The sequence below is a fragment of the Aotus nancymaae genome, unplaced genomic scaffold, assembly GCF_030222135.1.
Source record: "Aotus nancymaae isolate 86718 unplaced genomic scaffold, 86718_ANA_hifiasm-v0.15.2.pri h1tg000049l, whole genome shotgun sequence".
Classification (NCBI taxonomy): domain Eukaryota; kingdom Metazoa; phylum Chordata; class Mammalia; order Primates; family Aotidae; genus Aotus; species Aotus nancymaae.
Window position 1 is genome coordinate 22,468,033 of NW_026988463.1, and position 56,838 is coordinate 22,524,870.

Below are 56,838 nucleotides of genomic sequence, written 5' to 3' on the forward strand. Positions count from 1 at the left end.
TGGGAACAAATGACCCTCCAAAATAAGTAGCTGGAAACACAGGCGACCAGGTGTGGTGGCTCATGCCTGTAATCCCAGCACTTTGGGAGGCCCAGGTGGGTGGATCACGTGAGGTCGGGAGTTCAAGACCAGCCTGGTCAGCATGGCAAAACCCCATCTCTACTAAAAATAAAAAAATTAGATGAACCAGGTGGCACGTGCCTGTAATCCCAGCAACTTGGGAGGCTGAGACAGGAGAATTGCTTGAACCCCGGAGGCAGAGTTTGCAGTGAGCTGAGATCACACCCCTGCACTCCAGCCTGGGGGACAGAGCGAGACTCCAACTCAAAAGAAAAAAAAGAGAGAGAGAGAGAGAGAAACACATGCTATGTATCCAATGTGGTCAGCTGGGCTTCTGCACATGTTGCCCACTCCAGGAGACAAAAGCTGAGAAGAGACTCTATTATCTGAACATTGCCGGTCATTTGAAAAGAAGAAAAGAAAAATAAACTAGCTCTTAAATGTTTCTACCTGTAAGTGATATACATCACTCCTCCTCATAATTCATTGATCAAAACAAGTCACATGACTATACCAAATGTGAAGAATACTGCAAAGTGAAAACCTACCACATGCCTGCAATAAGAGAGAAGAGGAAATATTGATTGATAAACAGTACTAATTATTACTAGCAGAGGTAATAATACTTGCTTCATATATCTGTTGGGAAGGGCAAACTAATTAATATACACAAAGTTCTTAGAACAGTGTGTGGCATATATTAACTACTGAATAAACATTAGCAGGGCCAGGCGCTGTAGCTCACACCTACAATCCCAGCACTTTAGGAGGCTGAGGTGGGCAGATAACTTGAGGCTGGGAGTTTAAGTCCAGCCTGGGCAAAATGGTGAAATCCTGTTTCCACTAAAAATACAAAAATTAGCTGGATGTGGTGGCACATGCCTGTAATCCCAGCTACTCTGGAGGCTGAGGCAGGAGAATCGCTTGAACCTGTAAGGCGGAAGTTGCAGTGAGTTAAGAACGTACCACTGCACTCTAGCCTGGGCAACAGAGTGAGTGTGACTCTGTCTCAAAACAAAACACATTAGCTTGTTATTGTCATTATTATTATTATTGAGACAGGGTTTCACTCTGTCTCCCAGGCTGGAGTGTAACGGTGTATTCACAGCTCACTGCAATCTCAACTTCCTGGACTCAAGCAATCCTTGCTTGAGCCTCCTGAGTAGCTGGGACTATAGGCATGCACCATCATACATGAGTATTTATTTTTATTTTTATTTTTTTGTAGAGATGGAATCTCACTATGTTGCCCATGCTGGTCTTAAACTCCTGGGCTGAAGCAATCCTCCTGCCTTTGTCTCCCAAAGTACTGGGGTTACAAGCATAAGCCACCATGCCTGGCTTAGTTTATTAATTATTAATTCAGCAACTGTTTATTGGGCACTGTGATGATCACTTTCAAGTGCCAACTTGGCTAGCCTATAGTATGCAATTATTCAATCAAATCTAATTCTAATACAGAGGTTGCTATGAAGAAACTTTTTAGACATGATTGACATGTACAATCACTTAACTTTAAGTAAAGGGGATTACTCTCAATAATCTGGGTGAGCTTGATGCAGTCGTTTAAAAGGGCCTTAAGAGTAGGACTAAGGCTTCCATACAGAAGAAGAGATCCCACCTGTGGACAGCAGCACCAGCTCCTGCCCAAGAGTTTACAGCCTGCCCTTCCTAATGGCCTGCCCTGTGGATTCTGGATTTACCCAGCTAGCCTCCACAATCACATAAACTCATTCCTTGCAATAAATCCCTTCACAGCCTTAACTCTCAATATCTTCCTCCTTCCCTGCCTTGTTCCCTCTCCCCACCACAATTTTTTTTTTTTTTTTTTTAGAGACGGGGTTTCACCAAGTTGGTCAGGCTGGTCTTGAACTCCCGACCTCAGGTGATCTGCCCACCTTGGCCTCCAAAGTGCTTGGATTACAGGCGTGAGCCACCACGCCCGGCCTTGTGTTTTTCTTTTTTTTTAATTTAGATGGAGTCTCACTCTTTCACCCAAGCTTGAGTGCAATGGCACTATCTGAGCTCACTGCAACCTCTGCCTCCTGGGTTCAAGCTGTTCTCCTGCCTCAAACTCCTGAGTAGCTGAGATTACAGGCATGCACCACCATGCCCAGCTAATTTTTTTTTTTTTTTTTTTTGAGACAGATTCTTGCTCCATTGCCCAGGCTGGAGTGCAGTGGCATGATCTTGGCTTACTGCAACCTCTGCCTCCTGGGTTCCAGTGATTCTCCTGCCTCAGCCTCCTGAGTAGCTGGGATTACAGGCATGCCACCATGCCTGGCTAATTTATATATATATATATATATATGTATATATATATATATATATATATATATATATGGGGTTTTTTTTTGTTTTTTTTTGTTTTTTTTTTTTTGGAGAGAGAGGGTTTCACCATATTGGCCAGACTGGTCTGGAACTCCTGACCTCATGATCCACCCACCTCAACCTCCCACAGTGTTAGGATTACAGGCATGAGCCACCATGCTTGGCCATATTTTTAGTAGAGGTGGGGTTTCACCATATTTGCCAGGCTGATCTTGAACTCCTGACCTCAAGTAATCCCTCCATCTTGGCCTTCCAAAGTGCTGGGATTATAGGTGTGAGCCACTGTGTCTAGCCTCTACTACCATTTTAAAAGGCATGAAACCTCAATCTTATTCCACACTTCTAGTCTTGACTCCTCTCTAACCTCTGAGCCTCTGGTCCTGACTCCCATAAGGGAAGTCTAGAACGCTGACTCCATCTTGCTTCTAGCTTCACAGGCTATCTGTCCTTGCTCATTCTTGGGCATGGGCCAAGCTAACCATAGGAGAAATTTCATTTATGTTCTAACTTTGAAGCAAGGTTAATAATAGCCACTCCCTAAAACTGATCCCTTCCTTGTTTGGAGACTGAAACCACTTTTGTAAGATTAATGAAAGGTCATAAGGTTAGGATTATGGGAGGGGCCTAAATTCTGCTAAGATGTAGGCATAGATAAAGGGTAGTTAGCCATTGTCCCCTAGCTTGCTTTTCTATAATCTGTTTGCTTGGGAGTCAGGTGTCCAGAGGTCACAAGATTTGTGACTTCTCCAATTGCTCCTGTTGATAAAATCACTATTGTAGAACCCAAAATTGGTCTTTTGAGATGTTTTTCAGATTTTCGCATTCTGACAACCACCTGACTCCACCTAGACCCATGACTCATGACTCAGCCCCCCACCCAGAGGCTGACTGCGCATACAAGAACTGTTTCCCACACCCCTATGATTTCATCCCCAACCAATTGGTAGCACCCATTCCTTAGCCTCCTGCCCACCAAATTATTTATAAAAATCCTAGCCTCAGCTGGGCATGGTGGTTCACACCTATAATCCCAGCACTTTGGGAGGTTGAGGCAGGTGGATCACCTGAGGTCAGGAGTTCAAGACCAGCCTGGTCAACATGGTGAAACCCTGTCTCTACTAAAAATACAAAAATTAGCCAGGTGCGGTGGCAGGCACCTGTAATCCCAGCTACTTGGGAGGCTGAGGAAGGAGAATTACTTGAACCCAAGAGGTGGAGGTTGCAGTGAGCAAAGATCGCACCATTGCACTCCAGCCTGGGCAACAAGAGTGAAACTCCATCTCAAAACAAAAACAAAAACACCCTAGCTTCTGAGTTCTTGAGGAGGCTGATTTGAGTAATTACTCCCATCCTTCCACTCAGCCAGCCCTGTGATTATTAAACTCTTTCTCTACAGTAATATGGTTGTCTCTGTGACTTGGTTTTATCTGTACAGCAGGCAAGATGAACTTGTTACACTCACTCCTGCTAGTGCTCACCTCCTTAGAGATCAAGCAATTTCTTTTCCTGTGCCAGGTGTCCCAAGGGCTAAAGGACCTGGGAGAGCAGAAACTTTGAGCTACGTGATCATGACTGCCTTGCCACAAAAAGCTCCCCTGCTATCCCATGCCTACCCTCCCTGTCTTTAAAATAGGCCCAGTTCCAGTCCGTGCTCTGTGGCTTTAGGCGAGGTGCTTTCTGTGCTTCAGTTTACTCAGCTGCTGAAGGGCATCAGAGCATACCACCCCAAAGTATGACACTTTGGCATAAGAATTATTTTGAGCTGAAGGCAATTGAGAAAAAAACAGCAGATGCAGGAAAAGTTCTCTACCCTCTACTTTCTATATAAAAGTAGAGCATAAATTTCCCTTTATAAAGGTGTCCTGGCTCCCCTCTGTCATACTAGGAAAATGAGATGACTCTTATCACTCGAGATTGCACAAGTTTGAATCTGCATAAATAAACCTTACTGAAATAACCATTATTTTCCCTTTTTCCCCCCTTCCCAGGTATTTATCTTCCCACAATTTACCACCCCAGAAGCACAAACCCTCTTCCTTTGTCTTGTCACTTATCCAGACATTTATTGTTCTTTGTTAAAATTGTATAAAAACTCTCAGGTCTAACCACTTCTTTGAGTTTTCATTTTCTTTTTCTGTGAGATCCATGTGTACATGTACAAAATTAAAATATTAGCAACAAATACAACATGTATGCCTTTATCCTTTTGTCAGTTCAATTTATAGGGTCCTAGTTATTAAATCTGAGGGTAGAGGGAAAAAAATTTTCCCTTTATACTGCAAAATGGAGATAACAATAGAATCCTACTCACTGGGTGCACTGAAAATTTAACAAGATGACTCCTGCATGGCACTTAACACATGACTGGCTTATAGTCAATGCTTAATAAATGATAACTTGTTCAATAGTTATAAATACAAGCTCTATCCACCCTCAGCCCCAGTATTTTTGTCCTTTAAGTTTCCAGGACAATTTAGAGAAGGCAGAACAATTCAGTCACAGAAACTTACCTGGTTGTACTAAGCTCAAAGAAGCAGGCAATCCCCACTCCAAGCCTATCTTAGGAAGGGGAACTTCCAATTTTAAGAACCCAACTCCTACAATGTTTCCTCCAAACCCAGCCCCTCTCATTCCATAATGAAACACTTTGATTAAGAAGGAAGACAAGGGGAGCTGGCTTCTCTCTCCTCTGCCCTGATCCACTCTCCAGCACCCAGGATCAATATTGCCATTCTGGATGTGGGAGAGTTACACAAAGTCTTGTGCCTTTGAAGTGTCTGAATTTTCATTTCACATTTTACATATCAAGAGGGAAGAGAACCATAAATCATTATTGGCAAGAAAGATAGGAAAAACAGCAGAGGTCAGTATTCTAAAGCAATTAGTTGGGACAACAGAAGGAACAAAAGGAAAGACATTATGCAAATGGAAGGCCATTCCACCTTGAGAAGATAATGTCTGCTTTGAACATAGAGGAAGCAGTTTAAAGCAGCCCAGTTCATTCCAACTCTGTTTAAATATTAAGCTTCCTCATGAGTAATATTAGGCCTGGGTAGCTTCAGACCTCTGAAACATTAACACTTTCCTATTCCTCCATAATTATGTTGGTAAAATTCACTGTATTAGATTTTAAATAATTCACAACATGGAAAAGGAGTGAGTACAGCAATAAATCTTATGTTTCTCCAAAATAACTTAAACCTGATTGGAGCCTATACCTTTATCTTTTTTTTTTTTTTTTTTTTTTTGCAGGTTTCTCCAGTATAGCTTTTTAAATGTCCCCTTAAGGAGGTGATGGTCTTTGATAAGAAGTTAATCTCAGGGAAGTGAGTAGAGTTTGACTTCAGTTATGCTAGGAGACAGTAAGCCATAATTGAATGGGAAAGAGCCCCCTGAAACCATTCCTGCAGTGTTGACAAGAATTGCATTCCGGGTTCTGGACAGAAATATAGTTGTAATGAAGCACCAATCAGGTTGCAATCTGCCCCAATTCCTTGTTGCTAAAGTCACTTAGTGCCAGACACTGACCATTGCATCCTCATGATTCCCGTAGATAAGCTTTTGGACAGTAAGGTCCTAAGACAGTTTAAGAATTGACTTTCATCCCCATTGTTTCTGACATTAGAATCATAAAGCTTTTGTTTAAGAATTACTTAAGATGTTTTTCCGATCCTGAATTCCAGTGAAACAGCTGATGCCAACTAGTTTGAAGACCCTTAGAGGAAAAGGATCAGCATGAAAACACAGCTTCTTCATTTCCCTGTCCCATGACTTTACCCTACAGTCTTCAACCAATCAACAATTTCCAAGCTCCAGCTGACTCTGAAACCCTTAAAACCCCTAACCCCAAATTCCTCAAGAAGATGGACTTGAGGTTCCCTCGCATCTCCTCATTTGGTGGCCCTCTGCTGCAACCTAATGTCTTGGCATATTGACTTGCTATTTGCATCAGGCAACAAATCTATTATAGTTGCATTCTCTTTCCTTGTATCCCTCATCCATGGGACCAGGACTCTTTCTTCCCTCCACCTCCTTCTTCTCCACCAGGAGAAACAGAGCATATCCCTCTCCACCAGCAGAAGACAGCAGAGGACAGTAGACACCTAAGATGGTAAATTTTTGGCAATGGACTGGGCGTGGTGGTTCATGCCTGTAATCCTAGCACTTTGGGAAGCCAAAGCAGGTGGATCACTTGAGGTCAGTGTTAAAACGCACACTCTGAATGAAGAGACCACCCAAACAGCCTTTGAGTGAGCAACATGGCTGTTTATTCCCCTGAGTGCAGGTGGGCTGAGTCCAAAAAGGGAGTCCATGAAGGGTGGCGGGATAGGAGTTGGTTTTATAGGTTTGGGGTGGGCAGCGGAAAGTTACAGAAGTTACAGTTCAGGGCGGTTTTTTGCAAGTTGGGAGGGGGTCATAGGGTGTGGAGTCACGAGGTTGACCAAGGTCGGTTACAAAGTCCAATGGCCTTATCAATTGGGGCAGGAAGAAGGAACAACAGAGAATGTCTTAAAGTTAAGTAGGCACGGACTGGGCGCGGTGACTCACGCCTGTAATCCCAGCACTTTGGGAGGCCGAGGTGAGTGGATCACGAGGTCAAGAGATCGAGACCATCCTGGTCAACATGGTGAAACCCCGTCTCTACTAAAAATACAAAAAATTAGCTGGGCATGGTGGCACGTGCCTGTAATCCCAGCTACTCAGGAGGCTGAGGCAGGAGAATTGCCTGAACCCAGGAGGCAGAGGTTGCGGTGAGCCGAGATCGCGCCATTGCACTCCAGCCTGGGTAACAAGAGCGAAACTCCATCTCAAAAATAAAAATAAAATAAAAAAAAATGTTAAGTAGGCACTGCAGGGATTGATCATTTCTTCCTCTTTTCATGGTCATCCAGTTACTTCATATTTTCCAAGAACTCATCTGGAGGTCACAGAGGTTAACATGGAGTTCATGGCACCGTCAGTCAGCCTAAAAGACCTTATAGTCAGGAGTTCAAGACCAGCCTGGCCAACATGGTAAAACCCTGTCTCTACTGAAAATACAAAAATTAGTCAGTGTGGTAATGAGCACCTGCAGTCCCAGCTACTTGGGAGGCTGAGGCAAGAGAATCACGTGGACCCAGGAGGTGGAGGCTGCAGTGAGCCGAGATAATGCCACTGCACTCCAACCTGGGTGACAGAGCAAGACTCCATCTCAAAAAAATTAAAAAATGGCAGCTTGGACAGCTGGAGCTTTATTGTCTGTTGGAGAGCAAAAGCAGATTTTGAGGAAGGGACATCTGGGGACATTTTCAGGCTTCAGAGTGGGGAGAAAAATAAGGAAAATATCATAGGCCAGCTTCCATGCCTTGATGGTCCACTCACCCATTGTCAGCACCCTCCTTGATGTCACACATGGCTTCTGTTTCACGTACCAGTGCTCACACTATCCTTCAACTGACCACAGCTGTTGCAATGCATGGCAGTTCCAAGGGAGAATCTCACTCCACAGAGTTGAGCATTTGCTTAGCGTTTTCACTTGGAGCCGTCACCATTACCCCCAAGGTATTAGCCGCCCAGGAAGTTCTGCCTTTTTATCCTTCCCAGGGATACATGCAAGAGCTATTCATCTCCTTTAAGCTCTTAAAAAGCTCTATTTCATTCTCCCAAGACAATGGGGCTACTCACCCTTTAAAGGTAGTTCCTGGATTGTTCCCAGGAGGCCCCACAGGTACACAAGAGCTTCTCTTATTTGTTCCTTAAAGACTATTATTACTTTCACTTTCCCAGAGAATAGAGCGTGATTTCCTCCAGAGGGGCCCAGAGCATCACAATACAAAGGCCTTTTGTGGCTCTGGGGAAATTCATCTTCCCAAGAATGATAACATGACCTTCCATTACCTCTCCCGCTAGGACAGAGGAAATAACTCTAATTCTGACATGGCATCTGCTACATAAACCAAAGCTAGGTTATCTTCAGCGACAGCCTTCGGTGTGTTAGGATTTCAGCTGCCTGGCGGGGACTTTGCTCTACAGATTCCACCTCTCCTGTTCCCTAATCATGGGATAGAAACTAAATCTTTCACTAGCCAATGGGAAATAAACAGCTAGTGTTTAAAGTGGACTGGGGCAGAGAAACAGATGTATGTTTCCTTCAGTCCAAGAACAAATACTTAAGTCTTTTTATTTTTTTAGAGACAGGGTCTTGCTGGAGTGCAGTGGTGCAATCATAGCTCACTGCAGCCTCGAACTCCTAGGTTCAAGTGATCCTCTCACCTCTAAGCTTCCCAAGTTACTGGAACTATGGGCACATACCACCATGCCCTGCTAATTTCTAAAACTTTTTTGTAGAGATGGAGGTCTCACTGTGTTGCCCAGATTGATCTCAAACTCCTGGCCTCAAGCGATTCTCCTGTCTCTGCCTCCAAAAGTGCTGGGATTACAGAACACTTAACTCTTAAGAAAATGTTTCTTTCCTTACTCCACTTATTTTATTATGTATTATTATATGTTAATCACATTTATATTCATTATATAGTTATATTATTTTTAATTACGATATTGTATATTATTATTTTTCTCTCCCTCTAAAGTCTGTTCAGTACTCCACACATCCTGTCCTCAAGCTGAGCTCCACCTGCCACCCCCATAAAAATAAGGCCCCAGTTCCCCCGGCTGGTCTTCTGTGTTGCAAAATCTGCCATCTCAGGTGTCTCCTGAATATGAAGACTTCTCCTCTGCTCTTTCTGCTGGTGGGGAGGGTAAGCTTTGATACGTTCTTCTGGTTTCTTCAGATGGTGAGAAGGAATCCTTGACCCATGAATGAGGGTGCAGGGTAAGATAGGGCAGTAGATATATCCACTCTAGGCTATGGCTTGTTTTCTCCTAAGGTAATCGAAATCAAACACGATGCTAGCGTCCCTTTGAAAATCACCACCAATAAATGTTTTTGTCTCTCATGACTTGACCTTGACCTATTCATTAAGAAGTAATAAATCTGACTTTATTATTTTAGAAACACAGCTACCTCCTTTTTTTTGACTTGGGTTTTGTTTGTTAGTTTGCTTTGGGGACAAGTTCTCACTCTGTTGCCCAGGCTAGAGTGCGGTGGTACAGTCTTGGTTTACTGCAACCTCTGTCTCCCAGGTTCAAGCAATTCTCCTGCCTCAGCTTCCAGGGTAGCTGGGACTACAGGCGCATGCCACTATGTTCAGCTAATTTTTGCATTTTTAGTAGAGACAGGGTTTTGCCATGTTGGCCAGGCTGGTCTCGAACTCCTGGCCTCAAGTGATCTGCACGCCTTGATCTCGCAAAGTGCTGGGATTACGGGTGTGAGTGACCACACCTAGCCTAGCCTTGACTTGGGTTTAGTTACAATGCAGCCCCACATTACTGCCTCTTACCTTCCAGGTCAGATTTTTTTTTTTTTTTTTTTTTTTTTTTGAGATAGAGTCTCCCTCTGTTGCTCAGGCTGGAATGCAGTGGCGCTATCTTGGCTTACTGCAACCTCTACCTCCCGGGTTCAAGCAATTCTCCCACTTCAGCCTCCTGAGTAGCTGAGATAACATGCATGCACCATCATATCTGGCTAATTTTTTGTATTTTTAGTAGAGACAAGGTTTCACCAGGTTGGCCAGATCTTGAACTCTTGACCTCAGGTGATCTGCTGCCTCAGCCTCCCAAAGTGATGGGACTGCAGACGTGAGCCACGGTGCCCTGTCAGGTCAAATATTTTCTACTATGGCTAAACATTAGAACCACCCACGGAGGCCGGGTACAGTGACTCAGGCCTGTAATCCCAGCACTTTGAGAGGCCAAAGTGGGCAGATCACAAGGTCAGGAGTTCGAGACCTGAAACCCTGTCTCTCCTAAAATACAAATTAGCCAGGGGTGGTGGTGAGTGCCTGTAGTCCTAGCTACTCAGGAGACTGAGGCAGGAGAATTGCTTGAATCTGGGAGGTGGAGGTTGCAGTGAACCAAGATCGCCCCGCTGCACTCCAGCCTGGTGACAGAGCAAGATTCCATCTCAAAAAAAACAAAAAACAAAGTACCACCCTACCACCCTTGGAACTTAGAGACAGACAAACAAAACAAACAAAACCCTATGCCCTATCCACTGTGATCTGAGAGACCAAAATAGAGTCCCCTTTGTTGATTAAGACAGGCCCCATGGTTAGGGTTCAGAGTGACTGGCGTGGAAACTCCCTAAATTGCTACAAGAAAAACCACAGCCTTTCTAAACTGCCTAACACAATAGAAGCTACCTGGCAAATTACCAGGCCTCTCCTAACTCTGATTTACAACTTAGACCACTACAACTCTGTTGGACAGAGGACCGAAATTTTTGTCTGATAAGCAACTGCAGACCGTAAGCCAGTTTCGGCAGCTTATAGAGGCTGTGCAGAAACTGTTTCTGCGTCCTGTAGTTCACTATTTTATGTAAAGAGCCAAATTCCACCTCATTTTAATGCTAGAACCCCACCCCAAAGTGAGCATGAGATGTATGCTACATATATGTTTATCCATTGCACATGCACTCAGCGCCCCTCACAAATATGTATAGCCGTTCCCCAGACTTGCTGAATATGCATAACACAAGCCCTGTGAGGCATAAAACGTAACCTGCTCTTTCCTTCTTTGAAAAGAGAGCACCTTTGGTCCAGGCTGGAGACTGTCTCTTCCCAGTTTGCAGACTGATATCACCTCACTCCTTTCTACTATTTGGCCATGTTGGTGGCCTTTTGGACAACGCTATAAATGCTAAACATACTCCTGCCATATATCTCAACAATCCCATTCCTCAAGTGTATACCTAACAAAAACAAGTTCATCAAAAGACAAAAGTGTACAGGCTTGGCACGGTGGCTCACACCTGTATTCCCAGCACTTTGGGAGACCAAGGCCAGCAGATCATGTGAGGTCAGGAGCTCTAAACCAGCCTGGCCAACATGGCGAAACCCTGTCTCTACTAAAAATACAAAAATTAGCTGAGTGTTTTGGCGCGAGTCTATAATCCCAGCCACTCAGTAGGCTAAGGCAGGGAGGCAGAGGCTGCAGTAAGTTGAGATTTTGCCACTGAACTCCAGCCTGAGCAACAGAGCAAGACTCCATGTCAAAAAAAAAAAAAATGTACAAAATGTTCATAGGAGCTTTTGTTACAATAACCAAATAATTGAAAACAGCCAAATTTTCATCAATAGGATGGATCAATAATTTGTGATATATTCACCAATGGAATGAATAACTGCTGCCCTCACAATGTGGATGAATCTCACATACTGCTCAGCTTCATTTATATGATGTCAAGAACAGACAAAACTAATCTAGAGATACAGAAGACAGAATAGTAGTGCCCTATTCTGGTGGGTTGGGAGGAGTTACTGCCTGTGAGTGAGACAGGATAATTCCCTTGACCCACTTTGCAGGATGGAACTGGAGTGGCTCATTTCACTCAGCCTGCTGCTGGCCACTCCTCACGAAAGAGAGCATGCAAGCGAGTGCGGGAACTGGAGCCAATGAATACTGGAACTGGCCAGTTGCTCCTCTCTGGCAGGAGCAGGCTCTGTGTGGGCCTCACAGCAGCATCCAAGCATGTTACAACCAATGCTCTTTCAGCTCTGCCACTCAGGGACAGCAAAATGCCAACCAGCTCACTGGAGGGTCAGGATGGTAGCCCCTGCCCTCCTGGCACCCAGGATCTTGTCTAGAGTCCAAGAAGAATCAGGTCACAGGAACTGATTGAAAGGTTGTAGATGTGGAGAATTTTACTGAGCGATGGAAGTGGCTCTCAGTGGGACAGGAAGTTGGATAGGGGATGGTGTTGGAAGAAGGTGATCTTTCTCTGAAGCCCGGCGGTCTCTGGCTGGGCCCCTCTCTAAAGTTGCACAGTCTGAAGTTAGCTGTGTCTATCCAAAGTCTCTGATGCTCAGTTGCTTCTCTCTGCACCACTCAGCCACGATGTATCCCTGATGCTCAGCACTTGTATTGCTCTGCCAACCGAAGTCTTTTTATGGGCACAGGATAGGGGCATGGCAAGCCAAAAAGGCAACATTTGGGAGGAAAAAAGGGGTCAGCTGTTTTGCTTAGGGCCACTGTTCCAGGCTTAAGGGTGGGGTTTGTCCAGGAGCCCAGCCATTCTGAATCAGGAGGGCCTTAAGGAACTTTCTAGAGGGTGCTGGAAAAGTTCTAAAGCTTCATTTGGGTCGTGGTACATAGGCATATACTTATGTAAAAATTTATTGAGCTGGCTGGGTATGATGACTCATACCTGTAATCCCAGCTCTTCTGGAGGCCAAGATGGCAGGATTGCTTGAGGCCAGGAATCCCAGCCTGAACAACATAGCAAGACCCCATTTCTACAGAAAATTTAAAAATTAGCTGGGTGTGGTAGCTTGTACCTGTAGTCTCAGCTACTTGGGAGGCTGAGGTGAGAGGATCACTTGAGCCTGGGAGGGTAAGTCTGCAATGAGCCGTGATCATGCCACTGCACTTCAGTCTGGGTGACAGAGCAAGATCTTCTTTCAAAAAAAATGAACTAAAAAAAATTTGTTGAGCTGTACACTCAGGATTCAAGATTAATCTACACTACTATAATAACTCAATAAAAATTTTGTAAAGTAAGCAAAATCATATAAAATGCAAAACACCTCTCCCTGAGAATCTGATTTAATTGGTCCTCGGTGGGGCCCAGACAAGAGGATTTTTTAAGAATCCCAGGCTGTGGATCATGTATGTCTGTAATCCCAGCACTTTGGGAGGCTGAGCTGGGTGGATCACCTGAGGTCAGGAGTTCAAGACCAGCCTGGTGAACATGGTAAAACCCCATTTCTACTAAAAATACAAAAATTAGCTGGTGTGATAGTGCACACCTGTAATCCCAGCTACTCACAGCTTGAGGACATAACCCTATTAGCCACTGGTAAATGTGGCCCCTTTTTCTGGAATCTAACCCAATTCTGTTAGTATTATTTTCTCTTAAAGATGGGGATCTCCCTTTAAGAGAAAATAATACTAACATAATTGGGTCAGGAATGAGAAGCAGTGTCCACCTCCTCCCCTTGCCAGCTCTGGGAAAGGTGCTGTACTTATGTTGTGTGTTGAAATATAAAGCCTCTCTCTCGAGGGCCCTACACTCTCACAGCTTGAGGACATGACCCTATTAGCCACATTTAATGAACGCAAACATTGTTCCTTAGGCATTCAATGTTCTACAGTCAGTTTGGTTCCACTGGGAGTCATGCTTCTCAGAATCCCCTTCCTTATCAGGCTCCTGGTGAGAGCTGCCAAAAGTGAGGGTGTGTGAGGTGTGGGAGGCAGGAGGGAAGCAGCGCCGGGGCACTCTGAAGGTTCAAGGTGGTGAGGCCAATGCCGGGGTGCTGGTGGGTTCCAGCTTGTCTTCGCTCTCCCTACACTGTTTTCGGCTCTTCTTCAAGAACACAGGACCAGCTCACCAGCAGTGACTCCCATCCACCACCAGATGTTACCGAACCAAAAGGGTTCACTTGCCCAGTGCAGTAAAGCCAGACACTGACGCCGAGATTTGCAGTTGGAGGAAAGGGTATTAATTGCATGGCACCAAGCAAGGACAATGGGTAGCTAACACTTGAGACCTGAACTCACCAATGGCTTACAAGCAAGGGTTTTTAAAGGCAAGGATACAGTTCAGGAAAGCAGAAGTTGCAGGCAAAATCATAAACCAATACGTGAAAATCTGGCCCACGTGTGTGACTCTCTCCACAACCCCAGGAAAAAATTTAGAACAAAGAATGGCTGGCAGACCTCAGTCTTCAGTTTCCTCCATCTGATGTCTATGTGATAGTGGTGTCATTTTCTAACTGGCGGAGGTTTCTGAAGAGCAACTCAAGAACTTGTGTTAAAATGTTCTCTTTTAGTTTCTACAGGGAACCAAAACACCCTGAGACTCTGGCTTGCTTGGGAGACTATTGTTATTATCTCCTTGCATAGCAGGCTGCTCTATTACCTTTTTTTTTTTTTTTTTTTGACAGTGTCTCACTCTGTTGCCCAGGCTGGAGTGCAGTGGTGCAGTCTTGATGATTCACTGCAACCTCCACCTCCTGAGTTCAAGTAATTCTCCTGCCTCAGCCTCCTGAGTAGCTGAGACTACAGGCGCATGCCCCTACACCGACTAATTTTTGTATTTTCAGTAGAGACGGGGTTTCACCATGTTGGCCAGGCTGGTCTCGAATTCCTGACCTCAAGCGATGCACCCACCTCGACCTCCCAAAGTGCTGGGATTACAGACATGAGCCACTGCACCTGGCTTCATTTAGTATTTTTTAAATCTAATTTTACTTTAAGTTCCAGGATACATGTGCAGAACATGCAGGTTCACTACATAGGTAAACATGTGCTGTGATGGTTTGCTGCCCCTATTAACCCATCATGCTCATTTATTTTTTAAGGCTAGTTAGGTGCCTGGAATTTTTCTTGAAGAGAATCAAGATTTTTCCTTTATTTCCATGCTTGGGTGGCCTAGAAGTCCCTTAAGAGGGGTCCCTGTTCCATACTAATGTGACTTCACAGAGGCAGCAGCTGTGAAGACCCAGGAGCCTTCCACGGGCTTCTCCCCAAGTCCCTTTGGGGTCTCACTCCTGCAACTGAATGTGACCAGCTTCTGGGCTGCCCTGAAAACTCTGATTCATTCATCTGCACGTCAATGTTTCAGGACAGCTGGCGAGCTCCTTTTCTTGGATCCCCTTATTCCCTTTCTTTGGACTTTTATTTCCATAATTCCTCCCACAGTTGGTAAGGTCAAATTCTTATCATCCCTGATTCCCTAACACTCATTGTCATTCTGCCTTCTGGTTCAACCTTGACAGATACACCATGGAAGGGCACGGGGGAACCTTCCAGAACTCTGGAAATATTCTACATCTCCATCTCTCCAATGGTTACAGGAGGTCTGTACATATTTAAAAATTCATCAGATTTTACACTTGAGATTAGTGCATTTTACCATTCATGTGCTACATTTCGATAACTTTTTAAACAGAATAACTCAAGAGACTTTATCAGGCAAATACATTAAAGCATAACAACAATAATCAGTTGAATGCAAGCCCCCTTTGTCATTCGCCTGGGCCACAGACTCCTGGCAGCAGAGCATCTTTGCTGCTGCTGAATATGCAGCAGTCCTTCAAAGGACTCCTCTGCCTGCTGTCTTTGACAATAAGAGCTCATGATTACAAACGGCTTTAGACTGGAGAAAGATCTTTGGTCTTCATTAAGGTTTATTTGTGACTGTTCCGATGGTGTTTCTGGGAGAAGAGAAAGAATGCCGATGGTAATTAGGCCCTCCTAATTGCAGTAGTCACTGATTGCCTGTATTAAAAACATTGGAGGAAGTGTAGCAATTAGAGCTTCAGGAAATATTTAAAAAACAAAGTGAAAAGAGGCCTCTGAGTGCAAGGACGCTGAGAGACAGCCAGGAGCCCCTGCCCAGCTGCAGTGGACCCTTAGCAACCCTAGACGTCTGGGCGGTGCACGCCTGGGACAGTGGCCATGACAGTCTCAGGAGGAAGATTCCTCTCAGTCACTCTCCAGACATGACTGTGAATCCGCCCTGGAAAGGCAACACAGGAGGAAGACATTTTGCAAACAACGCATAAAGATAACAATAATCCCAGATATGCAATAATTATACTAACATGTTAAATCCATACAACAAGCTATAGCATTGTTCCCATTTTAAAGAAAAAGAAACAAAGGTCTTCATTTGCAGAGAAAGTTGAAGACTTTCTTAAGGTCATACAGACAGCGGGTAGCACATCCCAACTCAAACCCAGATTTGTTTGATTTCAAAGCACATGGCTGGAACCATTCTGTTATTTTGTGTCTTCCTCAGCTCCAGAGCCCTGGATCTGTCTAGCCACCAGCACCCCAGAAAAGCAAGCTTGCAAGCTCACACCACTCCCTCATACCAGCCCTTCAGCATTTCTCCCTCTAGAACCTGCTTGCAGTCGACAAACCAGCTAATGACTCCATTGCCCAGCTCATGCCTCCCCAGCTCCTGCTAGGGAGAGGCTCTCAGCCCTTCCAACCAAGCTCTATGAGAATGAGGTGAAGGAATTTCTTCACTCCCATTCCCAGATAAGATCTGAGATCCCAGGTCCATCATCTGTTCCTATAATTCTACTTTGAAGAATTCTAATCACCTTCATTGCTCATCTCCAAAATTCTTCCTATCCTTTCTTTATTCCTCCAAAATTCTTTTGGAGAATCCTTTCAACTATCAAACAAATTCACTTGGCCTCTTGGTCCCCCACTACCCTTAATCCGGAATGTAAGCTCCATGAGAGAAGACATTTAGGTCTGTTTTATTTCCTCCAGTAACCCTAGCATGTAGATGAGTGACCAACAATAGTAGATGCTCTATAAATGTCTGCCAAATAAATAAGGGCTTTCTGTTATCCAAACAGAAGTACATTCTCTCCATTTCTGGGCATCTCTTCATACATGATGCTTTCTCAGTTGCCAGAAATGTGTCCTTTTTATTTCTCTTTATCAATCACTTTCTGTAAAAACATACCTCCCCAACTTCTTAGGTTTAGATAGGTCAATTTGTCCTTTCCTGTCTTAGAGCACAGAATGCATTTACATCATAGTGAGACTCTGTCTATTTTTTTTTTTTTTTCCGAGACAGGGTCTCACTCTGTCACCCAGGCTGGAGTGCAGTGGTGCAGTCTTGGCTCACTGCAACCTCCGCCTCCCAGGTTCAAGCGATTATCCTTCCTCAGCCTCTCTAGTAGCTGGGATTCCAGGCATATGCCACCTCACCTGGTTAATTTTCATATTTTTGGTAGAGATGGGTTTTGCCATGTGGCCAGGCTGGTCTCAAACTCCTGGCCTCAAGTAATCTGCCTGTTTTGGCCTCCCAAAGTGATGGGATTACAGGTATGAGCCATCACACCCAATCTTTAAAAAAAAAAAATTTCTAAAGCCTGATTTAGGATTACCTCTATGTCACTATGCAGCACTCCTGTAGGTAAAGGTGTTTTCAAATTAACCTGTATGGTGTCCTGAAAAGAGGGTGTTCAACCACACATGTACTATGTTCATGAGGAAACAAGATTAAAATTTTCTTTCCATCTCCTAATTGGTACTGGCATCCCAAGAGAAATACTGGTCCATTAAGCAAGGAACGCTAATTGCTACTCACCTCCTACTGACAGTGATGGCAGGCTTGGTTAAGGGTTTTTATTAAGGCCCATTAAAGGGAAAACTGTGTGGCAAGTTGCTGGGTTGCTTGGGAGGCAAAGACTTGCACAGAGAGGCTGAGGGAGTGCTGGTGGGAGTGTAGAGTGTAGGAAGGTGCAGGTGAATGAGGAAACAGACTCTGGGGGAAGGACAGCTGGGAAGAGTTTGAGTTGGGATGTGCTACCCGCTGTGTGTATGACCTTAAGAAAGATCACATGCCTTAAAAAATGTTTTTGGATCTGAAATAGTTTGTTGTAATTTAAAACAAATTTAATCCTCACTGATTGTGTTAGTTCATTTTGTGTTGCTAGATGGGAATACTTGAGGCTGGGTAATTTTTTTTTTAATGGTCTATTTGGCACACAATTTTGATGTCTGGAAAAAGTTCATGATTGGGCATCTGGATCTGATGAGGACTTCAGGCTGCTTCTACTTCTAGTAGAAGGTGAAGGGGAGCCGGTGTATGCTGATCACATAGTGAGAGAGGAAGCAAGAGAGAGGGGGAGGCGCCAGGCTATTTTTATCAACTGTGCTCAGCCAGGTGCAGGGCTCACAGCCTGTGATCTCAGCACTTTGGAAGGCCAAGGAAGCAGGATCACTTGAGCCCAGGAGTTTGAGACCTTCTTGGGCAGCATAGTGAGACCCTATCTCTACAAAAAAAAAAAATAAACAAAATTAGCCTGGCACGGTGGTGCTCACCTGTAGTCCCAGCTACTCGGGAGCCTGAGGTGGGACAATCACCTGAGGCCAGGAGGTCGAGGCTGCAGTGAGCCAAGATTGTGCCACTGCACTCCAGCCTGGGTGACACAGCCAGAACTTGTCTCAAAGAAAAAAAAAAAAAGGCCGGGCGCAGCGACTCACACCTGAAATCTCAACACTTTGGGAGGCCGAGGCAGGCAGATCACGAGGTCAAGAGATCGAGACCATCCTGGCCAATATGGTGAAACTCTGTCTCTACTAAAAATACAAAAATTAGCTGGGTGTGGTGGTGCATACCTGTAGTCCCAGCTACTCTGGAGGCTGAGGTAGGAGAATCACTTGAATCAGGGAGGTGGAGGTTGCAGTAAGCCAAGCTCTCATGAGAGCCAACGGAGGGAGAACTCACTGGCCCTCAAGGGAGGGCATTAATCTATTCACGAAGGATCCGCCTTCATGATCCAAACACTTCCCATTGGCCCCCCTGCCTCCCAACACTGCCACACTGAGGATCAAATTTCAGCATGAGCTTTGGTGGGACAAATATTCAAACCAGGGCACTGATACATGCACCAGGTGCATATCTACTATATGGCTCAGCAATTTCATACCTAGGTATTTTATCTACATCACATGAAAACACACATCTGCAAAAAGACAAATGTTCATAGCCACCTTATTCACAATAGCACCAAACTGGAAACAACCCAAATGTCCCCCAAGAGGAAGATGGATAAACACATTGTAGTGTGTTCACACATACTACAATGTATGTGTGAAGTATGTTCACACAGGCTGAATATTCCTTACCCAAAATGCTTCAGAACAGAAGCATTTTGGATTTTGGATTTTTTTCAGATTCACACGATACTTACTGGCTCAGCATTCCTAATTCAAAAACCCCCAATCCAAAATGTTTCAGTGAGTAATTCCTTTGAGGAGCATGTCAGCACTCAAACAGTTTGGTATCTTAGAGTATTTCAGATTTTGGATTTTTGGATTAGGGATGCTCAACCTGTTCTACTCAGCAGTACAAAATAATAAATCACCGGGGCCGGGTGCAGTGGCTCATGCCTGTAATCTCAGCAGTTTGGGAGGCCCAGGTGGGTGATCACAAGGTCAAGAGATTGAGACCATCCTGGTCAACATGGTGAAACCCCGTCTCTATTAAAAATACAAAAATTAGCCGGGCGATGTGGTACGCACCTGTAGTCCCAGCTACTCGGGAGGCTGAGGCAGGAGAATCGCCTGAACCCAGGAGGTGGAGGTTGTGGTGAGCTGAGATCGTGCCATTGCACTCCAGCCTGGGTAACAAGAGCAAAACTCTATCTCAAAAAAAAAAAAAAAAAAAAAAGTAACAAACCACCGATACCTACAACAGCATAAATGAACCTCAAAAACATTACGTTTGACAAAAGAAGTTGGTTGCAAAAGGGAACATACTGTATGACGGCACTTAAACAGTCTAGGCTTAGTCTACACTAATTGAATCTATGGTGATAGAATAACTAGATTGACCAGAAACGGACATGGGATGATGAAGATGCTTCATATCTTATTTTGGAATGGTTGTTACACAGATGTATACAATAATCAAAACTCGTCATAAGGTCTGGACATTTCATTCCATGTATATTATACATTGATTTTTTAAATATGTTTTTAAAAACTCTGCAAGCCATGTTTTCCATTTTTATAGGTGAATATCAAAGTTCAAAGTGAGTTAAGTGGTGGAGCCAGAATTTATTACCAGCTTTGACTGATTTCAAAGCCCATGCTATAGCATATGACCACTATATTAGAACATTCAAAAGTTCCTCTGCTAGGAAAATTAGGCAAGAAAAAGAAAGAAAAGGATTCAGTTTGGAAAGCAAAAAGTAAAACAATCTCTATTTGCAGATGACATAATCTCACATATAGAAAATTCTTTTTTGTTGTTTTTGTTTTTGTTATTGTTTGTTTGTTTGTTTGTCTGAGACACAGTCTCACTCTGTTGCCCAGGCTGGAGTGCAGTGGCACAATCTCAGCTCACTGCAATCTCCATCCCTGGGTTCAAGCAATTCTCCTGCCTCAGCCTCCCAAGAAGCTGGGATTACAGGGATCCACCACCTCGCCCAGCTAATTTTTTTTTTTTTTTTTTTAGTGGAGACAGGGTTTCACCATGTTGGTCAGGCTGGTCTTGAACCTCTGACCTCAAATAATCCACCTGCCTCGGCCTCCCAAAGTGCTGGGATTACAGGCATGAGCCACCAAGCCTGGCCATACATAGAAAATTCTAAGGAATACACACACGCACAAACAAGTAGAACTAATAAACAAATTCAGCAAACTTGCAGAATATAAGAGCATTATACAAAAATATTCTATACAGTAGCAATGATCAATCCAAAAATGAAATTAAGAAAACAATTACACTTACAATAGGATCAAAGATAATCAAGTATTTAGAAATAAAATCAAAAAGAGAAGTGCAAGACTTGTTCACTGACTACTGCAAAACATTGTTGAAAGACTTAAAGAAGACTTAAATAAATGGAAAGACATCCTGTATTCGTAGATCAGAAAGCTTAATACTGCTAAGATGGCAGTATTCCTTAAACTAGTCTATAGATTCAGCACAATCACTGTCAAAATCCCCACAGCATTTTTTTGCAGAAATTGATAAGCTGGCCCTAAAATTCACACAGAAATCCAAGAAATTCAGAATAGCCAAAACAATATTGAAAAAGACAGAGTTGAATAATGCACCATTCCCCATTTCAAACCTAGAGTTTCAAACCTAGAGTAACAGTATGACGATAGTGTGGTACTGGCATAAGGATAAACACATAGATCAATAGAATAGAATTGAGAGGTCAGATATTTATAGTGAATTGATTTTCAACAAACGTGCGAAGACAATTCAATTAGGAAACAATAGTCTTTACACAAATGGTGCTGGGACAACTGGATATCTCTATGCAAAAGAATAAAGTTGGATCCCTACCTCACATCATAAAGAAAAATAACCTCAAAATGAATCACATCTAAATGTAAGAGCTAAAACTATAAAATTTCTAGACAGAAACTCAGGAGTAAATCTTTACAACCTTGAGTTAAGCAGTGGTTTCTTAGGTATGACACCAAAAGCACAAATGAAAAGAAAAAAATACATAGATAAATGGGACATCATCAAAATAAAAAAAAGTTTTGTTCTTCAAATGACATCATCAAGAGAGTGAAATGACAACTCACAGAATGAGAGACAATACTTGAAAATCAAATATCTGAAAAGAGCCCTGTATCTAGACTACATAAAGAACTAATGCAGTTTTCTTTTTATTTGTCTTTTGGCTGGGGAGAGATTCCAGATAAAAATCAGAAAACCTGCTAGACAAATTTCTAAAAGAACTGTAACACTAATGCAACTCAGTAATAAAATGACAACCTAATTTTAAAATGAGCAAGAGATTTGAAAAGAATTTCTCCAAGGACACATAAATGGCTTATAAGCATATGAAAAGACATTCAACACCATTAGTCATTAGGGAAATGCAAATCAAAACCACAATGAAAGATACCACTTAACACTCATGAGAATGGCAAAAATATGAAAGACAGACGATTACAAGTATTAGCAAAACTGTGAAGAAATTGGAACCCATATACATTGCCAGGAGGAGCATAAAATGGTGTTTCTCAAAAAGTTACCATATGACCTAGTAATTTAATAGTAACTCAGTTATCATTTTGAGTTATCACATGACCTGTCAGTTGCACTCTTATAGATATACCCAGCAGGATTGGAAAGCATGTCTGCACTAGAACTTGTACAAAATGTGCATAGCAGCATTATTCATAATAGCCCAGGGTGGGAAACAACCCAGTTGTCCAGCTGATGAACAGAAAAATCAAATACATATTCATACAACAGAATATTACTCTACCATAAAAAGAAATAAACTACTTGTATCTGCTACAACATGAATGAACTCTGAAAACATCATGCTAAGTGAGAGAAGCCACACCCAAAGGCTACATATTGTATGATTCTATTTATATGAAATGTCCAGGATAGGCAAATCCTATTTTGAGACAGTAAGTAGAAAAAGTAGATTCGTGGTTGCCAGGGGTTGAGGAGAGGGGGAAATGAGGAGTCACTACTAACAAGTAAGGAGCTTCTTTTGGGAGTGATAAAAATGTTCTAAAACTAGATCATGGTGATGATCGTACAGCTTTGCCAATAGAGTAAAAATCACTTAATCATTTAATGGCCTATTTTAAAGGAGGCAGGTTTTATGGTATATGAATTATATCTCAATAAAGCTGTTATTTAAAAAAAAAAATCATCTCCTGGAAAAGGGAGAGTGGGGCTGGGATACTGAGCATTGAAGGACTTGAAATGAGTAATGAGGTTTGAAATTGATGGCAGTGGGTGTGTAATAGGATTGCTAAGTGGTGATGAGTCCCTGTCTGAGATATAATACCACAAAATTATAGTGGCACCCATCTGTATGGTTGGGAGCATTTCACGCCTGTGCCTTCTAGTTTATAGGTCACAAGCTCAGAGGCCCCAGGCATTAAAGAAGGCCCCACCTCCACCATGATGGGTACCATATCTGGCAGTCTTTAGCAGAAAGAGCTGAGGGATACCTGCTTTTCCTTCCTGCCCACACCCAAAACACCCTGGTCTTCATGACCAACCAGAAGAAAACTGAAGACTTGGCTCACTGTTTCTCAAGTAGAATTTCTGGAACAAAAATATCTACTAAACCTGCTGCCTAAGCGTCAGGCAGGGGAAAGAATAAAAAGAAAAAAAGAAAAGGAAGGCATTTTTCCTAGTAATTAAATCTGAATTATTCACAACCTGTTAGACACTTTTTTTCCCTCTGCTATAGAAGCATGCATTTTCATTTCTCCCCTAAGTCCTAAATGCCTTTGCAATCAAAGTTGAATTTTTGGCTGACAGCCTTCACTTTACATGGAGAGCCAGGGTCCCAGGCTACACCTTCACCTGAGTCATCAACAGACCCCTTCTCCAGTTCAACCCCTGTGCTATTCAAAGGGGCTAGCTTTACCGAATGCTTTCATCACTACCCCTCAATTAATTCCCCCAAGGCTTGTGTATTACAAAAGTTCTTTCAAGTGTTACAAGTGGCCTAGTTTCAACTAACAGAGGCAAAGTGGGGAATTTATCGATCAAGGTAACTGAACTTTGGGAAGCCTAGGATGCAGCTGCCTTTAGGGACAATAAAACCAGGAACTCAGGTGATCCTGCTTAGTAAAAGACACCTCCCCCTCTCTCCCCTTTCTCTCCCATACAAACCACTCCCTGCTGGGTGGTATTTTTCTTTTTCTCAGACCTGTTTTCTCCATGAAGCTGCAAGCATGGCAGCATATGGTGGCCAAGTTCACATCTCCTCTTGTAGTTCTAATCCAGAAAGTCCCCCAGGAAAGCTCTGATTTTCTTAGCTCAGGTCATATGCCCTGTAGCCAAAGAAACAGGGCATGTTGTGGTTGGCAATCCCCACTAAAATAATATCGTTGGAATGGGAGCAGGAGTGCCCCTAGTGAAGGGAGGCCAGGGCAAGCAAGGGTACAGATGGCCATATCCATGGGAGCCACATTTCTGCAGCCTGGTGGGAAAAACTTAGGATCTGGAGCCAGAACTCCCGGGTTTGAACACAGCTATATCAGCAAGCAATGTGATCTTGGGCTCAGTTTCTTTTTTTTTTAAAGTGGAAGCAAGTTTATTAAGGAAGGAAAGGAAGTAAAGAATGGCTACTCCATAGGCAGAGCAGCCGGGCTCAGTTTCTTTATAAAATGGGCATAATCATTCAAGAGAGCAGAGAAAATACCTCCATCTCTTGATAGGAAGAGCTGCAAATTATCATGGCTGATTTTGAAATCTACCAGAGCTGTAAACAGCCAGAAGAGGGTGCATCAGGTTATAGGTGGAGAAACTGCTTAGAAGGGCAAAGAAGAATATTCCATGGGAGTTAGGGCTGAAACTGGGAGCAGGAAGAGGTGACCAGGGACATCTGGACCTCTAAGGTGGGTGGGAGAATGCATAGGAATTGACCAGATGAAAGAAGAGAGGAGAATGTTCTAGGCAGAGGTAATACCATACAGCAAAATGTGAAATTAAGGGAAACAGAGGGCACTCAGGGAGCTAAACATACTTTAATGTGACTGTTTGATGGCATGCAAAGGGGGCACAGGATGGTAACACCTGGGCTTGAGAGACAAGCGGTAATTTATCTAGCAAGTGGGTCTTCCAAGTCAGGCTAACCAATTAGGGCTCAACCCTAAAAGCAACAGGGAGTTGCAGAGAGTTGTAAGCAGGGAAGGAGTGTGACCAAATGTGCAATTTATGCAAATGGGGTACCACTGTACACCTATTGTACAGTAGAATTATAAACACAGACAATAGTGAGTTTGGGCAAGGATGTGGAGCAACTGGAACTTTCATACGCTGCTGGTAGAGATGCAAAACAGCAGCACCATTTTGGAAAACAATTTGGCAGTTCTTTATAAAGTAAAACATACACTTACCACATGAACCAGCAATCTCACTGCTATATATTTACTGAAAGGGAATGAAAATGTGCGTTCACACAAAAACCTATATGTGAATATTTGTAATGTATCTGTTTATAATGACCAAAAACTAGAAATGATCCAAATGTCCTCCAACTGGCAAAAATGGCTAAATGAGCTGTGGATCATCCACACAATGGAATACTAATCAGCAACAAGAAGGATCAAATGAATGATACACAAAATAACTTGAATGAATGCCAAATGCAATATGCTAAGCGCAAGAAGCCAGAGAGTCTACATGCTGTATGTGATTCCATTTATAGGACAATCTGGAAAAGGTAAACCAATAGGGACAGGAAATACATCAGTGGTTGCCAGGAATTATGAGTGGGAATAGGGGTTGATGAAAACCTGATAGCATGATTGAATTTGGTTGGGGCTACTAAAAATACAAAATTAGCCGGACATGGTGGTACATGCCTGCAATCCCAGCTACTTGGGAGGCTGAGGCAGGAGAATCAATTGAACCCGGGAGGCGGAAGTTGCAGTGAACCAAGATTGCACCATTGCACAGGGCAACAAGAGCAAAACTTTGTTTCAAAAATAAATAAACAAAAGAGTATAGATAATAGTAAAACAAAATTATTAGGAAGCATTTCAAGTATTTATTACCTTTCAAAATATAATTTAGTTAATTATAAGTTTATATAATTTAATTTTTAATGATAGCTGTGTTTAATAGCCAGCTTGCAAAAATCCTCAAAACTTAACAATCATCTCTATAAGTCAGCCCCAGCACACCACTAGACAGATCCCAGCATTGGGAAGGAATTCAGTCACACATTGGGAGGCTGAGGCAGGAGAATCGCTTGAACCCAGGAGGCAGAGGTTGCAGTCAGCTGATATCATGCCACTACACTCCAGCCTGGGCAATAGAGTGAGACTTTGTCTTAAAAAAAAAAAAAAAAAAAGAATTCCCCTGGCATTTTCCTCTGAACCTAGAGGTGGTGAGCCTCAGTAGGTTTTGGGTGGAGGTTCACTGGAGGTTCATTGGAAGTTCAAGGATTTGGGTGGAGGTTCATTGCTCAGCTTTTTCTTAATCTTCTTCCTATGTATAAGACCAACAGTGTTATGGAATTGAACTGGGGTCTACTCGCCTGGTGCGGTAACATCCACACCAAGATTTGCAACAGGAAAAAGGAGGATGTTTATTTGCAGGGCACCAAGCAAGAAGAATCAGACAGCTTTCAAAGTTCTGAGCTCCCTACTGGCTTGCAAGTAATGGTTGTTTGTTTGTTTGTTTGTTTGTTTGTTTTTGAGACAGAGTCTCGCTCTGTCACCCAGGCTGGAGTACAGTGGTGCCTCACTGCAAACTCCGAATCCCCAGTTCAAATGATTCTCCTGCCTCAGCCTCCTGAGTACCTGGGATTATAGACGTGCACTATCATGCCTGGTTAGTTTTTGTATTTTTAGTAGAGATGGGGTTTTACCATGTTGGCCAGGCTGGTCTCAAACTCCTGACCTGAGGTGGTCCGCCTGCCTCAGCCTCCCAAAGTTCTGGGATTACAGGTGTGAGCCACTGTGCCCAGCCAAGTAAGGGTTTTTAAAGGCAAGGGTACATTTCAAGAAAGCAGACATTATAGGCAAAATCATAAATCAATCCATGAAGGTTATGCATCGGTTTGGTCTAAAAGGGTGAGATATCTTGGCTTACAGGTCATAGGTAGATTTGAAGATTTTCTGATTTGCAATTGGTCAAGGAAGAGAGGCTTGGTTTAAAATTTTGAAGTCAGCAAAAGAGAATGTTGGCTCTGGCTCATGGGCATGACCTCCTCCAGGTCCCTGAGGAAGAACTTTAGTATAAAAGATGATGATCAGAGTTCAGTTCTTGCTTCTCCCTTCTCTGAGGTCTATTTGCTAGCAGATCCATTCAGTGGGGGTCTGGGTTTTTGAAAATAAAAATTCAGGAATTCAGGAGCTGATGTTATATTTAGTGAAACCAAATATCCTGTGATTCTAAATTCCTTGTCTATTGTTTCAAGCTACTATTGCAGTCGCCTGATGAGTTCTTCCTGCCTGCTGCACAGACAAAACCAATTCAGTGAGATCATGGCATTCCAGTAAAAAAAAAAAAAAATTAAAAAAGAGTTTAATTGACACAAAGCTGGCCCACACAGGAGAACTGGAGTTATCACTCAAACCAGTCTCACCAGAAATTCAGGGGCTAGGGGTTTTTTAAGACAGTTTGGCAGGCAGGGGGCTAGGGAATGGGTGCTACTGATTGGTTGGGGAATGCAATCATAGGGTTGTAAAAAACAGTTCTCTTGTGCTGAGTCTGCTTCTGGACTGGGGTCACAGGACCAATTGAATCAGGTGTAGCAGGTCTGAATGGAGTCAGCCAGTAGTGAGAAATGCAAAAATCTGAAAAGACATCTCAAAAGGTCAATCTTAGGTTCTAAGTTTCATTAAAAGTAATGGCAAAAAATCACAATTACTTTTGCACCAACCTAATACAGTAGTAATGTCATTTACAAGAGCAATCGTGTGACCTCTAGAACAGCTGTTTCCCATTTAACTATGCCTACATCTTAGCAGAATTCAGGCCCCTCTCATAATCCTAACCTTGTGGGCTTTCATTAGTTTGGTGGTTTAGTTTGGGGAAGGGCCATTATCATCCTTGTTTGAAGGTTAAACTATAAACTAAATTTCCTCCAAAGTTAACTTAACCCATGCCCAGGAATGACCAAGGACTGTTTGGAGGTGAAAGGCAAGATAGAACTGATAGGTCATATCTCATTCACTGTCATAATTTTCTCACTGTTATAATGTTTGCAAATACAGCTTCACTGTTACTCTCTTGATTATCAAGTTGTTTATTTTGTTCTCAGGGCAAGCTGGGCACCTGGAATTTCCCCTGATGGAACTCAAGATTTTCCTTTATTTCTGTGCTTGGCAGGGGGCAGGCAGAGGGGTGGGGTGTGCCTGCTGGCCTCCAAAATGGACCCCTGCTTCATATCAAAAGGTATCAGTGGCCTGACATGCCTTTATCATGGAGTTATAACCACAGAACCAGCCCAAACTGGCCCTATTTTGTTGATAACAGAATGTTTACTATCAGGTTACCTTTTAGGTATAACAGAGCCAAAATTCAAGTCATGTAGCCCAGGCTTGCAATAGAAAATGCATTGACCTCTAACAATGCCCCAAACCAACGTTTCTTCCCTGCAGAACCAAGAAGACCAACATGTCCAGAGCCTGAGACGAACCTAAATGCTGGAACCTCTTCTCAGAAGGGGTCTGTTGGTCAGAAAAATCCTGTGCTGAAATTTGCTTGAATATACGTTACTGTAAATGGTCAAATTTGAAGACCTCCAATCAAACTCTGCCAAGCCAACATTCCTGACACTGTAACAGTACTGATTCCATGTTACAGAAAAGCTTGTTTAAGTGAATACAATTATTATTTTGCCTGAGTTTGTAGATTATTCATTAAAAACAGCCTCAGGAAAACAGGACCTAGGATAAAAAAGAAACAGAGATAAGACAGAATATGCTGACCAACAACTCTGGGAACTGGCTGACCGGCCTGATAAGAACAGCTTGAGGACACCAGCAGAAGGCTGCAAGACATTAACCAAGAAAGCAATAATCAACTGCACCTCTGAGACTGTGCAAATTTCACAAGAATGTTTTAATCATCATTTACACTTTCCTTATTTCCCTCAAAAACCCCTCATTCAGGCCAAGCCTGGTGGTTCATGCCTATAATCCCAGCACTTTGGGAGGCCAAGGCAGTGGACCACTTGAGGACAGGAGTTCGAGAACAGCCTGGCCAACATGGCAAAATCCCACCTATACTAAAAATGCAAAAATTAGCTGTGCATGGTGGCAGGTGCCTGTAACCCCAGCTACTTGGGAAGCTGAGGCAGGAGAATCTCTTGAACCCGGGAGGCAGAGGTTGCAGTGAGCTGAGATGGCACCACTGCACTCCAGACTGGGTGACACAGCGAGACTCCATATATATATATATGTATATATATATATCCTGATCCAGAGACACAACTCAGGGAGAGATGATCTTTGAACATGAGTTCATTAGCTTCCCCTCAACCACAAGCTCATTGCTGGCTTCTCAAATAAAGCTAATTTTCTTTTTCACCAAAACCTTGTCTCTTGAATTTTAGCTTTCAAGCAATGTGTGGCACAGAACTAAGTTCAGTTACAATCCTTTCCCTTGATCTCCCACCCCTTTAAAACTTGCCCAGACTCCAAACTGGGAGATAGATTTGAGCCACAGCTTGTGCCTCCTTCCTGACTTCTCTCAAAAGTCAATACCATCTTATTGGCTTCTTTATGCATCTGGTAGCAAGCCCCATTACTCAGTAGCAGAGGGAGTTGTTAAGAGCCAAGAGTTTGGACATTTACCCTTCCCTCTTAGCTCCTCCAAAATCAGTTTTTTCTTCTGTGTTCTCTAACGTTGGGGGTCCAGAAACCGATACCCCAAAATACAGCACTTTGACATGTTGAACTGAAGAAGTCTCAAGGTTTCTCTGACCTTCCCCCATCCCCAACCCCATCATCTCTTCCAAAACACAGGAGGAAGCTGAAGTTCCCTTATCTGCCTAAAATCTAGGCCTACCAAGAATAATAATTATTTTTCTCCTTCCCTCCCTGTAAGATAAAAAATGTAAGCATACCAGAACAGACCTTTCACAAAATGATGTCTGTCCAAGAGAACTATTTACAAGTTAATCTCTGTTGTTCCTGGATCCATTCATTCTTCCTAGTAATCCCTTATTGCTCCCCAACAGAATTCCTCTTTTTCTTTCTCTCATAAACTGATTTTCCATGATCCAAGCCCCGCTTCTTTCTGTAACCTCAAGATGGAATTGAAGCTTCTGAACTCCTTTGCCGATAGGTAATCACTCTGTGTACACATTAACACATTTTATATGTCCTTTCTCTAATTAATCTGCCTTTTGTGAGTTGATTTTTCAATGAAACTTCAGAGGGTGAAAGTGTTAGAGTTGGTAGACAGACAGACATGAGCAAGGCAGGACAGAACCCCAAGGAATGTCAGGCAAACTCAGGTGACTGTCATGTTCCTCTTCAGGAATGATGGTTGCAGCTAGCACCAAGGAGGGGAAAATGTCCTAACAAACAGGAAACATCTTGAGCTTGTAGGTAACAACTTCTCAATAAGATCCTAGGAATGAGCAGACACAGCCAGGTATGCATAGTAGGGAACAAAATGGTGGAGTTTGACCAGTATCTGACCTTTCTCTGGGGGTGCTAGACTGGTAAGGGAGAATTGCCCTAAGAGAGCATCACATAACTTCAATCACCAAATGGCATATGAAGTCCTCCTAGACACTAGCAAGACACTGTGCATGCAGTGATCAGCCAACAGCCTGCCCAAGTGGAGGCTACCAGAAAAAAAACAAACAAAAAACACAGGAAACAGTACATCTATAAGAGCCCTGAGCCAAAGATCAGGTGGGACACTCAATCTTTCAAGTTGTCCACTTGCTCCCTTCCAAGAGTATTTTTCTTCGCTTCAATAATCTCTCATTTCTATCTCAAATTTGTTTCTGTTTCTTGGCAAATTATTTCCTCCAAGAAGACAAGAACAGAGTGAGGGAATGTATTCTCTTCCTGGGTCCACAAGGGGGTGTAGTTTCAAAGGCAAGAACTTCCCATTGCCATACCTCCACCCACATCTCCATCCGGGAGCTTAGAGGTCTTTGTTTAACTTTCACACGCACAGGAAAAAAAATCAAAAATCAATCACTCCAGGGGGAATGTAAAGGAACTCCTTTCATAGGCCAGAAAACTTGGATGGGGCAGGAATATCTTCAGGTTAAAAGTCCCCTTCCCCCACAGCAGTGCAGACTCCATTTCTGGATCCCCTTCCCTGACCTCATGGGAGCTGTGCTCTCTCTCTGTCTCTTTCTCCTTTTTCTCTCTCTCTCTCTGTCTAAATAAATCACTTTCTGCAAAACTCTATGGGGTCCAATATTTACTTATGAGCCCACCATGCCCAGCAGGATCCTCTCTCCTATTCTTGGGTGAGTGAGGGACCAAGAGCCTGGAAGAACATACCCTATGGGGGAGCTAAGCCTCCCAAGTAAGAAAACTGGTCTCAACTGGACCATGGGCTCCACCCAGACTTGCCATTGCTAAGAAGAGGAAAGCTTTCTCTTGGACCCAACTCTAATGGAATGAGAATTCCACCCAGTCACCTAAACTCAATGCCCAAAAGTCCTCCTAGGCTCCTCCATGTCTACTACAGGTACTTGAAAATCTCTTGGTTTTTACCTCCTAAATACCTTGTTCTTCTGTCTCATTTTTCTCCATCTCCTTTGCTGATGCATTATTTATGGCTACCATCATCTCTCTTATGTAGTCACAATAGTCTGCTTTATTTATTCTTTCAAATTATTTTTAATTGCAGAAAATATGAATATATTATCATTTTTTAAACATTCAAACAATATAGATAATCAAACATTCAAGAGTTAACCATGGTAAACAGCTGGGAGTGTTCCAGATATTTTCTATGCATATCTACACAGAAATTGTTTTTGGAGAAATTTTTTTTTAGCATAAATGATCTCGTAAATGATTTTGTCTCTTTCTTTTTTTTTCTTTACAACATGTCTTGAAGATCTTCCTTGTCAGTATATAGAAAACCACCTAATCTGGGCTGCTACATAGTATTCCCTGGTGTGACAGGCACCCTCTAAGATGCGTCCTGCTTCCTGTTTTCTGGTATTTACAGCCTTGTGTAATCCCCTCTGGGTGTGTCTGTGAGGGTATTTCCGGAAGAAATTAACATTTGAATCAGTAGACTAAAAAAGATCCACCCTCGTCCATGTGGATGGGCATCATACAATCTGTTGAGGGCCCAAATAGAACAAAAAGGCAGAAGAAGGGTGAGTTTTCTCTCACTCTGCTCAGGCTGACATGTCTATGGCTTTTAAATTTGAAATGAAAAAAAAAAAGTAAGTAGCTAAAAACAGTCAAGAAAATAAGGTACACAAAAATTATCTGGGTTTGGTGGTGCATGCCTGTGGTTCCAGCTACTCGGGAAGCTGAGGTGGGAGTATTGCTGGAACCATGGGAGCCAAGGCTGCCGTGAGCCAGGATCATGACACTGCACTCCAGCCTGGATGACAGAACAAGACCCTGTCTCAAAAAGAAAAAAAAAGGGAAGAAAAGAAAAAGAAAAAAAGAAAAAGTATGGAGTGGTGAGACTTGCCTTACCAGATATTAAAATTTACAATAACAGGCTGGGCACAGTGGCTCACACCTGTAATCCCAGCACTTTGGATGGATCACTTGAGGTCAAGAGTTCAAGACCAGCCTGGTCAACATGTGAAACTCTGTCTCTACTAAAAATACAAAAAGTTAGCTAGGCAGTGTGGCACACACTTGTAATCCCAGCTACTCAGGAGTCTGAGGCAGGAGAATCACTTTAGCCCAGGAGACAGAGGTTGTAGTGAGCAGAGATCACACCACTGCACTCCAGCCTGGGTGACAGAGGGAGACTCCATCTCCAAAAAAAAAAAAAAAAAAAAAAAAATTGCAATAACATAATTGCAATCAAAACAATACTATAAACTACATTAAAAGACAAATGAATGTGAGATGCAGTGCTAGGCCTATAGTACCAGCTACATGGGAAGCTGAGGCAGCAAAATCTGCTTGAACCCAGGAGTTCAAAAGTTTGAGGCTGTAGTGCACTAAGATTGTACCTGTGAATAGCCACTGCACTCTAGCCTGGAGAACATAGCAAGACCGTGTGTCAAAAAATAAAAAATAAAAAGACAACCAGGTTCTGATATTGAACTAGAGTTACATAAGATGTTACCTGGTATAGTTTGGATATGTGTCTCACCCAAATCTCATATTGAAACGTAGTCCCCAATGTTGGAGGTGGGGCTTAGGGAGGTGATTGGCTCATGGGGCAGGTTTCTCATGAATGGTTTAGTACCATCTGCCTTGGTTCTGTCCTTGTGATAATAAGTGAGTTCTCATGAGACTCGTCATTTAAAAGTGTGTGGCACCTCCCCCTTCACTCTCTTGCTCCTGCTCTAGCCATGTGATACGCCTGCGTCCCCTTTGCATTTCATCATGATTGTAAGTTTCCTGAGTCCTCCCCAGAAGCTGAGTAAACACCAGCACCATGCTTCCTGTATAGCCTACAGAGCTATGAGCTAATTAAACCTCTTTTCTTTATAAATTACCCAGGCCCAGGTATTTCTTTATAGAAAAGCAAGAACATACTAATACATTACCCTTGAGGGAAGCTGGGTTAAGGGCACCTGGGTCTCTCTGTACCAATTTCACTACCTCCTATATTAGCCTCAAGTTATTTATTTATTTTTATTATTTTTTTATTTTTTAAATTATTTAATGTTTTTATTTTTATTTATTTTATTTATTTTTAATATTTTTTATTTTTATTTTTTATTTTTTAAACTTTTTTATTTTTATTTTTTATTTTATTTTTTATTTTGTATTTTTTTTTATGCCTCTATCTCTAATTTAAAAGGGTTTTTTAAAAGACATGATAATCTGGTTAGAGGAGAGAACTTCTACAAAATATATGGATAAATATTAACAGTAACTAATATTCAAAAAGCTTTTACCAATTGAAAAAGAAAAGACGGCTCTCTGCTCCTCCTGTTCCACAGATAGCCGTCTCTTGCCTCTCATCGCCAGCCACATCCCTGAGACACCATGGGGAAGGTGAAGATCGGAGTCAACAGATTTGGTCGTATTGGGCGCCTGGTCACCAGGGCTACTTTTAACTCTGGTAAAGTGGATATTGTCGCCATCAATGATCCCTTCATTGACCTCAACTACATGGTCTACATGTTCCAGTATGATTCCACCCATGGCAAATTCCATGGCACTGTCAAGGCTGAGAACGAGAAGCTTGTCATTAATGGAAATCCCATCACCATCTTCCAGGAGCGAGATCCCTCCAAAATCAAGTGGGGCGATGCTGGCGCTGAGTACATAGTGGAGTCCACCAGCATCTTCACCACCATGGAGAAGGCTGGGGCTCACTTGCAGGCGGTAGTCAAAAGGATCATCACCTCTGCCCCCTCTGCTGATGCTCCCATGTTCATGATGGGCGTGAACCATGAGAAGTATGACAACAGCCTCAAGATCATCAGCAATGCCTCCTGCACCACCAACTGCTTAGCGCCCCTGGCCAAGGTCATCCATGACAACTTTGGTATCGTGGAAGGACTCATGACCACTGTCCATGCCATCACTGCCACCCAGAAGACAGTGGATGGCCCCTCCGGGAAACTGTGGCATGATGGCCGTGGGGCTCTCCAGAACATCATCCCTGCCTCTACTGGCACTGCCAAGGCCTTGGGCAAGGTCATCCCTGAGCTGAATGGGAAGCTCACTGGCATGGCCTTCCATGTCCCCACTGCCAACGTGTCAGTGGTGGACCTGACTTGCCGTCTGGAAAAACCTGCCAAATATGATGACAGGCGTCAGAGGGCCCCCTCAAGGGCATCCTGGGCTACACTGAACACCAGGTGGTGTCCTCTGACTTCAACAGCGACACCCATTCTTCCACCTTCGATGCTGGGGCTGGCATTGCCCTCAACGACCACTTCGTCAAGCTCATTTCCTGGTATGACAATGAATTTGGCTACAGCAACAGGGTGGTGGACCTCATGTCCCTCATGGCCTCCAAGAAGTAAGACTGGACCACCAGCCCCAGCGAGAGCACAAGAGGAAGAGAGGCCCTCACTGCTGGGGAGTCCCTGCCACACTGAGTCCCCCACCACACTGAATTGTTCCTCCTCACAGTTTCCATGCAGACCCCTTGAAGAGGGAGGGGCCTAGGGAGCCCCACCTTGTCGTGTACCATCAATAAAGTCCCCTGTGCTCAGCCAAAAAAGAAAAGACAACTGAATAGCAAGCAACTCACATAAGGGAATCTGCAAATTGTCACTAGACAGCATAAGATACTCAACATCTGTAGTAGTCAAGGAAAGGTAAATTAAACCAGGCTTTTTTTCACCCATTATATTTGCCAAATTTTACAAGCTAAAGAACGATAATGTCCAGTTCTGGCTGACAGTGTTGAAAATAGGAATTGCTACAATCTGTTAGAAAAGTAATCTGAAAACACCTATTAAAATTAGAACTGCAAGCATCCACTGACCCAGAGATTCTACCTTTGTAAATCTGTTTTACTGAAAGTCTCAGTATACCCAGGAATATTCTCAAGGAGTCATACTGTAGTAATTGTATCACTGTTAAAAACAGAAAGCAAACTTAATGTCCACCAAAAGAGAATGGTTGAATAAACAAGAGTTAATCTAATTCATTCAGAGGGAAAAGGGCAAGTTGCAGAGTAATAAGTATATAATGTCGTTTTTGCAATCCATGCCAGATCAAATAATCAACCCTGCATAAAAGAAAGGTGTATACTACTCATTACTAGCTCTGGTTACCTCCAGGATAGGAGAAGACAGGTATTATTACCTTCTGTTCTTTTTACATCATTTTTTAATTGTTTTTTTTTTTTTTTCAAAGATGGGGTTTCACCATGTTGGTCAGGCTGGTCTTGAACTCTCGACCTAAGGTGATCCACCCACCTTGGCCTCCAAAGTGCTTGGATTACAGGCGTGAGCCACCACGCCCGGCCCATTTTTTAATTCTTTAAAATAAACATGAGCCAGGCGGAGTAGCTTACACCTGTAATCCCAGCACTTTGGGTGGCTGAGGTGGGTGGATCACCTGAGATCAGGAGTTCGAAATCAGCCTGGCCAACATAGCAAAACCCTGTCTTTACTCTAATTACAAAACTTAGCTGGGCATGGTGGCAGGCACCTATAATCCCACTACTCAGGAGGCTGAGGCAGGAGAATTGCTTGAACCCAGGAGGTAGAGGTTGTGGTGAGCTGAGATTGTGCCACTGCACTCCAGCCTAGGCAACAGAGAGAGACCCTGTCTCAATAATAATAATAATTACAATAATAATAAAATAGAACAATTATAACAATATATTGTAATAAAAGCTATATAAATGTATTATCTCTTTCTCTAAATATCTTTTTGGTTTTTTTTTGAAACAGGATCTCACTCTGTTGTCCAGGCTGGAGTGCAGTGATTCAGTCATAGCCATAGCTCATTGCAGCCTTGAACTCCCTGGCTCAAGTGATCCTTCCACCTCAGCCTCCCAAGTAGCTGAGACTACAGGCACGTGTCACTATGCCTAGCTAAATTATTTTATTATTTTTAGTAGAGACAAAGTCACTATGTTGCTCAGGCTGGTTTCAAACTCCTGAGCTTAAACGATACTCTCACCTCAGCCTCCCAAGTGCTGGAATTACAGGCATAAGCTGTGATTGCAAGCCTCAAAATATCTTACTGTACTGTACTTACCCTTCTTGTAATAATGTGAGATAATACAATGCCTATTGGATGAGATGAATTGATGTGAATGATGTTAAGTACTGTGACGTAGCTTTAGGCTCCTATTGGCTTTCTGAAGATATATCAGCAGGAGGGTCATCTGCTTCAGGAGATCCTGAATCACTGAGCCATGATGATGTCTATGGTTGAATGTCTGGAGCAGACCATGTAGATGACCAGTGGGTGGATAGCATATACAGTGTGGATATGCTGGTCAAAGGGATGACTCATGTTCCAAGTAAGATGGAAGAGAACAATGAGAGATTTCATCATGCTACCCAGAACACCATGCAATTTTAAACTTATAAATTATTTCCTTTTAGAATTTTCCATTTAATATTTTCAGACCATGGTTGACTGACCATAGGTAACTGAGATTACAGAAAGTGAAATCACAGATAAGGAAGACTACTTGACTGAGATAAATACTGTGATGAGTATTTATCTCAGATAGAGTAACTCCACTTGAGTTCTTTTGGTCTGTGCTACAAAACAAAAAATATCAGAGCTGAGTAACCCAATTAAAAAAATAATAATAATAAGCCTCATGAAAGTTAAAGTTGTTAAATAAAATTCATGGCAGGCCATTGTTTTGGACTGAGTTCCAATAGACCAGACCAAACCAGAATGAAATCAGTCATGCTAGGTGCCACGTAATCAAAATGAACTTACAAAGGGGCCAATTTTCTGCGAAAACAGGATGTTCACAGCAACCAATCCGAAGTGGCCTGGTAAAGCTGAGGCTACATTCTAAGGAAGTCCCCACTGCTTTAACCCTACAAGGGAAGTAACTTCAAGTAACCTGATGTTAACCAATCCACTTTTTGCCCTATTCTGATTTCTTGTTCCTGCTCAAGCTACCTTACAAAAGCCAACTGTCCTGTCATGCCTGGCAGAGCGTCTTTCTATTTCATTGATAGGATGCTGCCCAATTCATGAGTCACTAATAAAAGCCAATTAGATTTAAAACTCATTTTGTTGAACTTCTGTTCTTTGACAAAGCCTTATCTATAGTCTCACCACTGTATCTCCATTGCCTGACAAAAGACCAGCACACGGCCACTGGAGAATACATATTTACTGAATACAAATAAAAGATGTGTGCATGATGCTAACTGAGATGCAGATGAGAAAGAATTCTGAGAACAGGGAAAAGCTTTACAAAAACAGGTGATCTATAAAATTTAGACTGAGAAAGAGTTGCCAAATTTTGGCAGGGAGAGAAGGGGATTGAAAAGAAAACCAAAGGTCCAGCATGGGCAACACAGAAGAGTGTCAAAATGTGGGTTAACTTCCCTGAGATGATGAAGCTGCCCTTCTGGAGTCATCCTGGTACAATCATTACCCATATGTTTCTCTGAGCCCGTCTCCCTGAATATTCAGAAAGTGATTTGAGGCCTAAGCAGCTCATATATGGCAAAGAACGACTGCATTAACCTTCAGGCTGCTATGAAAAGTGCCCCCCAATAAAGCTGGGTGCAATGTGAGTTTGGACAATTTCTCCTTGGGGTTTGGGTGTTTTTGAATGCATGCCCGGAGCCTGCTACAATAAATCCCTTTCTAGAATCTAAACAAACACACAGGAAAGCAGGGGAGTCAGAGGCAATAGCAGTGGTTCTCAGGGGAGCTTGGCTGATGAGAAAGACATCTGGATCAGGGGATGAGAGGGACGCTGGTGAGAGTCAGAGGACTTAGCTCGAAGTCCTTTACCGAGCCACCCAGCCTGCTTCTCCATGAAAGAATTAAGTGAAACCTCCCTTTTTTTCTATCTGGGACCCCATAAGACATCCAAAAAAGCTCCACATGGGATAGCATAATTCAACTGGAACCTGCAGCCCCCTCCTCCTGCAGAAGTCAACTAGATAGGACAAAAGACCATTTAGAGGAAGAGAACCTGTGTTGGTTCTTGATATTATATGGTGCTTCAAGTTCAAGGCGATTCAGAGTCTTAAATTCTCAACCCTGCAGCTTAAATCTTAGAGCAATGCTCATCTTTTCTTCTCCCGCATGCTACCAAACCCTATAGACCCTTGTTTCAATTTTTTTTTTTTTTTTAAGACAGAGTCTTGCTCTGTTGCCCAGGCCGAAGTGCAGTGGCGCAATCTTGGCTCACTGCAAACTCCACCTCCTGGGTTCAAGCGATTCTCCTGCCTCAGCCTCCTGAGTAGCTGGGATTACAGGTGCCCGACACCATGCCTGGCTAATTTTTGTATTTTCAGTAGAGACAGAATTTTGCCATGTTGGCCAGGGTGATCTGAAACTTCCAACCTCAGGTGATTCCCCCCACCTTGGCTTCCCAAAGTGCTGGGATTACAGGCATGAGTCACTGTACCGGCCAATCCTAACAGTTTTTAGGTGTACAGTTCAGTCACATTAAATACATTCATAATGTGCAACCATCACCAGCATCCATTTCGGTAACTCTTTTCATCTTGCAAAACTGAAACTCTATACCCATTAAACAATAACTCCTATTTCTGCCAGGACCCATTCCCTGCCCCAGTTCCTGGCAACCACCATTCTATTTTTTAAAACTTTTTTTAATTTTTAATTTTTGTGGCTACATAGTAGGTATATATATTTATGGGGTACATGAGACGTTTGCTACAGGCATGCCACGCATAATAATCTCATAATGGAAAATGGTGTATCCATCCCTTCCAGCATTTATCCTTTGCATTAAAAACAATCCAATTACACTCTTTTAGTTATTTTTAAACGTACAATTAAATTATTATTGACTATAGTCATCTGGCTTTACTATGAAATACTAGGTCTTATTTATTCTTTGTAAGTATACTTTTTTTGGCCCATCAACTACCCCACCCTTCACTACCTTTCCCAGCCTCTGGTATCCATGCTTCTACTCTCTATCTACATGAGTTCAACCGTTTTGATTTTTAAATACCACAAATAAGTGGGAACATGCAATGGTTGTCTTTCTGTGCTGGCTTATTTCACTTAGCATAATGACCTGCAGTTTGATACATGTTGTTGTAAATGACAGGATCTCATTCTTTTTCATGGCTGAATAGTACTCCATTGTTTATAGGTACATTTTGTTTATCCATTCATCTGTTGATGGATACCTACGTTATTTCCAAATCTTAGCTATTGTGAACAGTGCCGCAAAAAAACATGAGACTGCAGATATCTCTTTCACACAGTGATTTCCTTTCTTTTGATTATATATCCAGCAGTGGGATTGCTAGATCATATGGTACCTCTATTTTTAGCTTTTTGAGGAACCTCCAAGCTGTTCTCAATAGTGGTTGTGTCAATTAACATTCCCATCAACAGTATATGTGGGTTTCCTTTTCTGCACAACCTCCTTTCTTTTGGATATAAGCCATTTTAACTGGGGTAAGATGATAGCTCACTGTGATTTTGATTTGCATTTCTTTGATGACCAATGATGTTGAGCACGTTTTCATAGACCTGCTTGACATTTGTATGTCTCCTTTTGAGAAATGTCTATTTAAATCTTTTGCCCATTTTTTAAATTGGATAATTAGATTTTTTTTCCTATAGATTGTTTGTGCTTTTTATATATTCTGGTTATTAATCCCTTGTCAGATGGGTAGTTTGCAAATATTTCCTCCCAAAAAAAATCCATGGGTTGTCTCTTCACTTTGTTGATTGCATCCTTTGCTGTGTGGAAGCTTTCTAACCTGATGATCCCATTTGTCCATTTTTGCTTTGGTTGCCTGTGCTTGTCGGGTATTACTCAAGCAATTTTACCCAGACCAATTTCCTGGAGAGTTTCTCCAATGTTTTCTTGTAGTAGTTTCATAGTTTGAGGTCTTACATTTAAGTCTTTAATCCATTTTGATTTAATTTTTGTATAAGGTAAGAGATAGGGGTCTAATTTCACCCTTCTGCATATGAATATCCAGTTTCCCAGCACGATTTATTAAAAAGACTGTCTTTTCCCCATTGTATCTTCCTTGCACCCTTGCTGAAAATGAGTTCACTGCAGGAGTGTGGATTTGTTTCTGGATTCTCTCTTCTGTTCCATTGGTCTATGTGTTTGGTCTATGTGTTTGTTTTTAGACCAGTACCGTGCTGTTTTGGTTACTATTGCTCTGCAGTACAATTTAAAGTCTGGTAATATGATTCCTTCCATTTTGTTCTTTTTCCTTAGGATAGTTTTGATTATTCTGGGTCTTTTGTGGTTCTGTATAAATTTTAGGATTGTTTTTTCTATTTTTGTAAAGAATGGCATTGGTATTTTGATAGGTATTGCATTGAAAATTGAATCTGTAGATTGCTTTGGGTAGTATGGACATTTACACAGTATTGATTCTTTCAATTCATGAACATGAAATATCTTTCCATTTTTGGTGTCCTCTTCAATTTCTTTCATCAGTGTTTTATACTTTCCATAATAGAGATTTTTCACTTCTTCAATTAATTCCTATATAATTATTTTTTGTGGCTATTGTAAATGATATTGGTATTACTTTATAAATTTCTTTTTCAGATTGTTAACTGTTGGTATATAAAATGCTACTAATTTTTGTTGTTAGTCCTAATGGGTTTTTGGTTTTTTGTTTTTTTTTTTTTTTTTTTTTGGTGATGTCTTTAGGTTTTTCCAAATATAAGATCAAATCATCTGCAAACAAGAATAATATTTGATTTCTTCCTTTCCAATTTGGATAGCCTTTATTTCTTCCTCTTGTCTGATTGCCCTAACCAGGACTTCCAAACTATGTTGAATGACGGTACTGAAAATGGGCATCCTTTTCGTGTTCTAGGTCTTAGAAGAAATGCTTTTAGCTTTTCCCCATTCAGTATGATACTAGCTGTGGGTCTGTCATACATTACTTTTATTATGTCATTCAACTTTCTGTCTCTATGATTTTGACTACTCTAAGTACCTCATAAAAGTAGATTCATACAATATTTATCTTTTTATGACTGGCTTATTTCACTTAGCAAAATGTCCTCACATCAATATTGTGGCATATTACAGAATTTGCTTCCTTCTTAAGGCTAAGTAATATTCCGTTGTATGGCTATACCACATTTTGCTTTTCCATTTATTCGTCAATGGGCACTTGGGTTGCTTCCATGTTTTAGCTATTACAAATAATGCTGCTATGAACATGAGTGTACAAATACCTCTTCAAGACCCTGCTTTCAATTCTCGTGAGTGTATACCCAGAATTCAAACCCTTTTGATTCTTACTAGTGTTCCTAACCCCTGCCCTTCAGGGATGGCAGGTTTTCCATACGTTAGAGGAAATTCACACTTTGGGTAGGGGTCAGGTAGTGTTCTGGTCTTAGACAAGGAGATTGAAAATCAAGGACTGGAAAAAGTGAGAGGACCAGTGAAGAGTACAGAAAACAGTGAATTAAGAATGGCATTGGCCAACATTTCCTTGTCCTGAATATTGGGCAGAGTTCCTTTGGGCATGCAGATAACTAGTTTGTTTTTGTATACAAGATGATTTCTCTCCACTCAGAAGGCATGGGTACACAGTCTTTTTGTTTTTTATTTTATTATTTTATTTTTATTGTGAAGATGGGTATGGAGAGTTTCCCTATGTCATCAAGGTTGGTCTTAAACCTGGCCTCAAGTGATCCTCCTGCCTTGGCCTCACAAAGCTCTAAGATTACAGGTGTGAGCCACTGTGCCAGCACAATCTCTGTTTATTTCATATGGTGCTCAGTTGAGGCTCACTTTCTTATAGCTCAAGGCATTGCAAAAACAAAAGGGTGAAGCCATAGAGAAGGAACTCCATGAATAGGAAAATGACCTTAAAGAGAGAAGACCTCATTCAAAATTTTTAATGCAAGCAGAATCAGGAGAGAGCAGATTGGTTATTGCAGAAAAATCAATAAGTGGGCCAGGTGTGGTGGCTCATGCCTATAATCCCAGCACTTCGGGAAGCTGAGGCAGGTCAATTGCTGGAGTTCAGGAGATCAAGACCAGCCTGGGCAACATAGTGAAATATCACCTTTACCAAAAATAAAAAAACCTAGCCAAGTACGGTGGCACACGCGTGTTGTCCCAGCTACTCGGGAGGCTAAGGTAAGAGGAGGATGGCTTGAGGCCAGGAGGCAGAGGTTATAGTAAGCCATGTTTGTGCCACTGCACTCCAACGTGGGTGACAGAACCAGACTGTGAGAAAGAAAGAAATAAAGAGAGAGAGAGAGAGAGAAGGAAATAAAGAAAGAAGAAAGAAAGAAAGAGAAAGAATGGAGGAAGGAAGAAAAGAGACAGAGAAAAATAAGGAATTTAAAAAACAAGCTCAACAAAATCTGGAATCTCTTTATGTTTTTACAATAAAGAGATAAAAGTTATGAGGAAAAAGATAAAACATGAAAAATAGATATGTGACATCCAAAAATATATGTATATTTAGCCACTTCAGAAAGAGAGAATAGAAAAACCAAAATACAGTATTCAGCAATTTAGCATAGATTTCATGGAAAAAAAAAAAAAAAAAGACTTCAAAATCAGAAATGCTTGTGCTTAAATCTGAGCTCTGGCTTTTTTTTTTTTTTTTTTTTTTTTTTTTTTTTTTTTTTTTGAGAATAGTTTTGCTCTTATTGCCCAGGCTGGAGTATAATGGCACAATCTCAGCTCACTGCAACCTCTGCCTCCCGGGTTCAAGTGATTCTCCTGCCTCAGTCTCCAGAGTAGCTGAGATTACAGGCATGTGTCACTATGCCTGGCTAATTTTTCTATTTTTAGTAGAGACGGGGTTTCTCCATGTTGGTCAGGCTGGTCTTGAACTCCTGACCTCAGGTGATCCGCCCACCTCAGCCTCCCAAAGTGCTGGGATTATAGGCATGAGCCACCACGCCCAGCTCCTCTGGCACTTTTAACTGTGTAAACTTGGGCAACTTCTTACCCTCTCCATTTCAGTTTCTTGGTTTTATAAAATGGGTTATAATAATCATATTGATCTCTTAGGGTACTTGGGAAATTATGTGAGGTGATGTTTGTAAAATATTTGCATGAGGGTAACACATAATAAATAATAAATGGTACCTGGTATGGGATGAATGGTGTCCCTTCAAAATTCCTATGTTGAAGCCCTAACAGCTAGTCCTTCAGAATTTGACTGTATATGAAGACAGGACCTTTGAAGAGATAATTAAGTTCAAATGAGGCCAATAGAGTGAGTCATAATTCAATCTGACTGGAGATTTTTAGGAAGAGAAGATTTGGACACACAAAGAGACACCAGGAGTCCGGCCACGGTGGTTCACACCTGTAATCCCAGCACTTTGGGAGGCCAAAGCGAATGGATCACCTGAGGTCAGGAGCTCGAGACCAGCCTGGCCAACATGGTGAAACCCCATCTCTACTAAAATACAAATAATTAGCTGGGCATGGTGGCAGGTGCCTACATTCCCCCTAGCAACTCAGGAGGCTGAGGCAGGAGAATCACTTGAACCTGGAAGGCAGAGGTTGCAGTGAGCCAAGATCATGGCACTGCACTCCACCCTGGGTGGCGGAGGGAGAATCTGTTGAGAGAGAGAGAGAGACCAGGGATGCCTAGGCACAAAGGAAAGACCACGTGAGGACACAGCAGGAAGACGGCCATCTGCAAGCCAAGGAGAGAGGCCTCAGAAGAAATCAACCCTGCTAACACCTTGATCTTGAACTTCCAGACTCCAGAACTGTGGGAAAATAAATATCTGTTGCTTAAAGCACCCAGTCTATAGTATTTGGTTATGGCAGCCCTATTGAACTAATATGTAACTAATTGTAATTATTTTTAAATCCAGATGCATAGCTGAAAATCAAGGTGTTCTTCGTTTTCTATACTAATGAAGGTTCTCAGACCTATTGTGCAGAGGAAGCCAAAATCCACACTCCTTTCCTGCACGTTGGCTGGCTCGCTGCAGAGACCATTGCAGAATGACTCATCCCATTTATGGATTCAGTATAGTCTGCAGAGCTTGGTAGAGACCATCTGACAATTGCTATGAGTCAACAGCAGGGAAGTCCCTGAGAGTCTACGACCTGTTCCATTCCCCAGCCCCCAGCTCCTCTGGGCATGCCAAGACCATGACACCCCAAAATAACACAGTTCTCCCTTGGTTTCCAAATCATCAGAATTGCCCTCCCATCACCCTCCTGAAAGTCAGAAGGTCAGATTCCATCAAAGACAACCACAGATGTGGTTTTAAAATAGTCCCTTCAGAAGCCCACAATTAAAACCTAATTACATATTCTTGCCAATTAGGGAAGGAGTTGCCCTCTCTAGTGATGGCAGAGTCCCCAAAAATCCATAATCTGAAAAAAGGATGCCTGCTGTCCCCCAACAAACCACTCTCCTTTCAATGGCAGATACCTTACAAACCTCTGCCATTACTTGTAATCTTGAAGAGCTATTTAACCTCTGACCCTGATGAATTATCTTTAAAATAGTGCTAACAATGCCCACTGTTTGAAGAATCAAATGAGATCATTCAGGGTACTATGCTCACTTCCTAGGCGATGGGTTGTACCCCAAACCTCAGCACCACACAGTATACCCATTTAATGAACCTGCACATGTACCCCCAAATCTAAAAGTTGAAATTATAAAATAAAAAATAAAAGATGACAGCAACGTTTTTAAAAATAATTCATTCATTTATTCAACCAAAATTATTTGAGCCCCTCTCCCGAACTCCTATGTACTCATTCTTTTTTTCACTTAACAAATATTTACTGAACATCTGCTATATACCATCCTCCACCCCCCGCCCCCGCCCCCAGGGATGTAGCATTGAATCCTATCTAGAGAGTCTCAGCTCTAATAGAATTTGCCTTCCTTCTAGGAAGGAGACAAAGAACAAGTAGATAGATAAACCAGGTAACATCAGACAATGATAAGCTATACATGAAACAAGACACAGTAATGGGATAGAAAGTAATAAAGGAATACATTAGAGGTTGTGTGGTGGTGGAAGACTTCTCAGAGGCCTGAATATCAAGCTGGCCCTGGGAAGACCAGGAAAGAACATGTTGCCAGAAGAAGGCAAAGGGAATGACAGGTGTGTAGGTTCTAGAAGGAGAGATGCATTTAAAGAACAGAAAGATGGGCAGTCAGGGAGAGGATAAGAGATCAGGGTTAGATTGGAGATATGGTAGAGACAAGAACACCAGAGCTATTTATCTCCCTGGGTCAGTGGTCTCAGAAGACATGGAAAGTACTCAACACAGAGCAAAGAACTGAAAGATAGGATACTTAACCTCAGTTAAGACACAGGACACAGCCGGGCACGGTGGCTCACGCCTGTAATCCCAGCACTTTGGGAGGCCGAGGCGAGTGGATCACCTGAGATCAGGAGTTGAAGACCAGCCTGGCCAACACGGTGAAATCCCGTTTCTACTAAAAATACAAAAAACATTAGCTAGGTGCAGTGGCACACGCCTGCAGTCCCAGCTACTTAGGAGGCTGAGGAACGAGAATCTCTTGAACCCAGGCGGCAGAGGTTGCAGTGAGCAAAGGTTGTGCCACTGTACTATAGCCTAGGCAACAGAGCGAGACTCCCTCTCACTTAAAAAAAAATAAAAGGGAGAATAAATGTTCAGAGATGAGATCTGAGAGAAAGGTGGGGCCAAATCAGATAGAGCATCCCTGGCTGTGGTCAGATTTTTGGATTGAATTCAGAATGTAAGGCAGTGGGGTTTTTTTCCTTCCTAATTTTTTCTCTTAAGAGGTGGGGTCTGTCTCTCTCACCTAGGTTGGAGTGCAGTAAAGTGATCCTAGCTCACTGCAGCCTCAAACTCCTGGCCTGTAATACAGTGGTTCTTAACATTAACTGCATTGGGAATCACTCAGGAAACTAACAAATACTGGGCAGCAGCCTTACCGATTCTAATATAGTTGGTCTCAAGGGTAACCTGGGCATGAGGGGTTTTTAAAGCTCTCCCATGATTCCAATGGGTAGCCAAAGTTGAGACCACTAGAATGAGAACCCATGAGAGAAAAGGGGGGAACAGGAGAGTGACGTGATCTGAATTCTCTTTAAGAGAGATCTCTGTGGACAGACATGGTGGCTCATGCCTGTAATCCCAGGACTTTGGGAGGCTGAGGCAGGAGGATCAGTTGAGGCCAGGAGTTTGAGACTTTTTCTTTAGCTACGTAAAGTCTAGACGGAGCTTGGCCGGGTGTGGTGGCTCACGCCTGTAATCCCAGCACATTGGGAGGCAGAGGTGAGCGGATTACCTGAGCTCAGGAGTTCAAGACCACCCTGGGCAACATGGTGAAACCCCTTCCCTATTAAAAAAAAAAAGAAAAGAAAAAGAAAAGAAAGAGAGAGAGAAAGAAATCACTCTGGCTGCCACATAGGTATAAGACGCTCCCACACACTCTCCACTGTTTTCTTCCTTCTTTCCCCGCTTCCTGACAACCCTCAGAAATTTGACATTACTGAACATTGCAAAGAGAAAGCCCAACCAGATATTGAGAAGTGAGTATCCCACTGATTCTGCCTCCAGCTAGTGACTTTTTCCCTTTCTCTGTTTCTGGAATTGCTCATCCATTCCCTCAGGACTCGCAGCCTCCTCTCCTGAATTTTTCAGATCCAAACTTTGCACCTTCTTTGGCAGCCCTGAGGACCCCAGCCCCCAGGAAAGCAGCTCCAAGGAACATTCAGAAGCAACTTGGTGAGTTTATTTTGATGAAATACAATAATTAGTGTGCTTAGCAGCTGTTGCTATTTAAAATAAGAAAAACCTGGGCTTGAATTTAAACTGTTTGGTAAAAGCATGTGCCCCACCAATCTGGTTCAACAAAATCAGACATTATGAAATCCGCACAAGAAGTGGAGCTTGTTACAGGAAGTTAAGATGCAAATCATATTTTGTTTCAAATGAGCCCAATGAATGCATAATTTTCCACAAAGAAATACTTTTGTGTCAAGATCCTTTTACCAAGAACCGAAGTTCTTGGGCTGCAGCTGTTAGCAGTGTCTGATTGTCCATTTCATTCCGTGGGGAGTTCTGCTTTTCTAAGGAAGATTTGGAGCAAAGGTAGGAAGAGGACAGAGCAGCTCTCTCTCATCAATTGCCTTCCAGAATATTCTCTGTGAGATCTGCCAGTGCTTCCAGATGAAGGAGAGATGGAAACTTCACCCCAAAATGTAGCTCCTTGGCATAATGCATATTTTAAATTAAAGAACCTTAGAGATTAAAAGATGCTGTTAGAGACTTTTCCTTTAGCTACATGAAGACTAGACGGAGCTTGGCCGAGTGTGGTGGCTCACACCTGTAATCCCAGCACTTTGGGGGGCAGAGGCGGGCGGATTACCTGAGCTCAGGAGTTCAAGACCACTCTGGGCAACATGGTGAAACCTCGTTTCTACTAAAATACAAAAAATTAGCCAGGTGTGGTGGCACGTGCCTGTAGTCCCAGCTACTTGGGAGGCTGAGGCAGGAGAATCACTTGAACCTGGGAGGCAAAGGTTGCAGTGAGCAGAGATTGCACCGCTGCAATCCAGTTTGGGCTACAGAGTGAGACTCTGTCTCAAAAAAAAAAAAAAAAAAAGACTAGACAGACCCTACAGGAAGAACAATTGTTCTTCCTTCGCTTCCCTATCTTATTGCAGTAAAGAAGACCAACAAGAAGGTAACCACACCTAAACAGACCCTTTCACAAGATAATGTCTGTCTGCCTCTCAGGCTCATTCAATTGCCAAAAAGAACTATTCACAAATTAATCTGTTTCACTCATTCTTCCTAGTAATCACTTATTGCCTTCCACAGCATTATTGATGTTCCCCATCTTTCCTCTCCCCTCTGAAATAGGCTATGGTAAGTATCTGGGCCTTGTGGAGATATTGGGAAATCACTCTATAATTTTACCCCAGGCATAATAAATTTGCATGCCTTTTCCCTTATTAATTTGACTTTTGTCGATGAATCTTCCAAGGACAAAGGGGAAGTTTTCTCTTTGTGCCTACACAGACTACCATGCTTGTCCTCAGAATTTGCAGAGACCAGGTGTGGTGACTAATACCTGTAATCCCAGCACTTCGGGAAGCTGAAGTGGGAGGATCACTTGAGCCCAGGAGTTTGAGACCAGCCTGGGCAACATAGCAAGACCCCACCTCTACAAAAAAATTTAAAGATTCATCAAGGCATGGTGGCATGCCCCTGTAGTCCCAGCTATCAGAAGGCTGAGGTGGGAGGATCCTTAGTGCCCAGGAGTTAGAGGCTACACTGAGCTATGATCATGTTACTGCACTTCAGCTTGGGTAACAGAGTAAGATTCTGTCTCAAAAACAGAAAAAAAAAAAGAATTTGCAGAAACTGGATGTCAAATTGAATCAACAGCTACTCCCACATTATTATTCATTCAAAAGGGGCTTTTTCCCTTCTTCCCTAGCACCTTCTCTAAGCTTGGGATCATTAATTCTATTTGTCAAGAGCCTTTGATTTCAAGTGGAGGAAGCCCAATTCAAACTAAATAAACAAACAGAAAAGGCAGGAGAGGAATTATTTGCTCTTGTAGCTGGAAAGTCCAAGCATGATTTGGCTCCAGGCGTACTGGGTCCAGGTTGAGGGGGCAGGAGAAGTATCCCGTCATGGGCAAGTAAAAGGATTAACGAGCAGCCCTCTGGGCTCAGCATTCGTTGCCATGGATTTGCAATGCACTGGTTTCCAAGTTGTGCAATTTTCTTCAGGTATAGATGCAGAAATGGCTGATTGAAGAATCTGAATTGAGTTTAGCTTGACAGGTATGGTTAAAAAAAAAAAAAAGAAAAATGAGAAGTCAAGAACTATAAGAGAAATGACTATTCAGATGACCTCCCCCAAGATGGGTCTAAGTTGAGAAGGGGATGAAACCACTTTTACAAAAATTATGGCAGTGATGGCCAATTGCAGTGGCTCACACCTGCAATCCCAGCACTTTGGGAGGCTGAAGCAAGTGAATCACTTGAGGTCAGGAGTTCAAGACCAGCCTGGCCAACATGGTGAAATTCCATCTAAAAATACAAAAAGTAGCCAGGTGTGGTGGCACCTGCCTGTAGTCCCAGCTACTCAGGAGGCTGAGGCAGAGGAATCACTTGAACTTGGGAGGCAGAGGTTGCAGTGAGGTGAGATCATGCCACTGCACTCCAGCCTGCGCAACAGAGCAAGACCCTGTCTCAAAAACAAACAAATAAAAGAAAAAGAAAATGAGAGGTAGTTATGAATGAAAATCAAAGAGAAAAGAAAGAGGAACAAAGAACGGTTGTTAGTGCTGGATCAGCTCTTGTCTGATTTTTCTGGTTTCTTTTTTTACACAATGATTAATAGACTCAGCTACTCCGGGACCAGCTAATCCAGTGCTTCTCAAACTTCAGCATGCATCAGAATCTCCTCAAACGTTTGTTAAAGCATAAAAGTACTGGGCTCCTTCCCAAGAAAGTCTTGGTGGGGGTCCCAAGGGAGATAAATTCTCCCAGACCATATATAAAAGGTCTGGGAGGGGCCCAAGAATTTGTATCTGTCTTTTTTTTTTTCAGATGGAGTCTCTCTGTGTCGCCCAGGCTGGAGTGCAATGGCAGGATCTCTGCTCACTGCAACTTCCACCTCCCGGGTTCAAGTGATTCTCCAGCCTCAGTCTCCCAAGTAGCTGGGATTACAGGCATGTGCCACCACACCCAGCAAATTTTTGTATTTTTAGTAGAGACGGGCTTTCACCATGTTGGCCAGGCTGGTCTCGAACTCCTGACCTCAGGTGATCTGCCAGCCTCAGCCTCCCAAAGTACTAGGAATGCAGGTGTGAGCCACTGCACCAGGCCAGAATCACATATTCTTAATGGAAGAGAAGTTTGTTCCTACTACTAACCCACAGAACTCTTCTGACGCCAAATGTCTAGGGGCTTTTTCTCCTGCCAACCAATTCTCTTAGACCTGCTGGGTGTCCTACAGTGTAATTCAATTCTGACACTATGTACCAGGATTTAACCTCTATTAATAAAAAAATAAAATTTCATAAAATATTTTAAAGAGGTTTATTCTGAGCCAATATGAGTGACTGTGGTCCAGGGAAAACCCAAACCCAAGAAGCGTTGAGTAAAGGATCCTGAGGTGGTCAAATTACAGTTTGGCTTTATAATTTTAAGGAGGCAGGAGTTACAGGCAAAGACGTAAATCAATACAAGGAAGTTTTACATTGGTTCGGCTGAAAAAGTTAGGATGGGCTTACATCTTATAGGCAAGGGCTTACATCTATAGGCAGATTCAGAGATTCTTTCATTTGCAATTGGTTAAAGGCATAAGGCTCTGGCAGAAACTTGTATCAGCAGAAAGGAGAGTTTTAAGTTAAGGATGCTATGTAGCAAGATTGATGGCCTGCAGGCATGATTAAACCCTTGTCCTGCAAGGCCTTTGGTCCTGATTATAATTTGACACAAAGAGTCTGTTCTATCAGCCTTAATGGTCTGTAGTTTAACATAAATGTTGTCAGTTGTTGTATCTAAACCTTGAAAGGGAAAGGGTATAAGGAGGTGTGTCCAGCCCTTTCCCATCATTGCCAGACACTGAGTTTGTCTGGTTTTTTTTTTTTTTTTTTAGACAGAGTTTCACTTGTTGCACAGGCTGGAGTGCAGTGGCACGGTCCTGGCCCACTGCAACCTCCACCTCCCAGGTTCAAGTGATTCTCCTGCCTCAGCCTCCCAAGTAGCTGGGATTACAGGATCGCGCCAACACGCCCAGCTTTTTTTTTTTTTTTTTTAAATTTTTAGTAGAGACGAGGTTTCACCATGTTGGCCAGGCTGGTCTCAAACTCCTGACCTCAGGTGATCCACCCACCTCAGTCTCCCAAAGTGCTGAGATTACAGGCGTGAGCCACCACACTCAGCCAGAAACTGAGTTTTTAAGGTTTCTTTGGGGTCCCTTTGGCCAAGAGGAGTCCGTTCAATCAGTGGGAGGCTTAGGATTTTATTTTTAGTTTATAGAGCAGACCCCACAGGTTAAGAACTCATTCCCACAAGACTGCCCTCACTTCAGATACCAATCCTGGGTCTCCAGTACTTTTTGGGGGGGTGGGGGCAGGATCTCACTCTGTTGCTCAGGCTGGAGTGCAGTAGTGTGATAATGACTCACTGCAGCCTTGAACTCCCAGGCTCAAGCGATCCTTTCCCCTTAGCCTCCCAAGTATCTGGGAGCACAGATTCGTACTACCACACATGGCTAACTTTTAAATTTTTTATAGAGATCGTAACTTGCTGTGTTGTCCAGGCTGGTCTCGAACTCCTGGCCTCAAATGATCCTCCCGCTTGGGCCTCCCAAACTGCTAGGATTACAGGCACAAGCCACCGTGCCTGGCTCCTCAGTACTTCCAACCAACCAGCTCTAAGATTCCCAGGATCCCCTCCTTGGGTTCGATAATTTGCTAGAATGGCTCACAGAAATCAGAAAGACAACTTGCTTACTAGATTACCGATTTATTATTAAAAAAAAAACCTTCAGGAACAGCCAGATTAAAACATAAAACAGTATAATTGATTAAATCACTGGCCATTGGTGACTGGCTCCCTTTCTAGCCTGCCTTTCCTCCCTGAAGGTTGTGAGAGTGGGGTTGAAAGTTCCAAACTTGACTGATTGATTGAAACAGGGTCTTGTCACCCAGACTGGAGTGCATGGTGTGATCTTGGCTCACTGCAACCTCCGCCTCTCGGGTTCAAGTCATTCTCCTGGCTCAAGTAGCTGGGATTACAGGTGCGCACCTCCACGCCAGCTAATTTTTGTATTTTAGTGGAGACAGGGTTTCACCATATTGGCCAGGCTGGTCTCAAGCTCCTGACCTCAGGTAACCCACCCGCCTCGGCTTCCCAAAGGGCTGGGATTACAGGCATGAGCCACCGCGCTCAGCCTGAAAGTTCCAAACGTCTAATCCCATGGATGTGACTCCTCTGGCAACCAACTCCAAGCCTGAAGCTATCTAGGGGACCCCCCTTAAGTCACCCCATTAGCATAGACTCAGGTGTGGTTGAAAGGACCTTATTATGAATAACAACAGATGCCCCTAACATGCTATTACTCAGGAAATTACAGGAAGCTCTTGTACCAGAAACTGAGGAGGAAGACCAAGTATTTACTTCTCATTACATTGCAATATTACAGTTTCCCAAATGAAAACAAGCAAAAGTGAGGTAAATTGTTGACACAAGGCTGGAAACAACAAATTTAATAGACCAGGGGTCCCTAACTCCTGGGGCCACAGACCATGACCTGTTAGTTAGGAACCGGGCTGCACAGCAGGAAATGAGCAAGGCAAAGGAGCATTACCGTCTGAGCTCCACCTCCTGTCAGATCAGAGAGGCATTCGTTTCTCATAGGAGTGAGAACCTTATTGTGAACAGCACATTCGAGGGATCTAGGTGGCGTGCTTCTTATGAGACTCTAACGCCTGATGATCTGTCACTGTCACCCATCACCCCAGATGGGACCGTCTAGTTGCAGGAAAACAAATTCAGGGCTCCCACTGATTCTACATGATGCTGAACTGTATAATTATTTTATTATGTATTACAATGTAATAATAATAGAAATAAAATGGACATTCAACATAATGTGCTTGAATTATTCCCAAACCATCCATCTCCCTCCCTGCTGTCCATGGAAAAACTGTCTTCCACAAAACTGGTCCTGGTTGCCAGGGAGGTTGGGGACGGCTGCTATAGACCATAAACTACAGGGAAGAGCCTACGGGGAGACTCAGACAGATCTACTTCATAGGTAAGAGCAGAGTCTCAGAGGGAGCTTGTCCAGGTTCAAAATGCCCCTTGTTATGTGACCCTGGGAAAGTCATATAATGACAGTTAGAAAAAGAGGAGAGACTGGACATGGTGGCTCACACCTGTAATCCCAGCACTTTGGGAGGCTGAAGTGGGTAGATCACTTGAGGCCAGGAGTTCAAGACCAGCCTGTGCAACATGATGAAATCCCGTTTCTACTAAAAATACAAAAAAGTAGCCAGTCTTGATGGCATGCAGACATCTATCACGCAGCTGTAATCCCAGCTACTCAGGAGGCTGAGGCACAAGAATCTCCTGAACCTGGGAGGTGGAGGTTGCAGTGAGCCAGGGTCATATGACTACACTCCAGCCTCGGTGATAGAGTGAGACTCTGTCTCAAAAGAAAAATTTTAAAAAAGGAGAATATCAATTACTGCTTCATAGGGCCTTTGTGAGGACTGAATGAAATGATACACATTAAGCATTTAGCAGGGTGCCTGGCTCATTGCAAGTGTTGACAAAACATGCCCTCCATATCCAGGGGGTGTGGGGAGAGACAGTCTAGTCCCTGACCCCAGCCCTGACCAGCTTAATACCTACCCTCGAGCGCACCCTTTGGAATGGAGTGTAAACTTCATGTTCAAAGCCTTAGGGCTCAGTCAGGGATTATTTGTTTTTTCTTCTTTTTTTCAATGCTGCCAATGCTGGGGATGAGGGTTGGCAGAAAGGCGATTTTTAAGGGATGGGCTTTTTATTCCCACGAGATATATGTAACTCTCAGCTGTGCCTCTCCCTGTGAAGGTGTTATTGAGCAAATGGGCTTGCAGCCTGATGTACATGGAAGCCGATAACTGTGGCACCAGAATTTGAGAAAAGAAAGGCTTTATTGTGTAACCGGCCAGCAAAGAGACAGGAGTCAGGCTCAAATCTGTCCCCCTAAGGCCAGGCACAGTGGCTCACATCTGTAATTCCAGAACTTTGGGAGGCTGAGATGGGAAGATCTGTTGAGGCTAGAAGTTCCAGACCAGCCTGGGCAACATAGTAAGACCCTGTCTCTATAAAAAATAAAAAATTGCTGGGCGTGGTGTTGTGCACCTATAGTCCCAGCTACTTGGGAGGCTGAGGAGGGAGGAACACTTGATCCTGGGAGGTTAAGGCTGCAGTGAGCCATGATGATGCCACGATTATGCCACTGTACTCCAGCCTGGGTGACACAGCAAGACCCTGTTTCAGAAAAAAAAAAAAAAAGGTGAAAACATCTGTTTCCTTGATTTGGGGTCTGGGACAGGTTTTAAAGAATCAGAGGGCAAGGGAAAAGATTTAGGAATGTTGGCTTGGCAGGATCTGATTGGAAGGCTTCAAATTTGACCATTTACAGTAAGATATGTTGAGGCTGGGCCGGGCACAGTGGCTCATGCCTGTAATCCCAGTGCTTTGGGAGGCCGAGGCAGGAAGATCATCTGAGGTCAGGAGTTCAAGACCAGCCTGACCAACATGGTGAAATGCTGTCTCTACTAAAAACACAAAAATTAGCTGGGTGTGGAGGCACGCACCTGTAATCCCAGTTACTTGGGAGGCTGAGGCTGCAGAATCACTTGAACCTGGGAGGCGGAGGTTGCCTTGAGCCAAGACTGTGCCATTGCACTCCAGTCAGGGTGACAGAGAGAGACTCTGTCTCAAAAAAAATGTGTTGAGGCTGATTTTGATCCCAGATCTTTCTAGCCAGTGAGCCCCTTGCTTTTGAAGAGTTCTGGCATTCAGCTTTCGGCCGTTTTCTGGTCTTCTTGGTTCCAAAGGGAGGAATTTTTGGTTCTTGGTGTTGTCAAAGCTTTTTCTATTGCATATGCCCAGGCTGCCTGACTTGCAGCTTTTGGCTCTGTTACACTTAAGAGAAAACTCCACATTTGCTTATAAGCAGAGTAGACCCAGTTTGGATGGTCCCATGGTTATAAATGGATGTGACTCAGTCACAGGAATCAGGAAGCACAGATTGGTCTATTGGGACCGGAACTTTGGTGCCCATCTGACAAGGAAAGAGACGGGTCCCAGGCAGCACCCACCTGCCCCCTCTCGCTACTTCCCTTAGTGGCTGCCACCATAGCAAGCATCACTATGGTTTTGGAGCAGCAAAACCTGGGGTGGGGCCCAGGGAGTCACAAGAACCTTCTGTAGGGATGTTCCCGTTTGGGTCGGAGGGTGGGTGAGACTAAAAATACCACCTACATGATATATTTACTCTGCTCTTGTTAGTACCGCAAGAGATTGCCAAGAGTCACTACCACCAAGCCTGTGATTAAGCTGTAATAACCACTTTCATGTTTATAAATTTTGTCCCTGATATCAGAGAGGAGTATTTTTAGGCTAGAACTTGGAGCTAACAAACCCCATCACAGGAGTGCGGATTTAGGCAAGCATCTCTCAGCGAGAACTTCCCAGGCACAGCAACCAGGCCAGGAGAGATCGGTCCATAGGAATAAACTGGGAGACTCCAGGCACCATGTCTTCATCCTTGTGGAAAACTTTATATGGAACACTCTCCGCAAACTGCCCTTTTCCTCTACTCGCATGCTACAACAGCCATCAACACAGAAGAATACTTCTGTGACCAAATGTGTGGATCTACACACCAAACAGTGGACCCCAGCTGGGTGTCCTCTAATTCAGTTCCCTCACTATCTACCTGGAGACAGTGTCAGATCCCATGGGTTGAGAGCTCAGTCCTCAGGACTGCCCCCCTATTACACGAGTCGCAAGTCTGACATCTGGAACTTCAAGTTGGAGTTCCCATGATTCACTGAACTCAGGGAAACGCTTACTTACATCTGCCATTTATGATAACGGATATTTCAAAGGATAGGACGAAGAGATATAGGGTGAGCTATGGGGGAAAGGGGCGTGAAACTTCCATGCCCTCCACAAATGCAGCATCCTCCAGGAACCTCCACGTGATCAGCCATCTAGAAGCTTTCTGAACCCAGTCCTCTTGCGTTTTCATAGAAGCTTCATGAGGTAAGCATTCCTTCCCCCAGAGTATAGGGTGTGACCCTCTAATGGGAGGGTCTTAAGACCCACAATCAGAAAGGCAGGTAATGTTAGAGTCCTGCCTTGGGGCAGGTGAAAGGAGGGCAGGGAGAAGGTCAGAAGCCTGCCCCTGAGGCCTAACATACCCAACGTGACCACAAATCACTAGCAAAGGCTATGGGAGTTGGGAGCCAGAAACCATGAATGAAAACCAGTACATATCATAACACCACAGAAGCTAATCACATTAGGGTGCACATCCCTTTAACTCAGGGCACCTCAGCAAATGCGAAAGTTTTGTGGATATCTGTGCCTTTCATTTTTTTATTTTTAGTTTGGGACAGGATCTCATGCTGTCACCCAGGCTGGAGAGCAGTGGCATGATCACAGCTTACTGCACCCTTGACCTCCCAGACTCAAGTGATCTTCCCACCTCAGCCTTCCAAGTAGCTGGCACTATAGGCACTCGCCACCATGCCCAGCTAATTTTAAAATTTTTGGTAAAGACAAGGTCTCACCATGTTACCTAGGCTGGTCTCAAATTCCTGAGCTCAAGTGATCCTCTGGATTCGGCCTCCCAAAGTGCTGGGATTACAGGTATAAGCCACCACACCCAGCCATATCTCTGCTTTTCTATCCTCCCACCCTCATAGTGCTACTTATTCATCCATCCATCTATCCATCCAACCATCCATCCATCCATCCACCCACCCATCCATCCACCCATCCATCCATCCATCCACCCACCCACCCACCCATCCATTCACCCAGCCATCTATCCATCCATCCATCCACCCACCCATCCATCCATCCATCCACCCACCCATCCATTCACCCAGCCATTCATCCATCTATCCATCCACCCACCTACCCATC

General features: G+C 43.2%; 1 non-coding gene and 1 pseudogene across 1 annotated transcript; one reads left to right on the forward strand and one right to left on the reverse strand.

Annotated features, from left to right (window-relative positions):
* Positions 1-21,617: 21,617 nt before the first annotated feature.
* LOC135269135 (U7 small nuclear RNA) lies at positions 21,618-21,680 on the reverse strand. The gene has a single exon (XR_010337443.1). It is a non-coding gene; the product is annotated as a U7 small nuclear RNA (small nuclear RNA).
* An 11,866-nt stretch (positions 21,681-33,546) lies between these two features.
* LOC105725460 (glyceraldehyde-3-phosphate dehydrogenase-like) lies at positions 33,547-34,535 on the forward strand (annotated as a pseudogene).
* Positions 34,536-56,838: the final 22,303 nt, after the last annotated feature.